Genomic DNA, 71,533 nt, shown 5'->3' on the forward strand with positions numbered 1-71,533 from the left:
GGGTGGACTCATCTAGTAGCTAATGGAAACAGAAGCAGACACCCACAGCCAAACACTGAGCTGAACTGGAATCCAGATGCAGAGAGGGAGGACAAGACCAGGCTACAGAAACCCACAGAGACAGCTGACCTGAACAAGGAGGAGCTCATGGACCCCCAGACTGATATCTGGGAAACCAGCATGGGACCGACTCAGACCCTCTGTACACGGGTCTCAGTTAGAAGGCCTGGGCAGTCTAAGGGACCTCTGACAATGGGATCAGGATGTATCCCTGGTGCACAAAAGGACTTTGGGAGCACATTCCCCATGGAGGGATACTCCCTTAGCCTAGAGGCAGGAGGGAGGGCCTACTCCCTACTCCAAATGACTTGACAGATTTAAATGACCCCCTCCTGGAAGTCATCACCCTCCTTGTGGAGTGGGAGGAGGGGGAATGGGATGGGAGGATGGTCGGGGGGCATGGGAGGGAGGGAGGAATGGAGAGGGAAAAATAATTAAAAAAAAAAAAAAAGAAAGAAAAGAGGGTGGAGCTTGGTGTCAGTTGGAGAAGCCTGTCTCCCTGAAGATATTCCATCTGTTCTCACTTGTCACAGCACCTTACAAGGAAGGCTGGAACCAAGACAATGACAGCCAGTGGTGAGGAGGACCGCACCTTCCCAATTGCTTAGTGATGTAACTTTCATCCTCCCTCTAGACCTGAATCTCATGTCAGAACCCTGGAAATGGACTTGAGGAGCAGGATCACCAGACCTCTTCCCAAAGTGCCCATATCGATCTTTAATTGGCCAGTAGAAGATGTCTGACTGAGCCTAGCTTGTTAGGGACTGCCAGAACCTAGCAACTTTAGTAATGAAAGTTCTTTTCAAAGATTTCAGTTTGATGTGACAGACATGAACAGCAAATATGATAAAATTTAATCTGCTGAAATTGGGTGTATTCCTAATTCTAGCCTTCCTCTATCTCTGCATAATTGAAATTAAAGTAGGCAAAAAACACTTTGTGTTTTCTTTGTTATTTTTTTGTTTTGTTAGATAAGGACCTACCATGCTGGCTTTAGAATTCATTATGCAGTCCAGGTTAGCCTTGAACTCTTGATCCTCCTGCTTCTGCCTCCCTAGTGGTGATATTACAGACAGATGCCACCATGGCCATCTTAAGATCACAACTTCAGAAACCAAAGTGTTGTGGAAATCACACCCCCAATGAAGGCTCCTGAAGCAGTTTTTGTCTGACTTTCTTCTGCCCATCTATCCCTTAACCCTCATTCTTTCCCAGAGGTAAACTGTAGAAACTGAAGTCCTCAGTCTTAAGACGGGCCATAGAAATTAGAACCACTGCTCCAAAAAGCCAGCCATAAAACCTGAAAGTATTGCTTTGACTTCCTCCCGCTTTTTTATGTGAGAGCTTGTCAGAAACAAGTTGTCTGCCCTACCTTGTATGTGCCCTACCGAAAACATTGGGTCCCATTCCCAGAAGGAGGAGGGTAGCAAAAGCCTTGCTAGCCCCTCCCTGCAAGTCTAGCAGTAACTGAAGGCCTTTCAGTGCAGTCACATTTCTACCCAGATGATCATGGAAATTAAGCATAAATGTAGACAACTCACCCTAGCTGCACCTTTGGCCCTGGTAAGGGGAAATCTCTTACACTTTTTCTACACCTTTTATCACATGATGGCAGGAGACAGATGAACCTTTCCTGCCCCCACTCCTGCCACCACTGGTCTTGATCTCTCCCCCTCACAGGCCTGCAGACCAGCACCTTCCATATTCACACTGCTCACGGTCAGCTTTGTGCTTGAAAGTGAAATGGTCCCGTCATCCTCCCAAGAGCACTTTATACTTTGCTCTTGGGGTTGGCTATAGCCATCACTAGGCCATTCATTTTTATTTCCCTAAGTGGCATCATATTCTACTTCAAAACCTTAAGCAAATAAAAAATGTAACTCCCACCAGTTATGTGTAAACCCTGGGATCAACCATCAGAGATTTCCCTATGGGAGGATTTGAGGTGATAAGAAACAAAGGTTGAGAGAAATAGTTTAGTGGGAATCCTTTCAGAACTTCCAAGTGCCAGTGGGTTGTTATTGCTATGAAAGGACAAGAAGCTAGCCCTTTTCATATATTTCCATTGTAATCCTATAAAAATTAAGAAAAGGGTATTTATTACCATAATCTAATAGTGATCTTGGATACTCTTCCAAGGGAAGTGAAAATATGTGGCCTGGAAAAAAAGCTTGCTCATAACTGTTCTTATTAGCAGTGCTCCCAAATAGAGACATTGCCGATGTCCATCTATTTCAAATGGACAGGCAATATGTGAGATATCTATACAACATAATAGAATTTCTCAGCAGAAGGGATGGGATACTGATAGTGTGATGCAACATAAATGACCTGAAAATCCTTTAAAATCAGAAGCAAAAGTCCACACATGGTCCTGTTCACATGAAATGTCCAGAACGGTCCAAACCCAGGAAATAAAAGTTGATTAGTGTTTGCCTTGGGCTGGAAGCAGTGGGATCAGGGAAGGTGATTGCTAGTGGCACAGGGTTCCTTTGGGAATAATGCAAAGGTTCTAGAAGTAGATGGAGATGATTGACTAACTTTGTAAACATAATAAAAACACTGAGCTGTGCAATTTAAGTGGGTGATTACTAAGATGTGAACTATGTCTCAATTTATTTTTATATCCCATGAAAAACAACTTCCTACTTGATCCCATTTTTATGAGCAGTCAAGGGATGGGGGTGCAGGGGCATTCTGGGCATCCTGGGCATTCTCTCTCAAGTCTCTGGCCAGGGGTCCCAGCCCCCACCCCATCCTTCCCTCTCCATCCTCCTGGGAGCAGCAGGGTTGATCTCCGAATGCCTGATTCCTGTTCGCCAGAGCTTCATACAACCCTCTCACCTGTCTTCACTTCTCCTGGACTTAGCACGCTCACACTCTTCCCAGCTTTACACTTGTTCTTTGCTTTACTGCAAACAACCCATGATCAAAAGGTTTCTGGGGGGACAGGGAACTAACTTGGAGTAAAACTTAGAAATCTGCATTGATATTTAAAAGATGAGGTTTTACACTTCAAAATGTGCTTTTTACCATAAAAAGATGCCCTCCCACTCTTAAAGTTAAATAACTTTTATATGTCTTGCATAAATAATACTTTATTACAGGTAGCAATCTAATTTATACACGTTTATACATTTCAAGGAATATGCTCAAGCATCAGGAACGTAAAATTTCAAATGTAAAATTGAAATTTACATCAATAAACACCAGAAACTATTTTCAGACTATGTGCTGCCTTTGGCTGCTTACATGGAATCCAAAAATAATGCAGGCAAACCCTATAAACGTAGCAGAAGCATTTCCGCACACTGGTATCAAAATCTAGTTTGTGCGGAAGTGTTTCCACTAGATTCATAGAGTATTCTTCAGAAGGAAGGACAAAGAGGCATCATCTGGTTGCCCTGCGGACTTTCTGAAGCTCTTCCACAGGCTTCCATTGCTGGTTGATGGTTATAAGCTTGAGAAACAGAAAGCAAGGCACTATGTTAACATCTGCTCTCTAGCCTCACATTCCTTTAGGGGATCTGACATTACTCCCTTAAGGGAAAACATCACCATAGTCATCAAAGAACCACTTCTCCTGTTTCTGAAACAAGCATAGACTAGCAGACTGTCCTATTTCTACCACTCCATCCCCTAAAACCCCAGGTCTCTAGGTGACACAGGATTGGGGACAGCAGTCACACATCTGTCCTATTTTCATTTGTAGTGCCAGGATTTTTAATTTGCTAAAATAGCATTTAAATTCAAGGGGTGCATCTGTTTTTGTAAACGGAATGTACAATGTTCCAAGCACAGGGCAAGACACACAGTAGGCTCTTAAAATTTCTTCCTTGCAATTGCTTCATGGAGGCACAAATGATCCCACCAGTCCTCACTCAGACATCCTCATCATCCCCCAGCGTCCTCATCCCAGGTGCTGGGAGACACAAAATCACAAAGATCCCAGATGCCTCTCCTTGACTTAAGCGTTATCAGATCCTTGCTTTTTGTCAAGTCTTTGCTAACAGTCCTCGATGTTGTTCATTCTGACCCCACCCGTGCTTCTAAAACCCAGGCCAGCTAGTTGGCAAGATGGCTGTCTGAGGGAGTAAAAGCACTTACCCCCAAGCACTGACAACCTGAGTTTGATTTCTAAAATCCACATGGCGGGAGAAGAAAACTGATGGCCTCAGTCGTCCTCTGACCTCCACACATGAGCCATGACTCCCCACCCCAACAAATAATTAAAAATAAACCTTTTGGAAAGGAATGAGTGATAGCTAATTCCACTGGGGAAAATGCTCCCATTTTCAGGAATCCTAGTGTTTATCCCACCGTATATTAACTTTAAATAAGTAATAGGGAAGCAAGGTATATAATTCAAGAAAGATTTATATTTGTGTGCTAAATATGGGCTCATCACTATGCTAAAAAGGCTCTGTACTTAGATTCCTTAAACTCTGAGGGCAAGTTTTATTATCATGATCGTTTCACAGATTCAGAGAGACCAAACCGTGCACAGTGTCTGTGCAGAACAGTGCAGAACTGAGCTAGGTCTCTAGGCTGCAGTTCCCAAAGTGACACTGATTGTGACTTGGTCATTGCAAAGGCTACAGTCTGCTCTGCTGGAAAATGTTCCAGCTGACTGTCAATCACATATTGTGACTTCAGCAATACCTTTTGGGGTTGAGTAGGATCCACCATTTCCCACGGTTCTGGGTTTCTTTTTCGATCAATACTAAAAATAAAAGAAGATTAATTAAATGGAGGTAAATTCATATACACAAACCTAAGAGACTGGGCCCATAAAATTTCTGGAGACAGATTCGGTCTCCACACTGGACCTGTTAACTTCAGTCAGCATCTGTAACAGCTGAAGTTAAAGCAGCATCCACTGAAAATCCAGGGTTTGTTTCAAGTTTTAAGGGTCCCTTCCTCTGCAGGGTAGAGGTCTGTTTGCCTTATTGGGCGGGATTGGAGACTGCTCCCACAAACAATGATAGCAATGGAAGTGAATGGACAAGCAATAAGGGCTTTCCTGGGTTTCTAGACAGGATGGGGAGTAGGCTGTGTAGGCGCTGGCTCTGGGCACCACCCTCTACTTGTTGTTACTGTCCTTTCTGAACCTTGAAGCAGCAATAGTCAGTTTCAGAGATATCCTCTCCTTACATCTCAGGAGACGAGGCTTTCCTTTACCCAAAGTTGAGAAGAGAGTGCATTGCAGAAAGCTGAATGCTTCAATTCCACCACACTAGGAAAGACCTTCCTAATAAGTTGAAACTTTGAAACTTAAAATGATTGTGTTTGATGATATGTACCCCCTAAATGTTTTTAAGTATTTCCATTTCAAAGCTTACATTTAAAAAGAAATAAAATTTTACTTCACTACAGGAGAGCTGAGGGTTCAGACATAAGAAATAAATGTCACCGTCTGTCAGCCTGTCAGCCTCTCTGATACCAGAATTGTTTTCCAGCCCTCAGAATTGCTTTCTGATTCGTAGGAAAATCCCAGGCACTGACAGCATGTGTTTCAGAATCTGCAGGTCGGAGAAAGGCAGACACCCCTACCCATGAGACCTTAGTACTTACACCACGTCGGTTTTTTGAAAAGCATACAAAGCGAAAGATGAGGCTCCAGCCACTGCTGTGGTCATGATAATCGCCAAAGGAATGAGCTGAGAGAGAACAGGTGGGGAATAAATTCAGTTGGAAACCTCCGAAATATAACAAACGAGCATAAAATTTCAAAATATTTACTATCTTTTCCCTCTCCTCTAAAAAAAAGAAAAGAAAAATAACACTCAGAAGTCAAGATTTATCGATTGCTTTTAAAAACTTACTTCCTTATTTTTCATCAATCTCTGGAAAATGCCCATGATGACTTTAGTATAGAATTTCAAATCTAGAGGAAGGAAAAATCCAAGATACTGGTCAAAAACAGCCTCCCCTGGAGTCGGGCACCCAGCCGTCCAACAGAGGCAGAAGGAACTTTCCAGAAAGGAGACGCACCTGGGGAGGCTGTGGCCAGGAGATGTTAACGCCCAGCAGCGAGCCGGCCTTATATACAGTCAACCGCTGGCTCAGGAAGGGCCGCGTTCTGGTCACGCGGGCACAGGTCCGACCGACTCGCAGTGAGGCAGCTCACGCGCGCCCTCTGCAGGACGATAGCGCAGCGCGGCCGCTGACCGCGGTCCTTTCCTGAGGTCCCTGCTTTCTGTCCTGGTCCTATACCTCCAAAAGTCTGGGAGGTTCGGGTTCCTATGTGATGGGTGAAAGACACCCAACCCTTCTAAAAAGAAGGAACGGAGAGCGGGGTAAAGGTGGTCAGGGGCTCCAGAGTTTACTGCCACCTTTCCTGGAGTACCACTAGAGGATGCCAGGTGCAGGGCAAGGTAAATTTGACCCAATTCAACCAAATTCAACTACATAAAAGTTCTAAAATGTGACACACCGCACACAGAGAGATTGCTAAAAAGTAAATTGTAGAGTACAGAATAACTCCAACAGTGTCCTGATTTCGTCCAAAAAAAAAAAAAAAGGGGGGGGGGAGTGGGCAGTTAAGGGAAAACAAACAAAATTCAATTGCAGAAGATTCCAGGTGTCCATTTCTGCTGATTGTTGGCTTCATCTTTGAGTCTGCCCCCCCCCCACACACACACACCCAACTCAGCAACTTGGACTGGCAAATGCAGAGATACTCAAGGCATGCAGATAGTAAGTGGTAGGGATGAACTGGTCTGGCTCCTAACCAGCACCCTAGTGTACCCTCTAAATTAAACAAGCCTGGTTCTTTAAAAGTTGTTTCTCAGTGGAAAAACCCTAGTGTAGGGTGTACTAAAGTGTCCAGCCTATGGCCCCTGAGTCCTGAGTTGCAGTATAGCCCAACACATTTACAGATATTATGTCACAATGTCAAAAAGTTGGATGATCTTTTAGCTTGGGTTAAATTTTCCAGTACAAAACCCTTTTGCAGTAACTTTTTTTTTTTTTTTTTTTTTTTTTTTTTTTTTTTGGTGAGGGGGACACATCTTACTACAATATAACCCAGGCTGGCCTCAAACTTAAGATCCCATTCAGTCGACTGAGTGTTGTGGTCATAGATTTGTGCAAATGAATTAAAAAAAAAGAACATCTTTTATTATTTGAGAATCTCGATCATGTTCACCACCACTCCTCCAGGATCCATCCCTACCTCCCTATCTTCCCAACTTAGTGGGATTTTGTGTTTCCCATATATGCTAGGTATGGATTCATCCACTGGAGCATGGCCACCTGATGGGAAGCCACAGCCTTAAAGAAAACTGATTTTCCCTTTTGGAAAAGTCATCAACTGTCTATAGCTCTTCGGGGAAAGGTAGGAGGTCACGAACTCCTCCCTGCTCCATACTAAACTGTTTAGTTTGATCTTCCCGGGTCCCATGGAGGCACCCAGCTGCCATAAAGTTCATGAGTGCTGTGGTTCTGTCATGTCCAGAAGATAGCTCAGTTCCAGTTCCCCATGACCTCTGGTTCTTTATAAGCCCCTCCCCCACACCAACTTTACTGCTGATCTTAGGGAAGGGTGTAATATAGATGTTCCATTTGTGGCTAAGTACTCAACTGACAACTTAGCCTCTGCATTTTAAGCAGTTATTGGCTTCTGCATCAACACTGTCCACTGCACAAGGAAACTCTTCTGAGGTCTGAAAGCTGCACTCATTTACCAGGAGAGATACAGATTTAAAGGGCGGTGATGTTACATCTACTTAGCCTAGAAATCATAGTAGGTTCACTCCTGGGGCCTCTGAACTTCCCAATTACAGACTCTTAGCCAGATTTACAGTATCAGACATGGGGTTCCTTCTGTGGAGTGGACCTTAAATGCAAACTATTATTAACAGTTGGTTAGCCCCATAGCTTTTGTGACACTGCTGTGCCCATGAAGTTCTTACTACAACATAGCCCAGGCTGGCCTCACACCCTGGTCATTTATTGTAGTTCATAGCTGGGGAAAGCCATTGGTGACTCCCCACCCCCACTCCACCCCAGCAGCCTACCCAGTACACTTCTGGGTATATATCCAAAGAACTGTTTTCTTACTGCATGTTCATAACAGCTCTAATCACAATACCTAGCAAATTCACCATAATATTAACCATTCAGTGTAGGTGCTACATAGCAAGGAAAGTTGTCACACGATTTTGTTTCCAAGTTTTCAGAATAAAATGTTAAAGGAATTGAAATACGTATCTCCACACAGAATGTGCTCATGTACATAACCTTTAAACTATGCTCATTTCTACTTGTAGCAATGACAGACCCAGGAAGCCACACTTTGGTCCTTTTGCACAGGTATATTGAATTCTGAAAGATGCAGGGGTAAGGATGCTTGTTTTGTTTTCCCCCTTGGGTTCAAGGAATTACTGCAGTTTGGGGTATTTTGTACTTAACCACTAATCTTACTTATTAAGGTAAATGCAGATATTAAAAAGAGATATATGATTAAAGAATTTTTTGCTTTTTTTTTTCTGAGTTTGCTGTGGGCAGAACCATCTAGAATTTTCCATCATCCAGTTCTTCAGAATACCCTTTCCCAAATAAAACAGAACTCATAGCCTCTCTTCCACACTGAAGCTAGAGCACAGATTCCCCGCTTCCCAAACACTGAATACTGGCATCTAGGAGGGGCACCAGGTCACTGCTGCCTGGGACACTAGGTGTGAAATGGGAGGTATGGCTCCCAACCTTCACATTCCAAACTCTGGCAGGCCCCGGAGTTCCCACCAGGGCACAAGTAACACTGTGACATTGTCAGTTCTTTGAGGAAGCTTTGTCTCCCCAGCTCCAAATGCTAGACACTTGTAGCGTTCTTTGGCTACAGGACACTGGCTCACATTTACCCATGGTTGTTTGGCTTTCACCCATGAGATCTAAACCCAGGCTTCATGAAAAAAAATTAAGCAAATATTTCTATTTTATGTACATTGATGTTTTGCCTGCACATGTCTCAGGATGTCACATCTCCTGGAACTGGAGTTACAGTTGTGAGCTGTTATGTGGGTGCTATGAATTGTACCTGGTCACTCTAGAAGAGCAGCCAGTGCTCTTAACTGCTGAGCCATCTCTCCAGCCACCAAAACTTGTTTGAAATTCTTTCTGTCCAACGTGGACAGCAGGCTACATTGATCCTGTCATTCACCCTTCAGTGGCTGTTTTACTAGATTTGATACTGGGAGTTCCAGGAATTCTATATGCTAGGGTCAACAACTAAGGCTCAAGAGCAGTCTGAGCTCAGTTCAAGGGGAAAACAACACACAACACACCAGCATGCTTCTTAGGCCAGCGGCTCCCTTCCCACCAAGGGTCTGGCACGAGAGTGAAACAGGAACCATTTGGGCTAACAGTACGTGAGTGAGAAGGAAGGGTGAAGAATGGCAATACAAAGCGCATGTGTGTCAGAATGAAACCCAACTTAGTATACTATCAAATGGAAATAAAAACTAATTTAAAAAATAGCCTTGGAAGTTGTCCAGAGCAATCTTCTAATCATGGAAACTGAGACACAGGGTGTCTTGGTCAGACTGCCATTTCCTGGGCACTTTGGTGATAGGCACCTAGATGCCACACTGACTGAGGAACGGTCTGGTTAAGGTACTCCCTGGACACTGTTAGTGAGGAAAGTACTAAAAAAAAGAAACTGCACTATCACTACTTCTGGGGTTAAAAAAAAAAAAACATCAAGGACTAGAAGGTTATATGCCCAAGTGGTTTTAATTCTTAATTGCTTCTATAAAAACAAACAGACAAATCTATGGCCTCAAATTCCTTATAATCACAAAAACGGGGGGGGGGGCAGTTAAGAATACAATAGAGAAACCAAATAATACAGGGTGACCAGAATGAAGGTCACCAACAATGCAGAGAGCACGAGCCTCCAGCAGTTGACACAAAACCTACACCCAAAGAAGCGCTAACGCTCATAAAACTAGAGGCTGACTGTTCTACAAAAAACCTGGTCTATGTTTTCCAAAAATGCTGAGGCCAAGAAATACTGAGAACTGTTTCCAAGTAAAGACATGGAAGACACATGACAACTAAACTCAATGTGTAATTCCACACTAGACTGTCCGACAGAAGATTTGTGCAGAGAGAGAAATTCACCGAATACATTCAAATAGTGTCGATGTTAAACTTCCTGATTTGGTGAGTGAACTGTAGTATAAGGCAATAACATTTTTAAGACACGCCCACCAAACACTAGCTATAATGGAGCATTATGCACATAGAGCCACGAGTCAGACAACGTGTGAGTGACAAGCATGTATGACAGTGACATCCCAAGACATTACCTGGTGGTGCACTCACCATCTTCTGTATGACATTCAGGACAAGACTGTCTAACGACACACTTCTTAGTGTTATCCCCAAGCTGGGCGATGCATGACTATATTCTGGTCTCAAAGCAATGTGTGTGGGAGGGAGGAAGGAAACAAATGGCAAGATGCTAAACCAGAGACGCTGGGCTAGAGGATACTGAAGTCCTCTGCTCTATTCCTGCAACTTTGCTGTAAGCACAACATCTCTTGAAAGTCACAAAAAAAGATCAACCAAAAACAATTAACACACTAACAAAATCACACACACACACGTTATTATAGTGTTTCAATATGCCTCCTAGAAGATGGCCCTTACCAAATCAAGTTTCTCAGTCTCTCTCTCTGTCTCTCTTTCTCAGTCTCTCAGTTTCTCTCTCAGTCTCTCTCTCTCTTTCACTCTCCTATGAAAGTGTGAAGTTACAAACCACAAGCAAGTGAAAAACTGAATAAAATAAAAATTTAATTATATTCTAAGTTAGAGAGTCCTTTCTTAAATAAGTTTTCGTATAAAGCCAAGCCTTTCCGACTTAAGGATGGCTTCACAGTCCTAAGGGATTCCCTGAAGTGCTCCTGTCTCACTGTGGTTGCTTCCAGTCCATTCTCTTGCAGAGCAAACAAGGCAGCCTGGTGACAGAGACAAGCAAGAGAGAACAGTTAATTGGCTTCATTTTACAGCTAACAGTAACATCAACACTGCAATCTGGTTGTAAATCTTTGGTCTCACATCAAAGGTGTTCAATGCATCAAAAATATTACACTAAAAGTTAAGGGGACTAAAAATCCACCCTAGACCATAGTTTTTTTGTACATTAAAAATCTAGCAAACTGTAGAATGTTAACACACTCTGAATTCACACATAGTTTACGATGAGAGGAATCTTGACCCAAAGGTAGGAAAATTTACACAGCACTGCTTTTAAAAGAAAGGATGACACCAATCCTCCAGGATGCAACTCCACACTCCCACCACAGACAAACTCCACGACAGAGTGCAGGAACTCAAAGCTCGAAAGCTGCTAGGAGTGTGCAGTATAGGAGTGAGCAGCGTGGTGACCTCTGAGCGGCAGCAGGGGACAGAGGGCATGAGGGGCCCAAGGAAGATTCCGGAACACCAATAATCTCTTCCTCATACAAATGGTCACTTTACAGTCATTCCATAGTATGTCCTTACAATCTATGCATTCTCCTGGATTTTATGCTTAGTGACGTTTACAGAAAAAGAAAACCTATGATGATTCCTTCTGCCTCCAAATAAAACAGTACAAACTTACTTCTTTGCAGAGGTTTCGAAGATCAGCCCCAGAGAAGAGACACGTTTCTGCTGCTAGTGTTTCTAATGAAACATCAGACCCTATTGGCATGTTGTTTGTACAGATTTTTAAAATAGAAAGCCTGCCCTAGAACAGAATCAAAGACAAAATATTGACAATCCTTAACATTTATGTTCAGCCCTGATACATTAAACATTTTAAGTTCAAAAATAGTTTTTAGCATATTACAAAATGTGTGTGTGTGTTACCGGTATATGGTGTGGTGTATGTATTTGTGTATGTGTGGTGTATTTGTGAGCGGGGGGTGTGGTACATGTGGGTAGTGTATGTATTTGTGTGTGGTGTATATACTTGTGTATGTGGTGTTTGTGTATGTGTGGTGTGTGTATTCATATTCAATCAATTAAAACCACTCTTGCTTTTGAAAGAGAGAGACTGAGTGGTCTATACAGCAATGGTAAAACAAGTATTTTCATAATTATTTTTGAAGTAGCCAATCATAACCTCTTCTCCTTATGAGTCCAGATGACTCTTTTGGGAACAAACAGTGCTATCAGAACACACAAACACACAAATTATCAGATACATATAGAAGCATCAGCATTTAGTTAAAAAATAAAAACAAACAAACAAACAAAAACCTCTTTAAAACTTGATAAAAGTCCAAGAAGGAAAAATTAATTCTTGGAGCCCTTCACCATCAGCAGTTGCTCTGGGTGTTTAACAAAGGACTTGCTGACTGGACGCAGTGCAGTTGCTACACACACACACACACACACACACACACACACACACACACACACACACGGGAGTCATTCCCTGAGAGCAGGACCAGGGACCCAGCATGGGCAGGCAAAGAGGTGACGTCAGGAAGAGCCACCAAGCAGAGAAGAGGAGACCAGCTCTGAACAGTGAGAGCAGAGAGAAAGGTCCGCCTGCACCAGGTCTGGATTCAGGCAGACACGTATGCACACCGAGTGCGCAGGAAACATCAGCGGTTACCTCTTGATCAGGAGGGGGGACATAGATCATCTTATCCAGTCTTCCAGGTCGTAACAAGGCATCATCTAAAACATCAGGCCTATTTGTTGCCACAACAATCATGACATTCCGATTAAGAATTTCTTGGTATTCTGAGGGAAAGCATATAACACAAAGTAATATCAACAAACTGTTGTGTATTAAAAATCCTTTCAAGTAAGCCACACATGACAATGTGCTGTGTTTCAACAGGGATAACCTTTCCTTGCAGCCGGGATGCTTACATGCCATCCCAGCCACCTTCCTGGTACCAGGCCACCCCACAAACAACTCATTAACCAAAGAGCTTCCTGTGTGTGTGTGGAAGGCATGGCTAGCCCTGGCAGGCGTTTTTCCACGTTAGAACTGACAAAAAGCCATATGGAAGAACACCTTGCTGGTGCCCAAATCCACTCAGGTACCTGATGAATTACAACTACAAAAGGCAGCTCACAAAGGCAAATGCATGACTAATAGGGACACGTATAGTTCTGGGAAGTCTAGCTTTCAATACTCCCAAAGATGGGAATTTACTTTTCATTTTTTCTTTTCAGAGGCAGAAATAATGACAATTAACCTGAGCTGCACTTATGTGAACCCTGGATGAGATGCAACATGTGTCTCTTTTGAGGTGGGGTCTCATGTACCCCAGGCTGTCCCAAAACTCTTTACTCAACAAAATGGCCCTTAAACTTCTGCTGCCTTGTTTACATCTCCCAGTACAGGGTTTCCCAGCACATACTAGCACGCCTGCTTTGTGTGGTGATGGGATGGCACCCAGGGTCTGTTCAGACCAGACAGTCAGTCTACCACACAAATACACACAATCCCCAGCCTAAGAGAAGAAACGGTTAAAAGCAAGACACGGCAAGGTCTAAAATCAAAATCATTCACTGAGCTGAATAATCTAAGCGATTCTCCAGTCAAGATTCCCGGCGTACTAATGGGCTGCTGTACAAGGAATCCCTGCATCATGAGATCAGGTTATTGTGGATCTCTCCTAATTATAGTGTATTTTTATCTCTGCTGAATGGCTAAAATGCTCTTTCTGTGGAATAATTTTAAAAATGGGAAACAAACAGAAATATGATTGTAATTAAAACAAAAAAAATCAGAGACAAGAAACCACTCTGAATAAGAGGCTCACAGAAGCAGAGGACTCCAAGTCACACTCACTTGCTTTTATCAGCCCCAAAATGTCCCAAGAATTCAAGTGAAATCGTATAAGCCCCTGTGTAAGATGAATTCAGCCTAGGAAATGCAGCCCTGCAGAAATGCTATTTAATTCTGGCCTGGTATTATGGTGCATTCTGGCTAAAGAATAGTGCTTCGTGTTTCCAGCTCCTGGTATTTACCCTGTTGGTCTGATTTCCTCCCTCTTCTCTCTACCGTCCTAACTCCTACACCATCGAGTTCATTCAGCAGAACTGAAAGAACTCGGTCCCGAGCATCACATCCCAAGGTGCCGACTGAGCGAGACCCCAAGACTGAGTCAATCTCATCCAAAAACACAAGCGCTGGAGTATTGGCTCTTGCTTGCCGAAATACCTTAGTGAGGAAAAAAAACATAACGTCACACGCCATTCCGGTGACTATTTTCATTTTGCTACTTGCAATCATTAAAACAGAAAAATGAAGATTCTAAGTGTGTAAGAACTGGGGAATTAGTAAATAAAACAAGCTCCAATGATAGACAGTGGTTAAAAAGTTGTCTTCTTAAAAGATATTTAACATGGAATTTAGGAAGTGATGCTGCTGCTTCCTTTTAAAACAGGATTTCATTACACTACCCAGGCTGGCCTGGAACTCACAGAAATAGGCCTGCCTCTGTCTCCTGAGTCCTAGAATTAAAGGAATATGCCACCACGCCCACCTAATGACAAATGTTTAACTTTAAAAACCAAGATACAGGGGCTGGAGAGACGGCTTAGGGGTTAAGAGTGCTTACTGCTCTTACGGAGGCCTGAGATCAGTTGCTAGTACCCACTCATAATCCCTTGCTCTAGTTCTAGGGGACCAGGCACCCTCCTCTGCTCTATATGGGCACCTGCACACAAGTGCACATGCTACACATGGACACATACATCTGTAATGATTTTAAAAAATTAAAAAAAAAAAGATAAAATTGGAGAATGATAAAAGCTCACCTAGACCTTATTCAAAATCAGAGAGGAAACTCACAAAACAGTAGTAACAGGTAGAAGGATCCATTATGGGTTAAGAGGGCTCTTGTTTTAAATGTAAGCATGTATAACTTTTACAACTAGGGGGGAAAACAGTTAAAAATAAACAAACCTGAGATAAGACTTTTTCTGAATCTCCAACATAAGGTGAAAAGAGGTCTGCTCCGCTCACTGACACAAAAGAGCAGTGGCAGCTTGTGGCCAGGGCCCTCACCAGAGTGGTTTTAGCACATCCAGGGGGACCATAGAGGAGAAGGCCCTTTGGCTGTTTCAGACCCATCCGAGCGAATTCTTGAGGGAACTTCAGAGGCCACTCAACACACTGTAATAGGCAAGAAGACAGAGAGATGTTAGTGTGCCACACACATGTCAAATCCCTACCCTTATCTGAACTTCCCAGAGCCCGCTGAGCTGAACTAGCCTCCTGACCTCACCAGCCCAGGAACCAGGTCCCTTCTACGTGGTTCATCTGCACCCAAAGGCTTTCAGTTGGGTTAACATGCTATGCCTGAATATTCTCCCAGCAGTGCTCTGTAGCTATGTTTTTTAAACTTTCAATTATCTTTTAATTTGTGTGTCTGGCTACTTTGACTACATGTATGTTTGTGTACCATGTGCATGACTGGTCCCTGCAGAGGTCAGAAGTCCCTGGATCCCCTGGAACTGGAGTTATGGATGGTTGTGAGTCACCATGTGAGTAGTGGGAACTGAATCCAGTCCTCTGCAAGAACAACAAGTGCTCTTAACTGCTGAGCCATGTGGCTTATTCTCTACCTCTCAAGCCTAAGTTCAAATGACCTAATTGGAGAAGTCTTCCCCAAGGACCCTGGGCAGAAGAGAGGCCCCTTCTCTCAGCCACCGCCTGTCCTGCCTTCCACCTGACTTAGAACATTTCAAGTTCACCACTATTCTTTTTCCATGTTGGGTTGATCCCTCTGCTCTTGCTACAAAATCAGCAGAATTCACGCCTAAATCCTCAATACCCAGAATAACACTCGCCTAAAGCAGGCACTTAATAAATGTTACTGAACACTGAAGCAGTCTTAAACTCCTCAAAGGGAAACGGCTTTACAATCATTTTACAGATGACCCGGAAACTCTCTCAGAGTTACGTGAACCTTACTACTAGTGAGTGTCCAACTTACTGCTGGTGAGGTAGCAGGTAGCAGAACCAACAGTGGCCTCAAGAAAGAAAGAAAGAAAGGAAGGAAGGAAGGAAGGAAGGAAGGAAGGAAGGAAGGAAGAAAGAAAGAAAGAAAGAAAGGAGGGAGGGAGGGAGGGAGGGAGGGGGGGAGAGGAAAGAAAGAAAGAAAGAAAGAAAGAAAGAAAGAAAGAAAGAAAGAAAGAAAAGAGTGGAAGGTGAGAGACTTTTAAACTAACAACCAGGCCAAAACAGGCACTCCAAGGAGAAAGGATACCACAAAAAGAGACACATGAAACACGTGAGCGACTGTGCCAGCAGTGAGCAGACGCCATGGAGCTGTGGAGACAGACCACAGCGGCCTGCATCCCAACTGACAATGCAGAAATACGTGGAGTGCTCGGGAAGGAGAGGAAACTGAGGCAGGGAGATCAGTCAGGTCAGAAATCTCTCACAATGAATGATTCATGCCACAAAAACTATAAGGCTAGACGTACCACAGGCAATGAAGATGGCGAGACAGACCGTCACTGAAACATAAGGAGCTGCATTTCACAAAGTCCAGGCACCATACTTCTGCCAGGGAACTGAAGGCTGCCTGTATTTACCTGACAGGGAATCTCAGGTGTGAAAGTGGCGTTGATTAGCTAGACTCTACTTTTTGTTTTGTGTTTTTGAGAGTGGGTCTCACTGTGTAGCCCTGGCTGTCCCGGAAATTACTATGTAAACTCACAGAAATCCAACTGCCTCTGCCTCCCAACTGCTGGGATTAAAGGTATGTGTCCTATGCCTGCCATTAACTGGACCCTGGACATGACATGTTGACAACCCTGTGGTTATCTACCAGACAGACTAAGGAGTCCTGATGGCCTCAAGAAAAGTCTACTCAAGACTTTTCAAGGGACAGCTAAGAGCAGTCTTAGATACTGTAACAATCACGTAGGACTGCAGAAAGGATGTCTGGGCTACAGAGATGGCTCAGAGGTTAAGAGCACATGTTGCTCTTGCAAAGGACCTAGGTTTGGTTCTCAGAAGCCACATGGTGGCTCACAACCATCCCAGGGCATCTGACACCCTGTTCTTACCGCCACAGGCAGCAGGCAAGCATGTGGTGGTGCACACGCACACACATACACAGGCACACACATGCCCAAATACTAATATGCACAAGATGAGAATAATTTTTCTCTTAGGGCACCAACACTTCAGGGAAGGGAGAAGAGAGCCCAGAAAAGGTGAGAAAGTGCCACGGCCAGATTAACAGAACAAAACAAAGAAGTGTGGCTGTTGTCTCTCGGGCATTAATGTGGTGGCTGTGAAATGAGACAAGACCATGGGGAAAAGGCTCCGCACTGCTTCAAACCCCAGCACCCAGGAGGAATAGCACAGCATTTGCATATAACCTACATCCATTTGTTGAAAACTATCTCTATCACTTATAATACGCAAATAATATAAATACCATGTACATAGTTGGCATACTGTGTTATTTCGGGAAAAAAACACAAGGAAAACATTGGATCTGTTCAGTGGATATGGTACTTTGGACAGCTGGTTGAATCTACAGATGCAGAGCCATGGACACACAGGCCAAATATTCTCATTTACCTGCTCTCGAACTATAGCGACAACGTCCGTGACAGCCTGCATGTCTCAAAATTAAAGCATTACTATCCAGCTTGCTACAGGGATTCTGCTGACCTGTGTTCGAGACTATAATGAACCATTTAAAACAAAATTTTAAGAGAGGGTTAAGATGGGGAAGCACAAAAACTAGTTTTGATGCCTACAGGTGTCTGGTTAAATAAAGACTAACCCACATGAGCAGAAATTCGGCAAGTGCAGTTTGATTAGTCATTTTCATTACGGACACAGAATGCTACTCTGGGATTCAGCTGGAGTAAGCTGATTAGTAACCGTTACCTGTTTTAACTTCAGCTTTACATCTTCAAGTCCCCCTATCTGCTCCCATCCAACAGGCTTGATGTCCATCAGTCCAACTGAACTTCGAAATGATGAGGGCTGAATCTTTTTCAAAGCATCAAGAAAGTCTATTTCTTCGATCTTAGGACAGTCTTGGTTCTAAAGAAATATACCCCAAAAAGCCAAAATTAGGTAGGCCTTTTCAATAGTATACAGGCATAAGGAACTAAAACAAAATCAAACAAACAAACCTCATTTGAACATATACAACTAATTAACACTACTCTCAAGTTCAAGCACCTCAGACAACCATCTATCTCCTCAAAGTGGAAGCACTAAGCTCTCGAGGTCTCAGGTTTACAGCTGTTAATGGACTGTCCTCTAAGGAAGCCAGAGCCCCTCCTGCTCCTCCGGTACAGGAAGCTGTTCTCCACCACCCCCGCCACCCCTGGACTCTAACAAAGCTTTAAGCTTGCAAGGATGTGACAGGAAGAAATGGCACTCAACACTGTATTAATTGCATTTCTTCAATTCAGAGTGAAATAGAGGAAATAACAATTAAAAAGTCACTGGTGTTTTCAACTTTCTATAAAAGCTATTCTGAGTAAGAAGAATGAATGACGAGAGGACTTCTTCACATTTCAAAGTGTCTCCTTGCACAATATCTCCTTAGAAGAATCAGACACTGCCCTGGTAGCCATTAAGTTGGTGACACCAATAAGTAGTCAAGAGGTATTGTGCCTCCATCTGACTATGTCCTGTTCCCACCAGGGATGTATACCTGGAATCTGACCATTCACAAAATAACTACCCGAATCACTCATGTCAGTCACAAATCTCATATTAAAAAAAAAAAATTCTCAAGCAGTCCCTATAAAATAAAAAACATGCACATACACAAATATGAGTGCGAGTACATGTACACATGCATAGACAGACAGACAGACACACACACACAATGGACAAGAGAGAATATAATGCTAACTTAACAAAATGCTATGTTATGAATTTGGATAAAGGTTTAAGTTCTCTAACTACTTTGCAACTTTCCAATAAAATTAAAATGATTTCAAAAATAAAGTTAAAAAAGAACTTAAACGGAAATGACTTTTAAAAAGACTAAGCAGACTCATCATGCTTCCCAGTGTTTTACTGTCCAGGGCCTGTCCATACTTTTCTCTCAGGTTGCTGCTCTTGTGGTAACTGTCTTTAAATATTCCTTCCCTATGAAAGCCCTTCACCCAGTCTTAAATTTGCAAGTCCACTTGTTAGGCCATCTCCAAATGCAAGTGACATCCTCGTTGGCTTTTTGTTATACTCAAAGGCCATCTTCCTGCTAACAGATATTATTTTCAATTTTCTTGATCATTCCAGTGAAGTACAATTTTGGGTAGTTAGTGAAGTACAATTTTGGGTAGTTAAAAGCTCCTACCTTCATTTTCATTTACCTATAGTGTTGTTAAGTAATTTGCCTTCATACCAAATTCTAAGTATTGGGTTGTCTACACATTCTCATTTACAACTATTTGATCCCATTTCTATAAGACCTTGAAAGTGGATACTTACGGTAGAGCTATTCTGAACAGTATTATCTATGAATGTTAGCATCTGTCATCTCTAGGGTGATGTTTGAGGCAAGGCTCACAGTCTTTACACTCTGTTGTCCAGTTGAGTTTCAGTCATGTGTTTGATGGGGACACATTCTGACAAACTTTCATTCTGATTTTGTCACTGTTGAACATCTGTCCCACTGTTGGTGAAAAGACTTAGAGGACACATCCACACCATTTTCTGTTTTGTTTCTTTGTTTCACTGGCTTGTGGTATTAGACCCTGGCCAGTAAATACTAACTGGTTCTGAGATAATATCAACCAGCATTTGAAAAATCTCACTTCAAGGACACCTGTACACTCACCACTTCACTTCACTCCCCTCACCCTTGGGCATATAAATCCCTTTCTCTCCTGTATTTATTAAACTATGTTCTAATTCCTTAACTGCATTATTTCAGAAAAACTTTAAGGGATTCCTTGTCTGCCCTGGTACAGGCAGAGCCCCTCACCTGCCTAGTGGGAGAAAAAAGGACGAGCCAGTACCTTCCCAGATGTCTGTCCCTTCTGCCTTCCACTTCCCCTGGGTTGTTTCTGAACTCAGCCAACACCTGGTGACTAGACTTAGTAGGGAGGTAGGCCCCTCCTCAAGCAGCAGTGAGCTGGCTGGTCCACCTAAGCCAGAGATGCTTAGGATCAAGCCTGAAACATCAAGGCAGAGTGAATCCTAAATTTGCCTCCCTTGCCCTCTTCGGAACTCACTCCTTTTGCACAAAGGGCATACATTCTTACACCTTTACACAGGGGCTCATGAAAATTCTAAGCAGTTTGGTACCAAATCCATTAAGATGAGGACTCAGAAGTTCATATATCTTCTTCCCGCTTTAGGAAGGAAATAATGGAAAAGTTAGGAAAGATATAAACTATTTAGTTGAAAATAATTCAGGATGCTATGAATGACATTGAAAAGTCCCAGAATCCTCAGCCACTGTAATTAATATTTGCTGAAGAGGTTTAGGGATACTAGTTATCAGATATTAAATGACCTGATTTTTAAATACTATTATATTGAAAAAGATTACACTTAAGATAATCCTAAATATTTTTAAAGTGGTTATTAATTCAAAATTTGAAAATCAGTGACAATCTTAAATAAAATACAATTCCAAATATTCAATTTCCCTTGGATTAGAAAACTTTATTTCTCCCATAGATATTTATCAATAATAAGGGGGGGGGGAACCCAGTATCTTGGCAATGAAGAGATCTTATAGATACTATCTTATTCTAGAAATCTAGAAATTAACTTTGAAGTTAATCATCAGTGACTAAAACTCACTGTGGTATCATGGCTGTGGGGTATTTCTAAATGTTTCAGAAAAACATACATACATACATGTAAACTCAAACATGTAAAAAAAGAAATGGTGAAGTAAATACAGCAGAATGTTACGGCTGGATGTTATACAAAGTTTTTAGTTCTATTTTTTTCACCTTTCTATGACTGCTTAAATTTTAAATTCAAATCAGTCAGATTCTTCTGAGGGGCACCATCTTTCCTGGTTGCTCCGGGTTCTAGCACTAGGGAGTTACTGTGGCAGCGAGGAAAATTCACTGAAGAGACCTCCTGGAAGACAGCCATTTCCTCATCTTCAATCATACATTTACATGGCATTGAGATGTAAAGATACATGATAAATTTGTATAAATGATGTATGTTCATTCTCTCTCTCTCTCACACACACACACACACACACACACTCACACACAGAAACAGCTATGGAGACTACCAACCATGCTAAGGAAGGTACTGTACTTAACACTTCTTTTAACGCCCAAATTACGTTGTCATATTACCAGGAAAGATGAACATAGCTGGTCTGAGTCAACATTTCTTACCTTCTCGTGCTTAAGAAGGGCACACATGGCAGCCTCCCTACAGAGTGCTGCCAGGTCAGCACCAACATAGCCAACTGTCATTTCTGCCAGGAGACCTAAATCAATATGACTGGAGATGGGCATCTTTGAAGTAATCACTTGCAGAATTGTCTCTCTTTGTTTAAGAGTGGGAGTCCCAATGACAACCTACAGGCAAAGCAAAAATAGAAAAATTAAAAGTATACAATTTAAAACCTGTAGCATGAACTTTTAAGCAAAAAGTATGCAATTGCTATTTCTCTACAGAGTCCTACCACAAAATTTACTTATTACTTAACTGTGAAATATTCTAACTATTCTTTAGCAATTAAAAAATGACTTGAGGACCAAAGCTCAAAATCAAGGCAGTTCTGAATATTTAACTTTCTTGACAACCCACGAAGTCCACTGTAATAGAAAGCTGGTATCTTGACAAGGAATGAATACATTTTGGAGTTAATGCCTGCTTTTATTTGCCTTTCCCTCCTTCTCTTACTGTGACTAAGCTCTCATTCCAAAGCTATTTTAGTTTAATATGCTTGCAACACACTTAGTTTCTTTAAGAATTAACATTATTATTCACCTTCATGACCCGCACAACTAAGCTAGTGACCATCCTGCTTCCCAGAATGATTTGACTCTAGAATAATCAAGTTCTGGCTCACAAGTCACAAGAGATCTGCAAATCCTGCCAAACCCAGCTATCCAAAACCGCGAGCTTCAGGGACCAGGGGCTCTAACCAGTGCCAGCTATTTACCTCTCGGTCAAACCTCCCGGGCCTGCGCAGCGCTGGGTCCAACTCGTCTGGCCGGTTGGTGGCTCCCACAACTACAACCTCTCGGTCCCCGTGGATGCCATCCAGCAGCGTCAGCACCTGGGCCACTACTCGGCTCTCGGGGGCTCGCCCCCGGCCGCCTCTCCGGGGACACAGGGCATCCACCTCGTCCAGGAACAGGAGGCTGGGCCCGCGGCTGGCCAGCTCCCGAGCGCGCTGGAAGACGCGCCGCACGTTCTCCTCGGTCTCCCCGGGCCGGGCGCCCTGAAGCGCAGGGGCGCTCACCGCCAGCAGCTCCGCACCCGCCTCCTGCGCCACGGCCCGCACCAGCTGGGTCTTGCCTACTCCCGGGGGTCCCGCCAGGAGCACCCCGCGGGGCACCGCCAGCCCAAGCGCGGCTAGGGCGAGCGGGTAGCGCAGCGGCAGGCGGAGCAGCTCCCGCAGGGAGTCGGCCGTCTCCGACAGGCCCCCAAGGGCCACCTCTCCGGGAGGCTCGACCTGTGGCAGCGGCTGGTCGCTGAGTGTGATGCAGGTGAGCGGTGTGACCAACCCGGCGGGATCAGGGTCCGGTGTCCCGCCCACCACGTGCAGCGCCGCTACCGGGCCCGGAACGCCCTGCGGGACGGCCACCACGTGTCCCCGAGACACCGGCCGGTTGCGAAGCAGCTCGTGCGCTACCTCCAGCACCGCAGCGGGGCTCGGGGCTCCCGCCTGCTGTCGCAGCACCGGCCACACCGCCAGGCGCCGCAGGGGCGGACAGGGCACCGACTGCAAGCTGTCCAGACTGATCCTCCCCGTTGCCGCCGCGGCTCCGGGGCTCGCGCACTGCGGGTCCAGCTGCACAAAGCCGTCCGCCCCGTCGCGCCGGGGCCAGGCTGTGCAGAGGCAGCAGCCACCGGCGGGCAACGAGATCTTCAGCGGCGAGCCCAGGCGCGCGCCCAGGCTGCGGAGGGCGGTCGGCCCCAGGCGGCAGCGCTGGGTGTCCCGGTCCCGGGGATCCACCGGCAGCAGCTTCAAAATCTGTGCTTCAGGGAAGAGCCCCGAGTCCGGAGCCATGACTCTGAGAACCACTCCCGGGACGGCCCGGCAGCAATTCGACCAGGATGCCGGATGCAGGAGGCGCGCATGCTCCGTGAAAGAACAAGCATCTGATTGACGGATGAAAGAGCTTATGGGAAAGCGAGAAGGCTGGGTCTTCGAAAACTTTAGGAAACCGACAATGTTGTCCATCCAGCAGCCTGGCAGATGCAAGGCCGCTCCACTAGGGTATAATCTTCTGACTTTCCAATAAAAGTTTGCATTTTGTGAAGTAAAAAGGAGACTTCTGGGGGTGGGGGACAGGCTGCTGAGGTGTAAATAAAATATCTGCCACGTTAATCATGATGCCCTCACCTTATGAAATTTATTTTTGTTCCAAAAAGCTCAGGGCGTCTAGACATGGGAAAGAGGACCTAATAAACCACAATAACCATCTTCGATATGTAAAGGTGTGTGTGTGAAAGTTGACATACTTGTGGATAACTGCTGTATAGATCTGAACAGGAAATGAAAGTTTAATAGGATGATCTTAAGTTTTCCTTGCATCTTTTGAGCACGGTCGTGTGAAAGGTACAGCCAATGGTTATAACCGATGCCAAGAGAAGGAAGTACACATGCAGAGGGTATTAGAGCTGGCTAATGGTACAGATTGCAGTACTGATTTAACAGGGGTAGAGGCTATGCTAATAGGGATATGCAGTGGACCCAGCCCTTCTCACTTACCCAGGAAATACACACCTTCCCCACTGAAACAGCCACTCCTTTCCTTACGTCAACAATGTAACAAGGGATTCTGCCCCTATGCCTTTAACTCTTGTTCACTGGTTCTCAGTAGAATTACAGATGTCTTTTCCAGACAGCCAGGAAATCCATCCTGTTCCTTTGAGTCAGACCATTTGTACGTCCGAATTTATAATACTACAATGGCAAAGGCTTGTAGAAAACCATTCTAAGCTGGGCCTGGGTGGCGCAGGTCCTTAGTCCCAGCACTCAGGAGGCAGAGGCAGGAGGATCTCTGTGAATTCGAGGCCAGCCTAGGCTACAGAGCATGTTCCAGGACAGGCTCCTAAGATACACAGAGAAACCCCGTCTCTACCACCACCCCCCCCCCAAAAAAAAAGTAGAAAAAGAAAAGTAAACCATTCTAAGCTGTTTGGTGTCCACCTGCATCCCAACATTTGGGAGCCTACATAAGGATTATCACAATTTCCAGGCCAACCTGAGCTACCTAGTCAGGTCTAGGCCAGCCTGAGCTACAGGGCTGTGGGTGGGAAAGTGTCTGGAGGGGGGAGGGAGGAGGGAGGAGGGAGGAGAGAGGGTGTCCTTGAAAAGGAAAGCATTATAAGCATTATAATAGTTCTCTTGTTCTTTCGTTTGTTTTCAGGACACCAAATCTGGCAATTCTATGATCATTATCTAAAGCACCAAACTGATCCACCACTAGAGGGAGTCCAGAACCAGCAACTGAAGCCTCAGGCCCTTGGAGGATCCAGCTTTCTACACTGAGGCTGCCACTAGGTTTTCCCCAGAGTTCACACTCAGTTGTATGAAACTGACCATAGTCTCTTTGTGTTGTCTTATTACATTGTCAGCTACTGTAACAAAACACTACATGCTGTGCAGGTTATAGTAGGCAATAATAAATTAATTTTTTTTACAATTTTTAAAAAGTGTGTGTGTGTGTGTGTGTGTGTCTGCCCGGGTGCGTGCAGGAGCCCATGGAGGCCAGGGGTATTAGATCTCTTGGAAATATAGTTATAGGTGTCTGTATGCCCCTCTATGTGGGTGATGCGAATTGTTCAATCAGGCCTTCTGCAAAAGTAGCAGTATGTACTCTTAACCCTAAGCCATCTCTCCAGCCCTTTCAAAGATTTTTTTTAATTACCTTATTTTTTGTGTATGAGTGCTTTGCCTTCATGTATATAAGTCATTGCATGACTGCATGACTTGCATTCAGATATTTATTTCTTACAGTTTGGGAAAGCTTAGAAGACAAAGATCCAGATGCTGACGGAATCAGGACAAATGGGGGCCTACTTTCTAGACCTTGCACCTTTTTACCACTCTTTCCTAGGATAGTGAAAGGAAGGGAGCGTTTAACTCTTTTTTTTTTTTTTTCTCTGTGTATCTCTGGCTGTCCTGGAACTCTCTCTCTCTCTCTGTAGACCAGGCTGGCCTCTAACTTAGAGATTCTCCTAACTTTGCCTTCTGGGTGCTGAGATTAAAGGCATGCGCCACCACCACCTGGCTGCATCTAACCCTCTTGGGTCTCTTTTATAATGGCATTCTCACAGCTATTTTTTGCTGTCACATCTGGGAGTAGAGAACCACAACTGAAAACCAGATTAGTTTATGGGCGTGTCTACGGGGCATTTTACTGATTGCTCATGTGTAGAGGAGGGCCTGTGCTACTTCGGGCAATGCCATCCCTCAGGTGGGTTGGAACCTAGATCTTGTTGGTGCGTACTAGCCATACATTCTACCACCTGAGCTGCATCTCTGCCTCTGACCTAAACCCTTCAAGGACACAAAATGAGGATTTTTCTTCCATGACCTATCACAGGACCCCAAACACTTTTGTGGAAAAAAAAAAAACTACAAAACTGTTAAGTGAATGAATGAGGGAGTAGTGGTAAATGGGAATGTCATTGAAGAACTCAATGCCAGCTCATTTCTTTCTCTTCCAGGAAGTATGCTAGGGGAGTGAGACAGAATGACATCTAGAGCACACTAGTGGCTGAGAGGGCAGAGTGACAGTATCCACTCCACTCCCCCCAATCAACCTTTTACTCCAGCTCACTCACTTAAAAACTCTCAGCACAAATCTTAGCAGGGAGGTTTCCCTCGCATCTTTACCTCAAGGTTCTCTTGCCTTACCCTGAGGTCCCGTGGCACCATCCATACACTCGTGCATAGAGTTACTGCACTCTGCCTACATCGTTAACCAGTTATGAAAATGGACTTCCTAGTGCCTTTCCGTTGTTGAGTTCCTCCTTTTAATAACTTGTAACGGCCTGCTCCCTATTCCAACACTGAATAAAATGTTGAGTGCTCAGTCATTAAATCTCTTTGTTTCTTCAATTACTAGTGGACTCACTTAGATTTGTTTGAATTTGGGAGAATGAGTTTGATGATTTTCAGAAAATCTGCTTTGGGTATCATTCCTAGGCATATTAGAGCTGAGAATTTTGGCTCATTGTATGACTCCTGTATTTTTTGAATGCTCCAACTCGCCTAGTGGTTGACAATATTATATACAGCCTGATCCTAAAGGCTGAGCAGAAACAAAACCAGCCTAGAGATAGGGAGGTGACTGTCTAAAAAAGAGCTTGTTCATACATAGTGTTGCCCAGGTCTCTGTCCCATTAAAATGTTATCTGGTGATTTTCTACATTCATTTCAAACAGGAAGTGCATTCTTTTAATTTCCACTTTCTAGGGTGCCAAGCAGAGAGAGAGAGAAACATTTCCTTGCTGAACTGTTATGTTTTACTGACCACAAAGACCTCTCTGGATAGTGTGAGCCTTGAGGGCGAAGGGAGGAAAAGAAGGCTTGTGACCATTCCGACTGATAATGGGAGGGTTTCTTTGAGAAGTTGATATGCTGGCTTCTGAAGTAGCAAAACACAAGACAAAGGGAGGAAGACACAGGTCCTGAATCATCTGAAACTGAGCAGAGGGAAGACTTTCTTCAGAGTAACCACAGCGTTCCTATTATCCTGGCTGCTGAATGCCCCATTTGTCCATTGTAATGAAGGTCACTGTTTTCCTCCCACACCCAGAACTGTGCAGGAGTGGCCATGAATGCCGTGGCATTTTTCAAGATTTTATTGGCCCACTTCTTTCTGTGTTGTTACCTCCAAATCTTCACATCTTTAGGGTTCAAGTAAACACAGTATGTTCTAAAAAGATGAAATAGTACATGGCCTGTTTCAGAACCACTGGATTGGAATCTTGGCAATTGTGCTATCTCATGAAAGAATTCACTCATGTCCTCTCTTCTTCTCTGGGTTCAATCTGAACCACTGCGAGCATTTGGCTTCATCCTGTCTTGACCAAATTGTTCTTGAGAATTCACTTAACCTCTCTAGACAGAATTCCTATAATCTGCAGAATTACCGTGATGGTGAAATGATATACTGTTGCAGTGGCAGTAATTATGATCACCTACCTTATGAGGACAATCCCAGATAATGTACTGAAATTTCTTTTAAAAATTTGAAGCCTTGTTGGCATGCAATGTGAAGCTCTTGTCAATAGTCCCATAATAGCAGTACCTCAGGATTAGAAAGTAAGATTATCTCATGGAAAACAACAGGAGCTTGATCATAGCTGGATAGACAGGATAGTGGTGTGTGTGTGTGTGTGTGTGTTAGTCTACCCAACATTGCTTTCAGAAAAAAACAATTGTTAGAAGCATCAGGATATTTTTGTTCTATATTGGACCTTGCTCAAGTTTCACATTAGCACCCCCTAGCCGCCATAACTGGCCCATACTTGGGATGGATGATGGTGAGCCTTCAGCAATCCCACCCAACCGCTCTAAGAAAGGATCATGGAGATCCCACAAGCTAGTAAGACTACTTATCACTTTGCTTTTGTTTGATTGCTACATGTGTTAAGTCGCTGTTGCTGAACACACTATGTTCTGATTGCAAGACATAACTGTGATGGGGGATGTCATTCTGTATATGTTTCTTATACTGGTTAATGAATAAAGCACTGTTGGCCAATAGAAAAGGAAGATAGGAGGGACTAGGAGACAAGGAGGAAATAGGAAGTTGTAAGGAGAGTCAGGATGGAGAGTCTGGAGAGAACAGAACCGCCATTCCTCCGCTCTCAGTAAGACCACATGGAAATATATAGAAATGGGTTAATAATTAAGACAGAGATAGCTGATAAGAAACTAGCACCTGGCCAATAGCATTATATCAAATACAGAGTCTCTGTGCATTATTTGGGGCTGGCGCGGCGGCGGGACAAGACCAGCGGCGGCAGGCAGAAAAACCGTACTCCTTACATAACTGGAAGCTTCTTTCCTGCTATCTTTCTTTCATAATGACAGAAGATGCCATACAAGATGCTGGGGAGAATTGTCACCAAAAGTTCTGCTCAGCTGTGAATCCCACTTTATAGCACCCAGATGCCCAAAATATGAGCCCACTGATACAATAGTGGCATGACTGTTATAAATGTTGCTAACTGCTTTTGGATTGGATATAAAGCTTGTTGCATAGGCAGTAACTCATATATGACACGGTAACTGGAGCAAAAGCCATGATTGGAGGACACGGACCTCAAAGCAAGGTCAGTGCTATTGTTTTGTTAAGTAAATGTGATGTGCCTGTTAAACACCTTACTACTGCTGTCAGACCCAATTAATAGTGGAGAGAGACTTTGCAATGGGTTGTGAAATGTGGAGACTCAAAAGTCAAGCTCTTGCAGATAGATGACTGTTGCTATGGCAGTGTCCCAGTGCTCATCCATGGGTGGAGAAAAATAACCTCAGGGAAAATCGAGGAAGTGTGGGTGGAAAGAATCTAAGAGCTAGAGGAAGGAGAGATGTGCTGTGTGGCTATTTCCTATAAATCGGAACATTCCATTCTGGGGGGGGGGGCGCTCATAAGTCTCTGGAAGTAAATAAAACAGGAACATTCTAGAAAAGAAGTGAAACTTAGGAGGCTAAAGGCTGGAACCTTCTAAGGGAACAGGATTCACAAAGCCCTTCACCAAGGTTATGAAAGCAGTAAACAATTCCTGGGGAAAGAAGACACCTCATCTGGCCTGGAACTCTAAAGATACAGGTTTTGTGAGTTGTCGTCCATGCTGGGTGGGCTTTTTGTTTATGCAGCTACTGTTGCGTTATCCATGGTGCTATAAGGAACCACATAGCCATACTAATGTAAGCAACCCAATAAACTCTCTCATTCACTATACTAGCCTTTGGAGGAATCATTTCCTTGGTCTGCTGTCAGTGCCCTGCCTATGCTGAGGAAACATTTGTACATTTCCTCAGGAAAAGTCACAGGATTCCTCATATAGCCAGACATTTTTAAGGAATAAGTGTTAGTTATTTTAATTAATATCAATGCTCCAGTTTCATTTCTGTTTCTCTGATAAAATACCACCACAAAAAGCAGCTTTGGGGAGGAAGAGAATATTTAATATATAATTCCAGTTACAGCCCATCACAACAGGGAAGTCAAAGTAACAAGAATTTAAAATAACTGGTCACAGGACATCCATAATCAAATTCAGAGAGAAACAAGTGCAGGCATGCTTGATGCTCATCTATCTTTGTCCGCTCTTTTACAGTCCGTCTCCTAAAACCTTGGTACTGCTGCTTTCAGACTGGGTCTTCTCACATCACTGAAGACAACCAAGACAACCACCCACAGACATGTGCAGGCCAACCTCGTCTGAACAAACTCTAATTGAGACTCTCTCCCCAGGTGATGTTGAGTGAAGTTGACAACTATCACAAGTAGCAAGCTATTAATGTATCTGATATGTATTTCCTAACACCCAGCTAGAGATTATGTTTTATGCCCCCTAATGGTATTTTAAATATTTCTAATCTATAAAATACTGCCTTGCTATCTTGGGTGTCTCTTGGGATCATTAGAGAAAATGCATTGGCATGAATGTTAAAAAGTAAAACATTTGTTATACAACAAAAGCCAGGTGAGACATGTAAAACATGCTTGGCACCACCAAGGAGTACGAATTGTATTCAGTGAGTATGCACATGCATCTTAGGCAATGACTTGCCGGCATGTTACTTTCTGATGACATGTAGACAAGCCCAACAACCGTAGCTCTTAAAACACACCTGGGAAATAGGGGATGTGATACTCTTCTATGCTGGGTTTTTTCCTACAGCCTGACCTCCCATTTCCTAAGAGAGTTAGAAGTCTTTCCGGAGTTTTATAAGAGACATTGCCTCTCTGGGTTGCTGATACTGAAATGAGATGGAATATATGAAATTGTTTTAAAGCATCAGAGAGAGAGAGAGAGAGAGAGAGAGAGAGAGAGAGAGAGGGAGAGAGAGAGAGTTTTATATATGTTGTCCTGCCAGGTATTGTGGTACACATCAATAATCTAAGCACTCAGGAGGCTGATGTAGGAGAATTATGAGTTTAAGCCCAGCTGGAGCTACATAATAAATTTTGTCTTAAAAAATAAAAGGGTGTCATGGTGTACAGGAAATGAGCTCTCGATGTAGGAACCAGATATGGAAAATATTTCCCTTCCGCACTTCTGAACCTGCTGTCAGCATCTTTTGTTTCTTGATGTCACTTCCTGTCCTGACTAGTTCCCCTTCTCCTCATCTCAGTTCCCAGTAAGGATAATAACAGCATGTAAGATGTAGTGAGTGGTGTTGTAAGAGCTCCACATACATTAGCTCATTTGATCATCATGACATTTCTATGAGTTATAGCCTATCCAATCTGAGAAGTCTGAGTTACTGAGAGATTAAACAGCATGCATAATATCATCCTGCTAGTAAATTATAGAGTCAGAAGAGTTAGCCCCCGAGTCCACAGTCTCTGCCACAGTCTGGACTGTTTCTCTATGCCACAGTGCCTACCATGGTACTCAGTAAAAATGTTCAGGAAACAGGCAAAGGATTTCCTCTATTCTTTATAACTTTATCAACAGATATAGAGTCAGCATGGACTAAACCTAACTCTAATATGATATTTGTTACTAGCAATGAGAAATACTGAATGGCATAATTCATGCTACACACTTTGTGTGTTTGGTCTGAGTGTGTGTGTGTAAATGTGTGTGTGCAAGTGGCTCATCTCTATGAGGAGCTGGATCAAAGTGTAAGAATACTTAAGAGTGTCGTCAAGTTCTGTGATTGCAGCTTGGTTACCACGAGAGCAATGGTTTGGAGCACTGAAAACTGTCACTACATTCTGGTCATGGCACCCTCCACCACCAGCTCTGAACAAAGATGTGAGGTCATTAAATGTCTCAGAAATACCTTGGCCAAAAGCATAATCAGCTCCTTGAGGAGGTATCCCCCAGCCACTATGGTCATCTGGATCTAACCACAGCAAGTCACACATTGGACCCTTATGAGGAACATCTTTGAGCAGTCAAGTGCTGGGATGTGATCCCTTGTGTCTATGGGTGGTGATAGACCCCCCATGTAGACAGAAGATCTGCCCACCAAGGCAGCAAGAGGAAGATAGTCAAAAAGGTCTGTGAAGTATCTACAAACATTTGCATTTCCGTATTAGACACTCATAGAAACCATTATGTGCTCTGTCTACTCTCATGATTCCCTAACCTTAAGAGCTACATGCAGTGTAACTGTTTCAACTGAATAATATCCTCTGTCCACATAGTATCTCAGAAACCGTAATTTGTATCTGGCGACTTACCACCTGTTCTAAAGAGTTCCAAGAAGTCATGAAATTGCCATGCACATCTCCTCACACAGGGACCTGACATCAGACCTCTTGCACATTGGACTCTCCAACCCCTCACCCACCCACACCCCTGCTAGCCCTAGCTCAGGGATCTGCTTTCTGTTCAGTATTAATATTTAAAGAACACTCAGAATATGTGTGGTGAATAAATTTACACAGGACTGAATTTTTTGTTCAATTTGTTGTTCTTTATTTGTATGATATAACAGCATGTTCTGAAAATGTCTGTCCTCATAGAACTAGTCTGTTCTGGTAGCCATAATAGAAATATTTGCAAAGTTTCATACTTGGAATACTTTGACTACCATGAGGAGAGGATGAGTAAAATATTTTTGCATTTAATATTAGTGCTTTAGAAGAATCAATTTGAATGTTTATTAATACCATACAAGGTTGTGCCTGTTGGAAACACTCAAATTTTAAGGACCTTTGAGGGTTAAGTAATAAAGAAATGTAATATTTTGATATAATGAAAAAGACCTTGGGTTTTTTTTTTTTTTTGGTTTGTTTTGGTTTTTTATTTTGTTTGTTTTGTTTTGTTTTGTTTTGACACCTTCTATGTAGCCCTGGCTGTCCTGGAACTTGTGTAGACCAGGCTGGCCTTGAACTTACAGAGGGATCTTCCTGTCTCTGATTACCAAGTGCTGGGAATGAAGGCTTACACCAGCATGCCTGACCTTGGTTTCAGGGTCTTTGAAACAGTGTCAGTATGTATTCTTGGTGGGCCCGGAGTTGCAGAGTAGAGCAGGCTGACTCACACTCAGATACCTGCTTGCCTCTGTCTCCAGAACCCTGGGAATGAAGTATGTGTTATTCACCTGGCTGGGATCATTTTTATATGACCTCTAAATATCAGTGTTGGTTGTGCTTCAAAAAAGTAGAATAACGCATGTGGGCTAAAAGTTTTGGGCCACACTTACTTATTTTGGGAACTGGTCTTTAGTAGGCCAGGGTGGCTGGAAGTCCATACCCACCTGAGAATGGCCTTGTCTTGATGTTCTTGCCCCCATACAAGCACCTGTCCAGCTTAAGGTTTAACATGTAAAATGTGAAAATGTTGCTTCTTGGTTCACACTGCAGAGGTGTTGATTCAGTGTTGACAGATGATCTTGTTTTTCATTCAGATCTGTATTTCTGTTTGCTTTTTAGCCCATGTCCACACAAATTAGTTCTAAATTATCTTTATTACTCAGCTTTCCTTTAAAAAAAAAGCTAATTTGCTTTTACAATTATGATTTTTGCACATCTTAGATTCTCCATTATTCTAGATGATTTTTCTGTCGGGAGTGAATCCCAAGCAGGGTTTATACTAGACAGTTGCTCTACCACTGAGGAGGTCCCTTCCTTAGAAATACTTGTTTGATGTTTGAAAATATTTTTTCTTTGGTATGATTTCAGTAAATAGATTAAGCCCTTTGCTTAATAAATCTTTTGTATTAGTTTTTACTTCATCTGTGTGTTTTCTCACAGTAGGTAATTGTGCTGTTAGATGACTTCATAAAAAGCCCCAAGGCAAAACGTAGATGAAGAGAAACAGGTTAAATTATAAGAGCTAGTGGAAAAAGCATAAGGCTGACCATTCAGAACTAATAAGTCTCTATCTCGTGATTTGGGAGCTGATTGGTGGCCCCAGAGAAAAAGTCTGCTACATAGCAGCCTTCATTCAGCTCCTGAACCAAATTATTTACAATCTTGTGGGCAGGAGAAGCAAAGTGTTGTCTCCTTCCGCCCCCCCCCCCCAGCTGGTGGCAAAGCAATCCAGAGCATAACAGTGTGGGAGTAACAACTACCCAGGACCCCATGCAGAGCGAATACGCAATATGTAATTGCTAGCATGTGAAGGGCCTGGGCTTGGAGCCCTCATGCTGAGTTTGAGGCCCCATGGCCACTGACCTGCTCTTGCCCTCCAATCCTTGGCTTCCCGAAGCCTTTTGATGCAGTGGATATGTCCTGTAGCCATCAAAGGAACCACAGAGAAAGGAATGTTCTAGGCAGTTCTGTTTAAAGATTTGTTTTGTTTTCTTTTTTGTTTTGTTGTTTGAAACAGTTTTTTAAAAGATTAGGCAACCAGGCCAAGGTTGCTGCTAGAAGAGATGGGCAGGGAAAACTAGCCTTGAGTATCTTTAAATAAAGCAAGAGATGAAAATTAACTTTTGTTTTCTTCACTAAAGTATCTTATGATGTTTTTATGAAATAAAATTTCTGGCTGTTGTCAATGCCCCCCACCCCTGACAAAGAAAAGGAAGGGATTTAGAAATTCTTCCCACTGACTGTTTTTTGTTATTGCTATGTTTTTGTGTTGTTTTTTTCTAAACAGGGTTTCTCTGCATAACCTTGGCTGTCCTAGAATTCACTTTGTAGTTCAAACTAGCCTCAAACTTAGAGATCAGCTTGCCTCTGCCTCTTGACTGCTGGGATTAGAGACATGTACCACCATGTCTGACCCCCATAGATTGGTTTTTTTGTTTTGTTTTGTTTTTGTTTTGTTTTTTAAGACTTTAATTAATTATTTTTGTCACTGTGTTTTCACAGTTATATTTTATTTTTTAAATTTTATTTTATGTATATGAGTGTTTGCCTGAATATACATATGCACACCATATGTGAGCCTGCCTGGTGTCCCCAAAAGTTAGAAGAGGGTGTTTGGATGCCCTGGAACTGAAGTTTCACATGGTTGTGAGCCACCATGTAGCTGCTGGGAATCAAACTCAGGTCCTCTACAAGAGCAGCAAGTGCTCCTAACCACTGAGAAATCTCTAATTCTATTTTATTATGACTGTGTACGCATGTGCCTCAGTGGGGATTCAGTCACTTTTCCTGGCCCCTGCACTCAGCAAATGATGCATGATTAATTAAAACACCATAGCCTACAAGAAAATCTCTGCGCCACTCAGCATCTTGTCTGCCCAGTGAACAAGCAGGCTCCACAGCTGAAGTGTGTGGGCTTCCTTGGCTTGTCCTACTTAGCAACATTGGCAGCATCTGGGAGACTAAACGTCTCAAGAGTGTTACAAAAGTTCTCTGGCTTTTATCGCCCTCGCCGTCCTCCCCACCCCACCTCCAACAAAATGGAGACTTTCAGGCCCAGATCGGAACTTTTTTCCTGAACAAGATTCCTACTTGCTTGGATGTGATTCCTGCAGGCTGCCCTGAGTCCCTTTGTGTGCACACCTATTGCTTTTCTGTGGTTTGTAGGTAAGGCTGAGACTGCAACACCAAATTCTGTGTTAAACGTCTCAAGTTAAGAACAGGTGTATGAGGAGTGGAGAGATGGCTGGGTGGTAAGAGTGTGCACTGTTTTTGCAGAGGACCTGAGTTTATTTGGGGCAGCTGGCAACCTCTTGTAACTCTATCCCAAGAGGGGCCAATACCTCCTCAGTATCCTGCATGTGCACAGACACACATATATACATGCACATAATTAAAAACAAATAAATATTTTTTAAAAAGACAAACCCCAAATTCTTGGTGTTATGAGGCTGTCAGTTCATTAGTTTTGTCTGGTAGTTAAGCCACAGAAACTGTAATGCCATCTACTCTGGAGGCTAAGGCAGAAAGAGCACAGGTTCTAGGCAAGTTCGAGGCCAGCCTGGACAGGTTAAGGAGACTCTGTCTCAAAAAAAATAATAATAATAATAATAATAGGTTTGAGATGTAACTCAGTTGAAAAATGTGTCCTTAACAGGCATAAGACCCCAAATTGAATTCTTAGCACACAAATAAATAAATAAATTAAAGTATGGATGAAAAAAATTAAAGTATGGATAAAGTTTCAAAAGCGTGTTTCATTTTATTTTTCTACTTTTTAGAAGGAAGAGAAGTGTGCAAATGCCTGTGATTCTCATACTTAAAACCTTCCACGGGAGCCTGCTGCACCATTTTGTTAAGCATTGAAGTTAAAGGTTTACGGATTTGCATTCCCAGAGTGTCACATCAAAGTCCATTTTCCTTTGGTTCATTTAACTCTTGAAAAGAAAATTGTGCTGAGGATTGCTTCTCAGAGTGCTTCATGAGTCTAGACGGTTTGTTGAGCTTCCTTGTGCTGTGTATACCACCTACAGAAAGAAGGGTCTGTTCCAGCTCTAAAATTCCTTATGCTCTCTCAGATATTTTCAATGTTGTGTTATAGTGTGGAATCAGTTAAAAGGGAACTTTGGGGTTAGGCAACAAATTCCACAAACATGTACTAAGTGGGAGTTGCTGTATTAGGTACAGAACCTCTTCAGAGGTGAGATATTTCCACAAGCAGGCTCTAACAGCTATATGGTAAGTGCTGTATTACCAAGATGCACTGGTCCATCAGGAAATTCATATACTCTGTAGAAGTTAGAGGACCTTTAGGCACAAAATCTAGGATTGTGTGAAATTTTATCTGACCAGACTCAGTGAAGAGTCTGTCCAATAATAGCAAACATTTATCTACATGACTGGGTAGGAAAAGTTGGGTATTATTTGGTATTTTTTCCACAACTAAACGGCTTCTGAGTGCTGGCACTCCACAGCTGCAGAGTTAAGCTAGAAAAGCATGCATGTAACATGTTACAGGAGCCTTTGCTAGGAAGAATCATTAGACTTGAAATCTGTCCCCTGACGTCAGCTAATTACTCTCCAGGAAAGGCAGTATGTCAGCAGTCACAGTCTGCCACTTCCAAATTAGTCTTTCATAATAAATAAATAAATAATAAATAAATAAAACAAAGTAAAAAACCCTGCCTCTCAATGCATTCCATCCATCCTGTGACATTTCTGGCTTAGGCCTTGCAATATGTCTTCCTGGTATTTTGCTCTGTAGAAGCAGAAATGGAGAGTTCCTAGGCAACAGTTTAAAACTAACCTCATGAACTCATGCAGGATTCTCTTAAAGCCAGGGTAAATAGCTATGGCAGTGTTTTGCCACTTTGCTCATAGATGGAGAGAATGGCAGGCCAGCTTTCTTCCTTTGTGATGTTGCCCAAAATCGGGATATTATGGACTCCTAGAGAACAGAACATCTTATTCGGGGGATTATAATTCTGGGAAAATGCTCAGCAGGGTTGAGGGAGATAGACAGGAGTGAAAGAGCAAGTGCAGGGCTTGGTGCCCCTGCAAAGTGCACAAAAGAAATAGTTTCCCACGCCTATCTCTTGTCCAGGCCAGAACTGCCCATGGGACAAGGGGAGCCAGGTGGCCGTGGGAGGTTTTCTCCCAGAGCGCGCCTACAGTTTTGCCCGAGCTGAGATGCAAGGGAAAATATCACTGACTACAAGGAAATATCTGTGTCTAAAGAAAAACAGCTTGTATGGTTTCTTTCTCTGATTATAAATGTAATAATGTCTCCTGCAGAAAAAGTACATGAGATACTTAGAAGCAGAAAGAGCTGCAGATTACCATTTGCATTTTTAGCCCAACAGGCACTATTATTAATGTTTTAATGAATTTTCTTGGCTTTTATGTACACACATGTTTAATATAGTTGAGACACTACTATAGGTACCATTTTATAATGGGCTTGTTAGTTTTTGTTTTATTTTGGTTTTTGTTTTGATTTGTTTTGCTTTTGATACCAATCTTGTTCTGGGCTGTTAGAACTCTCTTTTGAAGCCTCCTTTCTAAAGGATGCATGTTCTGCCCTATGATGGAATTTATTTATTCTAAATCTCAACTTTATTCATTCACCTAAGAAACACCCAGGGGCCAATGATGTTCCCGAGCAGGTAAAGCTGCCTGCTGCCAAGCCTGAGGACCTGCATTCGATTCCTGGAACCTACAGGGTGGAAGGCGAGAAGCAATTTCCTTAGACTGCATTCCGAGCACTACCTGTGCATACATCCGGGGAATTGCGTGCTTTCTCACACACAATAAGTAAATCAATGTTTAAATCTAAAAATGAGAAATGTATTTGTTCATTTGAGAGTAAAGAACTTTGCCCTTTGTCAAATGTGTTGTAACTCCCTGAACCATTCTCTGGATCCTGATCATGCAATCTGGTTCTTGCTTCGTAGAATTTTCTTTTAAAGGTCTAGACCAGAAATAAAGATAGGGAAGTCAGCTGAAAGAAAATTGCTGAAAAACAGAGTGAAGAGGGGTGTGGCTATAATAACGGAATGAGGGAGAAAGCACAGATGAGTGTGGTTGCTGTTAGGATTATATCAAATGAAAATGGTATTTGAAAAATTGCTGCCTGCCTAGCTCTATAGATAGAGTGTGAGACCCAAATGCAGTTCTTTTCCCATCAAGAATTTGTCTGCTGTATATTCTGATATCAAGATTATTATCAGATGGATTGACACCACTTTTTAGTTTGTATTTGCCCAGGACCTGAAGAGGAGAGAGTGTTTACTGCATTGGAATTCTAGAGGCTATCTGAAAACTAATGTGAAAGAAGTAAGAAAATCCCTTGGAAAAATGCTGTTGTTTCCTTTCATCTTCTTAGGGGTAGATCAGTTTGAAGGATGACTTCAGCTGAGATTGTTTTAAATACATGGAGGAAGCTGCTGTTTACTGCACTTCTCTTTGCAGCTCTCTTCTGATGATAGAATCCTCCTCCTTAGGAGATGCTGAACAATTAGAGCATATCTGTTCAGAGCTGATACAAATCCTGAATGGATTTGCAAGGTTGTAGCATGGAGGTTGCCCAGCTGAGCATTGAAGGCTTCAGTTGAAGTCAAAGACTGTAAGATATCAGAGAGGACTGGGCTTTGAGCATTGAACAATTGATTGAGGGTTGTGCTGTGTCAGGGACTATGCTCAGGGCATAGTGGAAGATAAAACGGGCTCACTGTCCTTGAAGAGCCTGGAGCCTATGGAAAGAAAAATGGACTAGTAAACAACTCCAGGAGAACACTGTGAGCCTACAACACTGGGTATTGGGCAAAGATGCCAATCCTGTAGCATCCTAGGTATACAAAAGGGGTTTCAATAGCTCCTCAAATTGATTAGGCAAGTAGGAAAGACAACATTAAGAAAAACAATGGGATATTAAGAAGAGCAATGGAATGTTAAGAAAAACAATGGGTCAGGGATACATAGCTCATAAGTCAAGTTCTTGATTATCACATACATATAAATGACACTGAATTGGATCCTTACCATCACAGTAGATAATGACAATGATGAAGAAGAATAGAAGGAAAGAGGGGGAGGAGAGGAGGAGACACTAGGGAGGAAAGACTGAGGTGCACTGAGCTCACTAGGCTCTCACAGAGAAGCCTACATACTGACTTCATACTTTATGAGGGCCCTCTCTTTCAGCCTCCAGACTTCTTAGTCTCAGCCTGCTTGGGTAGCTCCTTCCCCACATCAAGGGTCCTGGAAAGGAGAAGGTTACTTTATGAAAGCAATAGTTGGAGGAATCATTCTTGTCAATAGGTTCCACTTTTACAGGGACTTAAATATTCTGAATTCACCCTTAGCTGGTGCCGGATTAGTAGGCTGCAATAGAACATGCGCACTTTTAAAACTCCATGTTTGTGTTCATACTTCTGTTAAATGCAACCTTTCAAGTATATTTTTACTTATTGATTAAGTCATCCATATGTCAAAATTCAAAGCTACAGCAGGTTTACAGTGAAAAATTCTCACCTATAGCCAAGCCAACTGGAGACAAACTTAAGCAGAATTTCCCAAGAAATGTTTTTTTTTTAATGCATCACAAATCTATCACAATACTTTTTAAAAGTTGAAAATGTGTATTCTTCATACAATATATTCTGACTATGGCTTTCCCTCCCCCCAGTTGCTCCCACATCCACCCAACACCCCATCCACCCAACTCTGCACCCCCTTTCTTCCTCTCTCATTAGAATACAAACAGGCATCTAAAAAATAACAAGGTGAAATAAAAACAAACTGGAATATAATGAAGCAAACAAGCTACCAGGAGAAAAAGCACAAGAAACATATATAGATACAGACACACGCACATTTCACACACAGAAATCATAAAAATACAACAGTGGAAAATATATGAGCTTGTGCATGTGTGTATGCATTCGTGTATGTGTGTGTATATGTAAAGGAACTGTAAGGGGGAAAAGAAAGAAAAATAATAAAGAATGCCCAGGCGAAGCATTATGAGACAAGGACCCTCCAAAAATGCCATTGAGTTTGCTTTGTGTTGGCCATCTCCTGCAGCCCACAGGAGACTGTCCTTGAGGGTGGTTTGTACGTACATCAAGTGAGACTCCATTGGAGAAAACTAATTGTTCTTTTGCAAGTGGTTATCATTAGAGGCAGCTTCTGGGTTAGGGATGGGTGCTTGTGCCCACTTCCCCTCTCAGTGCTGGGGCCCCCCTCCATCTGGCTTAGCCCTATGCAGGCGCAGGCTCTGTGCATGCTGCCAGTTTCTGTGAGTTCATGAGTCAGCCCTGCTGTGCTTAGAAGACCTTGTTTCCTTGGGGTCCCCATCCCCTCTGCCTCTTACACTCTTTCTACCTCTTCTGCGGGGTTCCCTGAGCCCCAAGGGGAGGAATCTCACAGAGACATGCCGTCTAGGACCAGTTGTTCCAAGCTCTCTCCCTCTCTGCACTTCATCCTGTTGTGAGTTTCTGTCTTTGTTTCCATCTACAGAAGGAGGAAGCTGATGATGGCTGAGCAAGGCACTGATCTGAGTATAGCAAACTGTCATTAGGAGCCAATATTTTCAACATATATATATATATGTATATGTATACATACATATACATATATATATATGTGTTTAATTTGGGAGTACTCAATCCCCTACACTACAGATATGAATGTGTCTCTGAATAGGTGACTTCTACAGATGATGTGTGGAGAATTTTCGCAGACTCCATACCTCTACACAAGTTTGATGTTAACCATGGCCGTGATATATGAATTCTTCCAATAGCTTCTTTTGTTGTTCATTTTGCTGATCCAGTGACTTCATCCATTTTTGTTTGTTTCATCTTAATCTAAGAAAACACTTCAGAGAACTCTGTATTTTATTGGTTGGAATGAAGTTGAATTAGGCGTATCTTCCAGGCACCATCATTAAGGGGGGGGGGACTAAAAAGCAAAAAACTCTTTTCCTGTGCTTCTGAGGTCATTTCCTGCCCTTCATCCTTTATGTTCTCACACCCATTCTATTCTAAATTGTGCCTTAGGATTAATCTACAAAGTATGTTACTATTAGACTTTAATATGTTGTAGATATTAGTAGGAGACCACCAACATCCTAAAGTTACTGGTTCAACTGCTGTTACTGGTGTTATCTTCAGGGAGGAGACAAGGCAAGAACTCACACACTGTACATCTTCTGAATGAGGCAGCAGCTAAGGACCAGGACGTTGTTTAGTGTTACTACAGATGCCTTACAGATGTGGCCCAATGTTAGGCACACAGCCAGTGTAGAAGACGTGATTTCAGTTAATGAGGTCATAAAAAACAAAGCTACAATTTTTTTTCAAACCCTCAAAATAGAAAAAAAGTAAATGTGGAGAGAGTGATCTGCTTTGCCTTTGTAACTGTCAGACTGGTGTGTAGGGCTCCTCTACCTCACTCTTTTTCCCCCTACTGGATTCCAAAAGATAAGGGTAACTATTTGGCTGTGAAAGTTTTCCATGATCTAAAACTAAATTTCACCCTAGCCTCATTTTAGCCAGCCACGCTTAGATCTTAGACTTTCAAACTGACAGCGATGTCTTTAATGAGAGCCATGAAGATATTTTTTCAGATCTCAGGCAGAACTGAAGTGAAGCAAAGCAAAAGTCCTGTTAAGTGAATTTATCTGCTATTGTTTGTTTGAGACAGTGTCTCAGGTAGTCCAAGCTGGCCTTGAACTTGTTATGTAGCCTGAGCGGGTCTTATAAGATTTGTGGTAAGGTTTTTGTTTGGTTTGGTTGTTTTTAAATGCATGTTGGGTGATCACTCAACTACTAAGTAAGCTACATCCCTAGCTTTCCCCATCTTTTTAAATCCCTTTACTAAGGTGGGTGCATCTCTGGTCACCCTAAGTTTTGCCCAGAGAAGTAGCCTCCAGAGCTAGTTGTGTTCTTCTATGGGGTGAAACTGCTTTCTAAGTTTTGAGAAATTCTTGAAATTTCCTGAAGTCCTCACTAGCAGAATGAACCTTCATTAGGAAGGTCAAGGGTTGTGAGTCTAAGCCACGCAGCATTTTAGGAGCATAAGATAGGAACCTAGATGGGAATCTAGACGCAGTGGCTCCTTTGAAAAATACCTCATATTTATACAACTTTTATACAGTATCCTTTTTGGTCCCTGGTAAGTTCATGGACCAGGTAAAATCAATGCAACTGCTCTTAGTCTTCTATACAAGACAAATACAAAGAAACCAGCTGTGCTCATCGTGCAGACTTATAATCACAGAATTAAGGAGAATGGAAAGCTGGAGGCCAGACTGGGCTACACAGCCAGAGAAACATATTTTTTTTTTTTTTTTAATCACAAGGAGAAATACTCAAAGCTTTTGTCCCTTCCCTTAAGAAGCCGCGTGTCTATTTGAGTGCTCTAGATTTAGTTCTACCAATCCAGTTAAGGCTTCGCTGTAAAGGAACTGTACAATCGAACACCCAAGTCATGCCGAAAGAAACCTTCTAAGACCGGCTTCGAAAGGAAAGGCTATCAGCAGCCCTCCTTTATTTCTGACATTATCTGTCTGTTTTCAAGAATGGGGGGGGGGGGCAGTGTTCTAAAGAACACCTCACAGGCTCGGGTGGCAAAAGTGGGACGCTAACACAGGGTCATTTCACTTATTGTTACTTTGAGTTCTGGGTCAAGGCACAGACATGAATTTAAGCCCAAGACTGTCCTTGACCTTTGCACATTCAGGTTGCAAAATGGACTTCCAAAGCGACAGAAGAACGGACCACCCAGACGAGGCAACTGGGTAGCCTCCCAGTGGGTCTTCGCGGCGCTCCCTTGAGCCAGTACTGGACACACGAGCTAAAAAAGGGCAAGCCCCGGGACGTGACCCGCGGGCGCTGAGGCCACCTGTTCCCGGCAGCCAATAGGCCGGGCCCGGGGCGCGGCTACAAAAGGAGCGCGCGGCCGCAGGCTGGGAGTTGGCGCGAGGGCGGTGGCTGGGACCTTGTGCACACGGAGCAACCAGGACCAGGGCGATGCTGAGGGTGCGGTGTCTGCGCGGCGGCAGCCGAGGTGCTGAGGCGGTGCACTACATCGGCTCTCGGGTGCGTTCTTCCGCGACCTCGGAACCTCTACGGGATTCAGGGTGGGGACCCAGAGGAGGGCCTGGACTCCCCACTAAGACCTTGGTGTGGTATGGTGTGGGTTCGGTGGACCGAGAAGGCGTTTATTTCTGGGAAGATGCATGTGGGTGGTTGGATGGAGCTACCAGCTCCAGTTGTAACATGGATTCCCCGGGCTTACTGGGGAGTTGGAATGAGTCCATCATGTCCCCCACCTGCTGCTCCGCCCTGCCCTCTGCTTCCCGGGGATGTCTGAACGTGCATGCATGCTTGCAGACTCTTTCTTGGTCCCCAACAGGAATAACTGGCAGATGAGTTCTGCCAGCAGCTGGTTCCTGAACAGCTGTCACTGGCCCTCTTGCTTTGAGTCCCTCCAACCCCCTTGTGGAGGAATTTTAACTGTATGATTGAGAAGGGGAGGGGGTGAGTTTTGCCCAGGGGAGGGTGTGAGGTCCTGCTCTAGGTTATATAGGCCTGTATTTTTAAAAAGACGTTTTGACATGTTTATATCACCTCTTAAATTTAACTTCTGTGCCTGTATGGGGTAGTTCTTATGGTAGCTAGAGACCCACGGACCATCTGTAATATGGTGCAGATGACAGTTGGTCACTCTCCGACTCGAAATGTAAAGAATGTGAAGTATATGTCAGAGACTTAAAAAAATAGGTTGGAGCTGCATATTCTGAAAGATAAGATCTTTTCAAATGAGTCCATGTTATTTACAGTAAAAAAGAGCCAAATTTTAGTAACCTTCCAGACCGAGGAAGGAAGACTTCCTCCCTCAGCTGGACATGGCAGGGTACTTGCTTAGTGAAAGGAATGACCTGTCTTCTATGAAAATTTCTGAATGCTTGCTTGCATTATTCTGAGATACAGATCGGGGATGTGGTGGCCAGGAACCAGATCTTCCCACGGGTTTTAAAAAGTTACAGCATTTAACATAAACAAACAAAAGCAAAGCCTATAGTCAACAAAAAAAGTTATGTGGTTTGTTTGTTTTAAGTCACCCACAACCCCTCTATCAAGCAACATCTTGGTATCTCCCAAAGTAGATGTCTGTCTGTATTATCCCGGGTTCTCAGACTTTAACCCCACCTTGTTTGCGGTTTTTTTTTTTTTTTTCTTTTTCTTTTGTTTCTTAAGCTTGGAGGATCCTTGACAGGATGGGTGCAGCGAACTTTCCAAAGCACCCAAGCAGCTACAGCTTCCTCCCGGAATTCCTGTGCAGCTGAAGACAAGGCCACTGATCCCCTGCCCAAGAACTGCCCGGTCTCCTCTTACAACGAATGGGACCCGTTAGAGGAAGTGATAGTGGGCAGAGCAGAAAATGCCTGTGTCCCACCGTTCACAGTTGAGGTGAAGGTAAGCAAGGCTTTGCAAGCAGATTCTCTCCATAGCGTCTGCCAGCCCCATTCTGCACCCACCTCCTTGGCAACTGCTTTCACCTCAGTGGGGCAGAGGAGTGATTTTAAGCAATTCTGCTCGATACCACCAGTATTTGATATTATTCACATATTTCTTCCTCCTTGAAGCCTCCCTGAGAGTTGAGAACTTTCCTGGGGGGCTATTCTTTGGGTATTCCCCCCATATTTTCCTTCACAACTAGTTAGCCTGTCCTGTTGTTTCCCTTTTGCCCCATCCTTGTAGCCATTCTCACAGCTTTGGCTGCCTCATTCACTCCAGGCCAGACCACTCCCGAATGTGTCATTTAGTCTAGGTTCACACTGTGACCTCCACAGTGGATATTGCCACTTGGGACAGCTAGAGCTCCAGTTACGGGACACCTGTAAGCTAGTCTTCGTTTCTTCCTTTTAATTTTTGGCATTTTTACTTAATCAAATCAAAACACCAACATCTTTGATTTCTCCTTCAGTTACATCTCTCACGGCAAGCCTGTTGTCGGAAGGAATCTTGCCCCATGTCTGTCTCTGCCCTAGGTCTGGAGTTGGTCTATGCCTAGACTGTTGCTGCTAGCTCCCAGCTGCCCTTCCTTCACCCCCCTCCCCAGACCGTATCCCAGCCACTATTGGAGTGCCTTGTTCTAAGCCCAGATTCGGTCATGTGACTCACTGTGCTCCCACCATCCCTCTGCTTTACTAACATCCTCGTTCTGTCACTGAGAATAAAGCCCTCGTGGAACTCAGGTTTCTCCACAGGCTGGCTCCTTGCACCTCCAGGACCCCCAGTTCACACGCATCTCAGAGGTGTGCTGCATGGCAAGCTATCAGATACTCATTTCTACTTAAGTTGCGTTCTCTTCTAGTAGTTCACCGGGACTTGTAGCAGACTTCAGCAAACAAACAAGGGCCAGTAAGAACCATACATTTGATCCCACCTATGTCTCTCGTCCATTTTCCTGCACTCCCTTCTGCCACTGCCTAGCTCTAAAATGTCTTTCCTAATACCGTCCACAGTTTCCTGGCATTAAGTACTATCTTCCCTTCAAAAAATAAACTCCTAATATTCCCTTGCAGTACTCTTATGGCCAGGGTCCTTAGGGGCTAGTGTTCACGAAGTGTTATGTAAGGGATCCTTCCATTTTGTAGGCAGTTCCTAAGGTCTTGTTAATATCTAGTTAGAAATATGTCTCGAGTGTACTTGAGTTCTTCCCAAATACCTACATTTTCATCTGTAAAGCACAGTGGGTAAATAACGTCTGTAACCGTGCCTGTGTCACCAGAAATACATCGATGCAAAGGCGCTTCATTTCTGTTTGGTGAGATATGATGTATACCTCGATGAAGATTCTAAGTGTCTTATGCCACCCAGCTGGCAAGGAATTTGAAGTGCAAGGAATGCCAACCACTGGGCAGTTACTAAGCACTCTAAAGGATGTAGTTCTTGAGTGAGACCTGGCAAAGACTGCAGTGGTTTCTTTCTTTTGCTCTGAATATACCTTTGGTTCTGATAACTGAAATTTGATGGACAGATTAATTTATGTTCTACCCCCTTATTTTAAAATAAATAAGACATAGTCTCTCAAAGCATTTTCCTGAAAAGAGATATCCCTATCCATTTTGGCTGGGAAAATTCAAATTCTGGTAATAGGTTATCATCTAATCTCTGTATAAATTATTGATCACTACACAGTCATATGATCTAACATTAGATGTTTTTAATTTATATGTATGTGTCTGTATGTACATGCCTGTGTAAGTACTCATGGAGGCCAGAAGAGGGTGTCTGCCCCCCTAGTTGAAGTTGCAGGTAGTTCTAAGCTTCCAGACATGGGTGCTGGGAACTGAACTCAGGTCCTCTGGAAGAACAGCAAGTGATTTTATGGAATCAGAATTCTCAGACCTCATTTAAAGTGCTTTGTCACTTGATTTATAATTTTAGAATTTGTAGCTTTGTAGATTAAATTACTTGTGGGATGAATGCCATTAAAGTCAGGAGGCTGGCATTGAATTAGTTATTTGATAATAGTTTGATAACTCGTCAGCTGTTGACCTGCAAAATTCCTATTAAGTTTGCCAGCTGCCTCACAGGATTAAATTTGATGATAGAAAATTATATGTTGAAAAGCACAAAATATGGGAAGTATAAGTCATAGTTTTATGAATCCAGTTTGCCAGTTACATCACCTAGGAATGTTGGGAGTATATTATCTGTAGATACCAGTAACATTAGCCACATTGATTTCATTCACTTTTCTGGTTACTTCTGTCTTATGTGATAGACTAAGCTAGGTATTGAAGGAGAAGAAAGCAAACAGAAGATACATACATCCTTTAGAAGGGAGATAGAAAGATACAGATGAGTCTCATGAAGCCTAAGCTAGTTTTAAACTTGCTGTGTATTCAAAGATGACCTTGAATTCCTGATCCCTCTGCCTCTACCTTCCAATGCTAGGGTGACAGACATGTGCCACTAGGCCCAGAAACACAGATAAATTACTCTGTTTAAGACCAATAAGAGCCGGGCGGTGGTGGTGCAGGCCTTTAGTCCCAGCATTTGGGAGGCAGAGGCAGGCAGATCTCTGTGAGTTCAAGACCAGCCTGGTCTACAAGAGCTAGTTCCAGGACAGTCTCCAAAGCCACAGAGAAACCTTGTCTCAAAAAACAAAACAAACAAACCAAAACAATAAGAGTGGGTCTGTGGTGGCACAGGCCTTTGATCCCAGCACTCAGTAGGCAGAGGCAATTGGACCTCTGTGAGTTTGAGGTCAGCCTAATCTACAGAGTGAGTTCCAGGGCTACACAGTGAAACACCGTTTCTGAAAAACAGAAAGAAAAAAGGAAGGAAGGAAGGAAGGAAGGAAGGAAGGAAGGAAGGAAGGGAAAGTGGGAGGAAGGGAAAGTGGGAGGAAGGGAACAAAAGGGAAGGGAAGGGAAGGGAAAAAAATGACTGGGTTTGTAGCACATGCTAACACTCAGGACATTGAGTCAGGAGGATTTTGAGTTCAAGACCAGCCTAGCCTAGAAAGCAAAATCTTGTTTCAAAAAGAAGAATGATAAAGAACAGTGTAGGAGAGTGTCTCTAGGTGAATAGGGTTTAAAATATGCTATGGGGCATACACATTGGACAATTTTTAAAAAGCAACAAGGAAAACATCCATCAAAAGCACTATTTCAAGACTCAATGGCTTTTCTTCTAGAAAACATAGTAAATAGTTGCTTTTATCTTTTTTTTTAAAATAAGGCCCTTGATAGAGGACTTCAAAAATATTATCAATTAAGGTTAATGTAATGCAAGGTTATTGCCAGATTAACAAAAGGTTTGTGTCTATTGGTTTTTCTTAGATTTTCCAAAGAGGGTGTTTGAAAATTAATGTAGCAGACAGACTGTGGGACTGCATTCCAGGAATGCAGCTCCATCTCTGCCATAGGTTATTAAAGATGTCACATGCTGCAGTAGAGTGCTCATTGTCTGGAAAACGCTTGGTAAATGATTGCTAACTCATTTAGCAAGGCTATAAAGGAAGTATAAACAATTTCTAAATCTTTCTTAGAAAATGTAATTTGCCCTGATCATTTGGACTTTATCCAATGTTTGCCGGATTATAAACCGCACAAACATATGTTCAAATAAAAAATTTCTCCCAGGATAGTTGACTTAGTATTTCATATCAAGGCAAGGTTCACTCTGAACAGATACTCAGCACCAGACTCTTTGGAGTGAGCCTAGCAAGACGACATGACTGTGTCTGCCGTAATTCAGTGTTGCGTTTTCAAAGGCTTCTTGTCCCTCAGTGGACTGTAGAAGATGTGCCTGGCATGAAAAGATGGGAGTGGTGAATGGATGGGTAGTAGTACCAGGACGTGTCAGAGATGAAAATAAAGAACCATTATCCTCTGTCTCTAGCTGCTATTGAAGAAGTTCCTATGAGTAGTAAACTACTTGGTGTTTGACTTGGCATTAGTTTTTCTTGTTTATTTTTTTTTCATTTTACATACTAACCACAGTTTCACCTCCTTCCCCTTCTCCAAACTCCCATCCCATTCCCATCCCAACCCCCCTCCTATTTGTCCACACATCAGAAGGGTTTGGAGAGTCAACAAAGTCTGGCATACCAAGTTGAAGCAAGACCAAGTCCCTAACCCCTGTATCAAGGCTAAGCAGGGTATCCCACCTTAGGGAATGGGCTCCAGAAAGCAAGTTCATGCACCTGGGATATGATAGATCCTGGTCCCACTCCCAGGGGCCTCCCAACAGATCAAGCCACATAATTGTCAATCACATTCTGAGGGCCTAGTTCCATGCAGGTTCCCTAGCTATCAGTCCATAATTCACAAGCTCCCAATAGCTTGGGTCAGTTGTCTCTATGGTTTTCCCCATCATGTCTTTGTTAAAAGTAGATTTGCCATAAAAGTATTCAATGATTCACACTGATAACATTTTTTCCTAGGTTAGCAGTTGAACCTTTAAGCTAATCTTTAAGCTAATCAGATCTTTAAGCTAATCAGAACAGGTACCAGCAAACTTTGTTTCTGTAGAAAGGCAGATAGTAAATAATTCAGGCTTTTCAGAGAACAAAAAAAAATCTACTTTGTAGTTCAGCCCTGCCACTATAATGGAAAAGCAGCCACAGGCACTGCATAACACAATTAGCTTAGAGAGTCCCCTTAAACGTTTGTTTGGAAAAATAAGCAGCCTGGCTAGATTTGGCCTGGTGACTTTAGTTTACCAATAACTCAGCTTTCAGAGCCTAGTTAGCTAGCATCCTTCATGTTTTTGAAAGATCAGCTTTTTCTGTATCCTCCAGCCTGGATTCCAGACTAAGTAGAGGCTAGTTTACATTCATATACTTTCTATTTGTCAGATTAAGGTAAATTTGGAAGCAGAGACAAACTTAGGGGGGAAATGTTTTTGACATTTAAGATCTAGGTATTTAGTCCAGTCCTGATGAACAAAACTATTAGAAACACTAGGTGTTCCAACACCTGGCAGAGGAAGGCAGATCTCTGTGAGATCAAGGCCAGACTGATCTACATAGTGAATTCCAGGCCAGTCGACTGTAATGATGAGACTCTGTCTCAAAACAAACAAATAAAAATAAAAGTCTTTAAGAACAAGAACTATAATAAATACTCCCAGTTTTAGAAGCTTTTGTACATCACGGTGAAAATGTCCAAACATGTAGAACATAGTGGCCAAGCGCCTCACTATCTGGAATCCTGTCCACACAGGGAACTGAAGTCTTGTCCTGTTTAGTCAGGTAGGGGATGAGCACATGACCTCTCTGAGCCTCATCCTTGCATATGAAAAGGTCATGTGTTTGAGTGCCTTGTCTCTTGGGTGGGGTTGCCAAGTGCTGTGGATGATATCTAGCTAAACTAAGTGAGCTCCAATGCACTTGAGCCTTTAACCCATCGTTGCCCCTTCTTTTTAATACTTACTACTCTCTACAAATATCAGATTTCAGGTAGAAACCCTATATATAAGACACGATTAGAACCTGTAGTTGGTTGTCAACCAGTGATACAAAGAAACTTAAAAACAATACCGGCCTAAAAATGTTAAAATGTCACATGGCTTTGCCAGTGTTGCGAAGAAGTCCTAAGAGTTTTTCTCAGGGTCTGGATTCTCTGCTCTGGCTGGGTAATTGTAATATGCAGCATGCACATGCCCAGTGTATTTCTTTAAACTGGCTGATAACTTAGACAAATGCCAAACGATCTCAATGTGGACTCTTTTGATTTTTATGTTTTGCCTCTTGCCTTTGGAACGTGTTTACATGCTCCACTTCTGGAATACTGAAACTCTGTGAACTTGCATTCCAGATTACTTTCCTCCCAAAGGGGCCCAAAATTATGTGAGACTGGATTCAAGAGAGGTGAGGGTGTTAGGTATGAGACATACTGGCAGACAAACTCCAAAGCCTGGCTTGCATTGCTGCACAGTTTTGTTAAATGAAAAGTCTGTCCAGTGGGAAAGTGAGCCATGTTAAGACATGTAAAATGTATTTGAGAACATAATTTTCACACAGTTAAAATATCTTTTTCCCCCCACAAAAATCTCTTGAAGTGCAGCATTCCTGCAAGGACTCACAAGTTTGTGGATTGCTTAGGGTCTTGGCTTAATGTAGGGATTTTTATTCTTTGCTTGTTTTTCCTCTGGCTTCATCTCACTGGGACTCTCTAATAGGAGTGTTTGTGTCCTGTTTTGTCTGAAGCATGGCCAGGAAGATCCCAAGCCTGTATTGGAGACAGACAAGCTGTTAGGGGTTGGGCATGAGATCTAAGGCAGAAGGATCAAAGGCCTCAAGAGAATTTAGGGCTAGAGGGAGATGCTCAGTGGTTAAGAGCACTTCCTGCTCTTCCAGAGGACCCAGGTTTAGTTCCAACACCAATGTGTGGCACAATTCTGAAATGAAATTCTGAAATAACTCCAGCTACAGCCCCTTCTGTTGGCATCACACACACATACACACACACACACACACACACACACACACACACACACACACACACACACACACAGACACACATCTTTAAGAGTATATAACAAGATGATTTAGAGATCATCAGTCAACAAATCCTTGGTGTCTATGCAGAGGCCAGTGTGTCCAGTGCTGGGATGAGCTCTGAACAAGATTTGTAGTCTGCATCCCTCTTAGGCTTTGCAAATAGCTGCTCATGGGCTATGAACCTACCATGAGCTGTATTATTCTCCTGTAATGCTTTCATGTACTTTCTTCTGCTTCTAGGCCAATACATATGAAAAGTACTGGTCATTTTACCAGAAGAATGGAGGTCTTTATTTTCCCAAAGATCACTTGAAAAAGGCTGTTGCTGAAGTTGAAGAAATGTGCAATATTTTAAAAATGGAAGGGGTGACAGTGAGGCGGCCTGATCCCATTGACTGGTCACTGAAATATAAGACCCCTGATTTTGAGTCTTCAGGTAAGTACTGTCATGAAAGGAGTCTGACAGAGCCTTGATTTGCCATTTCCTTCTTCAATACATAAGGAGAATGCCCTTAGAATTTTTTGGAGAATCATTTGTTTTACTTACTAGGCAGAGATTATATACTTACCAAGCAAAACTTTAGAGATTATTGAGGAAGCATCTGATTCAGTTTGGTATGGTTAAGGTGAACACATTCTAAACTTCTAAATATTATAGACATTTTACATATGAACAGTGAACTGTACTTAGTTTTCCGTAATGACAGAAATTAAAGGGGAAGTAGAGGGGCTGGAAAGATGGCTCAGCAGTTAAGGGCCATTACTATTCTTGCAAAGGACCTGGGAGTTCAATGTTCACAGCACACACATCAGGCAGCTCTTAACAGCTTGTAACTCTAGTTCCAGGGGATCGGACACCCTCTTCTGGTGCACATACTCCCACAGAGACACATATTACACACATATTTCAATTTTTTAAGGGAGAATGGAAACGTTCCCATTTTAAAACTGCCACTATCTCACAACTGCTCTTGTTTACTTTACTTTTCAGAATGATCTTAGCCTAGTTTTAATTGTGTCATACTGTCCATTATGAACTCTGTTTCTAAATAAATAAATAAATAACCTACAAGTAGAGAAGGCTTGATGCTTCAAAAATCTCTCTCACTTCTTTCTTTGCATTTTTGCTTGATTCCCTTTGCCCTGTTTTATATAATTATGTAGATAAACAAGGTTTTAGTCAACTTTTTCTACAAACAGATTATACTGCTCATATTTTAATGTCTTGGAAATTTTCATCACTGAGGTGGCCATGGACCTTTTGGCTCAATAGGTTTATACAGCGCGATGCCTCGAGACATCCTGATGGTTGTGGGAAATGAAATTATTGAGGCTCCCATGGCATGGCGCTCACGCTTCTTTGAGTACCGAGCATACAGGTCACTTATCAAAGACTACTTCCACCGTGGTGCCAAATGGACAACAGCACCCAAGCCCACCATGGCCGATGAACTATATGACAAGGTAGGTACTTAGACATAGATCAGCTTGTTACTATCTTCCAACTAATCTACCCAAGGGTAGGAAAGGAATCTCTGATACTTTGCATATACTATGCATTTCCACTTTAAAAACATACTATGTCTAGATGAACCCAGGAGTAAATGTTAATGATCATAACAGCTAACATTTACTGCATTCTCTGTACTGAGTCCTGGGCTCAGGATATATCATTGATCATATTTAGTCTTACAAAAACTCTAGAAGGAGTTGAGTGGTAGTGGTACATGCCTTTAATCCCAGCACTCAGAAGGCAGAAGCAGACAGAAGCAGGCAGATCTCTGTGAGTTCAAAGCTACCCTATTCTACAAAGTGAGTTCCAGGACAGACAGGGAAACCCTGTCTTGAAGGGGGGGGGGGAGAAAAGAAACTCTAGAAGGAATTTACATTGTGGCATCATTGCATCAATGGGAGCAAAACTTGTCCTAAAGGCACATAGCTATTCACTGCTGGAGCCACAAAAATATTTAGGCTAAAGTCATTCTCATCTTCCAGCAAAAACATCTGGTGTCTTGGTCTGGTTCACAGTAAGATGAAATATGTAGTCATCTCCTGCCCGCAGGTTCTGTGCCCATGAATTCAAGCAACTGTAAATAAGTAATATTTTTGAAAACTGTGCCTGTCTTGTCATTCAACAACAAAATAGCATGCCAGTTATCTACAAAACATTTGGGTTGTGCTGAGGATTATGACTAATCTCGAGATGTTTTAAAGGATGCAGGAGGACATGCATAAGTCCGAGGCAAATGTCATGCAAGTTTATGCAATGGGCTTGAACATCATCGAATCTAGGCATTTAAAGGCTGAAAAGAAAATAAGTCCAGCACATCCAAATTGGGCAAGGAGAAACTTGGCATCTCATTTTAGGGCATGAATTGGGCTCAAGACCAACCTCCTTCTCTAAAGGGGAAGGGTGACTTCATCCCTCAGACTTTTGGAATTGTAATTAGCTACACATATGTATTCGTGTCGTGGACTGTTTCAGAGTCAATTACCCCCTGCACCCCTTCTTTCTCTAATGCCTAGCTTTTCATTTTGTTGTTGTGGTGGTGGTTTTGTAGTTTTGATTTGTTTGTGTTACTTTTGTTTGATGTGATGGAGGACTTGAGAGAAGAATCTAAGTGAGAAGGACCTGTTTTAGCTCACAGTTTGTATTTCATTGGCTGGCCCCACCCAGCTTTAGCACAACTGTGTTGGCAGAAGCATGCAGGAGATGTTTTGACTTCTTGGCAGACCAAAAAGAGGAAGGGGATACAGGAAGAGACCAGAGCAAATTAGAGCCCCCAAAGACATACTTCCAGAGACCCACCTCCTCCCAACCAGACCCCCTCTTCTAATTTTCACTACCTCTCAATAAGGCAATCATGACTCCATCAAGGGATTAATCCATTGATTAGATTAGAGCCCCTCAGAATCCATTTTTTTTTTCTGGAAATACTGAAAGGATATACTTCACTAATCCCTTAGGCTTTCCTTAATCCAATCCAACTGGATTGTCAGAATTGACCATCACAAAGCAACATCTTTTCTGTGGGTGTTTTAATCTAGAATTGAAATTGTAGTATTTTGGGAAATGATGGTATTGGACTAATTTCTAAAATCATGTATATCCTTGTAAGTTCCTCAAAAAATAAATTCATTGTGTGTGTTCATTCTTGTTCCAACTAGGATTATCCCATCCATTCTGTGGAAGACAGACACAAATTGGCCTCACAGGGAAAGTTTGTGACAACCGAGTTCGAGCCGTGCTTTGATGCTGCTGACTTCATTCGAGCTGGGAGAGATATTTTTGCACAAAGAAGCCAGGTTGCTAGCAGCTGGCTCTGACGTCTCATACTACATTATTGCATTCTTTTATGCCTAAATTTTAAAGCCTACAATCTTTTGGTTTTCTGAACTTAGAATGGAGTGTTTTTAATATTGCATTTATTTTCAGGTGACAAACTACCTGGGTATCGAGTGGATGCGCAGGCATCTGGCTCCAGACTACAGAGTGCATATCATCTCTTTTAAAGACCCCAATCCAATGCATATCGATGCCACCTTCAACATCATTGGACCTGGTCTTGTGCTCTCCAACCCTGACCGGCCATGTCATCAGGTAGGAGAGTTCTTAGGATACCAGAAAAGCTAACAACTTCATTTTAAACAAAAGGACCTTGGCACCGTAAGTATTTCCATGGTTCCCAGTGGTTCTGAATGGCAACTTTAGCAATGATCATTGATGTTATTATGTGACATTGGCTTGCTTGTGTTTTTTCAAGCTTCTCAATGTGCAAAAATCTATACTGCCATTGTGATGGTTAGTACAGTATCACCGTACTGAGAATATAACTCTTTGTAGCTGTCAAAGCATCAAAGTTGAGTGTTTGACTACATTATCGTTCAACAGTGATTTCCTTATCATTCTCAATTGCAGTTCAACGGGATTACAAGCAAGTGACTTCGGTGTGGCCAGAGCAATGCCACTGATCAGTAGCTATCTTCCCCCTCAAGTGGGTCAGCCTCCCATCAGCCTGCCCACTTGCGGAGGAGTAAATCTGCCAAGCTTGTCCTCTCTCCCTGTCACCCACAGCCTCTTGTCTTCTACCTGCTGCCTCTTGGTCCAGCTGGGAAGTGAGTTATTTGCAAGGCTGCAGGACATCTTTTTTAAAGTACTTTCATATCATGCAGAGTTATCTATTCCTTATTTTCATACCTAATGACCAAGATGATCCTTCTCACCTAATAGAACATATAGATATTCTAAGTGAGGGTACAGTTGTATGTGGAAAAACCAACTTGTAATGGGTATCTAGTGGCAACTGTAGTTGCCCACAGCCCTGACATTTGTCCTTATTCATGACCATGCAAAATGATGGGACTGTGGAGCAGATAGACTGTAAGTTTGGCATCATCACAATGTTGTTTTCTTGTAACTAAATAGGAGATATTTAAATTTTCTTTAATGAGAATGTCTTGGGAAAGTGTCTTTGGAATTTTAAATTTTAAAATCTGAAAAGCTTTAATACTTCTGTTGCTTTCTAATGTCACTGGAAGGAAGCACACACATACACACACACCACAACATAACACACACACACCACCACCACCACCACAACACACACACACATACCATACACACCCCACACACACACTCATACCACACCACACCACACACATACACAAACATATACATACACACTTGGGACACACACCACACACCGCCACACACACACACCACATCACACCACACCATACCACACACACATACACATAAACACACACACACACATACACCACTCATGCACATACACACACACACACACCACTTATGCACATACACATATACACACACTTAACACATACACACATGCCACACACATGCACACACATACACATACACACATGCCACATAATTAAGTTTGTTCTTTGACAATATACAAAGATTCTCTCTTCAACCCTCCCATCCCTACTAACCCCTTTCCTCCCTGCCAGTCCCTTTCCTACATTCATGACTTTTGGTTTTGTTTTGTGACCCATTTAGTTTAACCAGGGCCATCTGTGAGACAGCTGGATTAGGATTATCCATGGGAGCCTGGTGGGGTCACCACTGGGTACAAAGTGAAGACAATGATTCTATTAGTAGCAAACAGCTCACTAGGAAGGGGTAGGGCCCCTGAGTCCCTCATCCATCCATGTCTGTCCACAGCCCATTCTTGTACAAACCCAGCATAGGTATCCACTGCTATTTTAAACTATAATTTGAACTTAATCATAAACTTTTTTTAAAAATTGCAATTTATTTATTTTTATTCTATGTGCATTGGTGTTTTGCCTGCATGTATGTCTGTTGGGTCCCCTGTAACTGGAGTTTTTGACAATTGTGAGCTGCCATATGGGTGCTGGGAATTGAACCCACATCTTCAGGAAGTACAGCCAATGCTCTTAACCTTTGAGCTATCTCTTCAGTCCCCCCCCCCCATCATCAACTTTTTAAAAAAATCCTTATTTTGTAAATGGAGATGATTGGCTTTCTAAAAGAGCTATTAATGATAAAGAGAGCTGGGTGTCATAGCACATGCCTACAATCCTAACTTCTCTGATGCTGAGGCAGTTGGATTGTAAGGCCAAGGGCAGCCTGAGCTATATGGCAGACCTCATCTTTAAAAACAAAACCATAAAGACTATTAGGAACCCCATAGCAAATGTGGACCTAACTCTGTTGGGTTGTTTGATCTTACAGATTGATCTTTTCAAGAAAGCGGGATGGACCATAGTTACTCCTCCATCACCAGTCATCCCCGAAGGTACACTGACTTTTACAGCCTTTGTGACCAAGTATCTTCATTGTAGAGAAAGCCAACTTTTGTCAAACTAGAACTGGCATTTCCCCACTGAGCAAAAAAGTGATGGCTGGTTCTAGAGTGAGGCTGGGATAATGTATGTGAGTTTTCCTTTCATGAAAAATGAAAACGAGGGGGGCAGAATGTAAAATATCATGTAAAGCAGGATAGGACTTTTAAAGTAAGACAGGATGAATTCCAAATGAATGGTGAATGTGGATTGATTTATAAGATTTATAGATATGTTGTTCTATAAATAAAATAAGTTCTCATAACTGGAATGTAGTTCAGTGGTAGAGCGCTTTTTAGCAATGTTTAAGACCCTGGGTGGAACAGGCCAGTAATGCTGGCACAGGGTCTCTGCTGAGGCAGGGAGATGGCAGTTCAGTGCCGTTTTGTATCATAGAGAAAACTTGCCAGGAAAAATAAAAGTAACATAAGATAATAAAATAAGCTCTCATGTGGGGACTAAAGCAGGAAAGCTGTCACTTCAGTGCCCTCCCTTGTAAGTCTTTGCTCTAGACAAATGGAATCAGACATGCACGGTTTAACAGTTGATGCTATTTCTAGATCATCCCCTCTGGATGTCATCCAAATGGCTTTCCATGAACGTCTTAATGCTAGACGAGAAGCGTGTTATGGTAGATGCCAATGAAGTCCCAATTCAGAAGATGTTTGAGAAGCTGGGTATGTATGATAAACACAGCATGTTGCCACATGTAAACACTCACCACTAACTGGAGAAAAGGCATGTGGTTTATTGAATTTAATTTCAGTCCCTTTAAAAGGTACCAAATTATGACCTTATAATTGGTTAGTGATTTTGTTTCTAGTAAGCATAACCTTTAAAAGTTGGGGATGCATCATGAGTTCCTGAAAACATCCCTTGGCAATAGTTAACCCATCTTCTGTAACTCTGCCAGTTTCCTGGTGCCCGCGTGCGGAGAGTCACCTACAGTCAGATGAGTTTCTTTGCCCTTCTACAAAGAGGAAATGACTGGAGGTCCCTTAGTAGTAATTTAATGGTAATCTCCTGTTTCAGAGGCTTATAAGGACACAACTGGAAAAGTGGCATGTGTGTGTGCGATAGGAACAGTTGATATGGTTCTCAAATGCAATAAAGGGTGCCAGCCAGTTACTCCATTTTAAAGGGCATGGTTGACTTCTACCTGGGGCTGAGTTTTCCTATTCTGACATTGAAATTTCAGACCAGGATTCTAATACCATTGAGGAAAACCCTGAAAGAAAGGATTTCTTGTGAGCCATGGGGCACACATGATGTGTGAGCTGTTCTTGGCACATTTCACATATCCTCAATGTGTATTTGTCAACAGCCAGGCAGCTTACCTGTTGAAATAGGTTGTTAAAAATTTTGTTCTACATTTCTGACCTACTCCATAGAAGACTGTTTTCTTATTTGCCATATCCATCCTTAACGTAGAATTGGTTTTTTAAAAAGATAGCTTGACTGTTTTGAATTGAGCAGAAACTGGTGATTAGACCCATAACACCAAGCCACTTTTTCTTTGGCCTTCATTAAGTAACAAAATTACTCGGATTCAACTTTTTCATCTGTTACGACTTTGTTGTTTCTCAAACTTAAACTAATGGAAAGGATCAAGTAACCCGGTTTGATAGTTTTAATTTTGTAGTTAAACTCTGTTTAGACATGGAGAACTTTCATATCAAATAGCTATGCTTCCCTCCAATTCAGGATGCTTCTTATTCCACTTCTGCTCTGCGTTTCCCCTCAAACCTCTCTCTCAGTCTTCTAAGCCCCAGGTGGGCGGAGGACCTCAGGGGAGCACTGTAGTGACTCAGTAGCTCATCTGCCCCCTCAAATGAAGGAGGAAGAAAAACAGATGACTGTGTCTATCATAACGTGTTCTTTCTGAGTGCTGTTAAGTTGCCTGTTCACATTGTAGACATGTCCTTACAACCGATGCTGGATGAAGCCAATTATCTAATCAGCTCTGATACCTGAATTACCATACAACCCAGATAGTAAACCACAGTTCTGATGCACCATTTCCTTGAGGTGGTCTGGCACCATTTATCTGTAAAAGATGAACATGTCCTTACTGTGTTTATGTTGAGTCCGCTTTTCAGTACTTGATTTTGGTACTGCTCATCTGGGCTGTTTATGAACAGACACTAGAACAAAACTTGAGTCTCTGTTGACATTCTTGTTGAAGGTGTTCTGTTAGTGATGGGCTAGGTTAGATGAAAGATAGTCTATGAAACAAAATTTAAAAAGAAAAGACCATTGTGGACTGGATTGCCCTGAGGGATTTGAACTTTGGTTTCTCCAGGTGTTTGGACTTAACTTCCTGTCAGCAGAGTTTCATGTTAGTCCATCTAACTGACTGGTCTTTCTCTCTCAATGCAGGTATCAGTACCATTAAGGTTAACATTCGAAACGCCAATTCCCTGGGGGGAGGCTTCCACTGCTGGACCTGTGATATCCGGCGCCGAGGCACCCTTCAGTCCTACTTTGACTGAGCAGGCATGGCGTGGCTTGGGGCATGGCCTCAGAGATACCCACGGAGCATAGCAGCAAGGCCCATCCTGTCGCTTTAATAAATGCATGAACTGTAGCACTTTGAACAATCACAACTTTAACAGGGGTCCCAGCCTGGGTTACTGTTCTTTCACATAAGGGAGGTGACTCTTGCTAGGTTTACTTTCTTCTCCTAAGTTCTTTACTGTTTGGCTTCAAGGATAAAAGCTGAGTAAATGTATACCAAGGCAAAACTTAGTCACTTGAGTAACTTGGCCGCTAATATTTAACCATCTACCTCTGTTTTTAATTTTCTCTCCAAAAGGCAGCTTGAAATGTCAGTTCTAACCTTATTATTTTTCCCCCCTTTTGGTGGACTTATGAATGTTCGTATCACTTCTTTTTTCCTAACTGGGACAAAGACTTAGGAAAAAACCCCACAGATCCTAAGCAGAATCAGATATTTGCCTTTTTTTCTAAAAAATCAAATTTGGATAATTTTTTAAAATTTGTTTTTAAATAACCTAGGCTATGCAAACACTGAGAAAATGAAGTGAATTTTCCATAAATGCTTTTAACATTCTTGCGTCGACATTTGGTCCTAAACGCTAATCCTACACCATACCTCATCTCAAGTGGGTTATTCTTGTCTTCTTCTTTCCTTTCCAAAAATTGAAAGAAGTGCTTAGTGTAATAGGTATAACTCATAGTCCCCATCCTTAATGTTGATGTTCAATATCTAACACATATAACGGCATCTTTGGTAATCTAAGACTTGTTTACATTTGTGCAAATTGTTTAAAGCATAGAGTTTTGAAGCATTTTTTAAAAACTAATGCAGGCAAAAAATACATGTGACATTAAATAATTTTAATGTTGGATATTGTATATGTATTTTTATTCTAATAAACTTTTGTGTTCCAGATTGGATTTTATTAGAGTTTAGCATCAGTCTCATGCCTTTAGTATAAGTTACAGGAGTGTAGCTGTTGGATGAAAGTTCTCTCTGTAGAGTGGTGAGAGAGAGAGTGTGTGTGTGTGTTCTGTGTGGATACACATGTTGAGAGGTATGCACGTGTGTGTGTGCCTGTGGAGATCAGAGGTCAACCTCGGGTGTCATTCTTCAAGTGTCATCCACCTTGATTGTTGAAACAGAGTGTCCTTTTCACTGGCCTGGAGCTCACCAGTACATTTGTTGACTGGCCCAGTAGGTTCCAAGGATCCGCCTGTCTCTTCCTCTCCAGCAGTGGGATGTGAGCACACACCACCACACCTGGCTTTTTTCCCTCGGGTTCTGGGGATCAACTGTTCTTCCCATGCTTGAACAAGTACTTTCTCAAAAGAGCTTTCTCCTCATCCCACGTAGGAGCAGAATGTAGTCTTCCGAAATAATCAAGATATTCATCCCCAATTCAGACCTAATATTGTTATTCAAAAATGGTTGACAAAGATTGGTCATAGTCCTAGCATTTGGGAGGTAGTGGCAGGAGGATCAAGAGTTCTAGCTCAGCCTTAGCTGCATAGCCAGATCAAAGCCAGACTGGGCTGCATAAGGCCTTGGCAAAAGAAAAAGAAAGGGGAAAAAAGAAGAAGAAAAGAAAGGAAGGAAGGAAGAGAAAAGAAAAACGGAAGAGGCCAAAACAGGAAACAAGGAAGAAGGGAAGGAAAAGAAATGAACAGCCATAACTTGGCTTATTCCCCACTCATTCAAAGATGTCTGACTGTTTTGTAAGCATGGCATGTGACAGGACAGGGGGTCTGTCCTGGGCCCTCAAAAGAAAAGGGGTCTCAGCTCTGGAGAACTGAGAATGAAAACACTGCATAGGAGTGTAATTAGAGATGAGTACAGATTTCAGCCACCCCTTTAACTGCTTTGTGTCAGGTCCCAGGACACAGAAGCTCTGTAAGAGTTCTAGTGTGACACTTGAACTAATAGTGCTTTCAAATGATACAGTTGTGTAGGTTGATGCACACACACTGAAGCCACCCAATTGGGGCCTCCACAGTTGTAACAGACATCCCCTGAACTCAACTGCCCATAACTCCAGCTCCAGGAGATCTGACGTCTTCTTCTGGTCTCCTTGGGTACCCATACACAAGTGGCATATACTCACACAGACACATACAAATAGATAAAAATAAGTCTTTTTAAAAATGCAGCAGTAGCCATATAAAAAGCAATCTCCCTGTAATTACCAACCATTCTAGGGAGTAAAGTACTTTGTGCTCTGCTGGTTACTGTGGGAATGTGTTAAAAGGAACCAAAAGAAAAAGAAAAAGAAAAAGAAAGAAACAGAGTAGGACCAGTGATTTGTGTTGGATTAATATAGAGGAGGGAAACATAGAGAGGGGAACAGTTCAGACAAAAAAGGAGGGAAGACAAAGCAGTTTGATAGAATAAGAAGCAAAGAAATGCCATCGGATACCATAGAACAGTTCCAGGACTCAGAAGGATGAGACACTGAGACCCCACAAATCAGGTCAGCCTGCATCTTTGGGAAAGAAAGACAATAAAGGAAAGAATAGGGAGGAAAAGGAGAGGAGGGGAACTAAGAATAGAACGGGTCCACTGAGGTGACATTGGATATTGAATAAAGGAGGAACAACTGTGAAAGGGAGAGAATAGTGTGGAGATGTATACACTGTTGGGCCTATTTAATGGGTTCTGTCTCTGTGTTCCTTCCCCAGGGATCCTTTGTGATGCTGGGTCACAGTTTGTTCCAGCTATTTTATGCCAACTTTCCACCCTTGGGCAGGTTCTATAAGAAAGCAGGCTGAGCAAGCCTTGGGGAGCAATCCAGTAAGCAGCAGCATCCCTCTATGGCCTCTGTTTCAGCTCCTGTTTACATGTTCCGGCCCTGTGTGAATTCCTATGCTGACTTCCTTTAACGATGGACTACAGTGTGGACCTGTAAGCCAAACAAACCCTTTTCTCCCCAACTTGCTTTTGGTGTTTCATCACATCAATAGAAACCCTAAGACACAGGTACTCTCATGTTGATGTCTTCCTTGAGGAAATCAGGCTCCAGATCCTGTTTGGACCCATATACAGTACTTCACAGACTGTGTCTTGGGTGTTGGTTGTACCTCTGGGCAACATTTCAGGAGCTCTTGTGCAAATGTTGACTATATTTCTGCACCTTCCTGAATGTCTGGCATGCTGCTTAAAGTCTGTCTCTAAGTTCCTTGTAGACTTTGTCTTTGACCAGTTTCCAGCTTGCTGAATACCGCATGGTTCTTGTTCAAAGTTTCTTCTCAGTACAGCAATGTTCTGTAGACCAAGCTTCAGTGGACAGCCATATGACACTTGCCCTGGGGTTAACAAAGGGCTCAGGCTGCTAAACTTCCAGCACAAGATCGTGTGTGTGTGTGTGTGTGTGTGTGTGTGTGTGTGTGTGTGTGCACGCGCGCGCGCATGCATGTATGTGTGTATGAATGTACATAAATATGCATGTATGTATGTGTGTGTATTTATGTGCAGGTATGGTGGTCATAGGTCAACAGAGTGTATTACTCTATCAATCTCAACTTCATCATGTGTGTGATGTATATACATGAAGTGTGAGGTGGTTGCATCTGTGTGCTGGCATGAAGAGGCCAAAAGAGGACACTGGATATCTTTCCCAATCACTCTGCACTTTACCAGCATTATATATTTGTGTATGTGGGGGGTACATATTTGTCCATGTGTATATGAGGGTGGGTGTGCCATATGCTTGCACATGGAACTCAGATTTCCTTAGCCTCTCTTCCTTAACCCGTGGCTCCCAGCAGGAGTGGGAGCTCCCACTACCAACCCTCCAGGACAGACTGAATTCTCTCTCTCTTGATTTGTAAAACTCCTCACTTTACATGCTATTACAGCCACACACAAGCACACACCAGGCCCCTCTTTGGCAGCTTTCCCTAGTGTATTCCCTGGAGACTAGCAGGCCATGCCTGGGTGTCACCCACCAGCCCCTCGGTTCTTTCGTATTGTCCAGTCTTCTTTTTTTTTTTTTTTTTTTTTTTTTTCCGTTTGCTAGACCAGCTTCACTGTCAGTGGCCCCAAGAATCATTGTACATCCACAAATATAGCATGGGGGTTTTAATTTGTGTTCATGTTCATTCCTGTCATTCTTGGATACAAATCAATCCAGCCCATTGGCCCCGAGATTTCAATCTTCTTCACAAAAGAAGATTGTCACAAGCTGAATTTATTGCAGCTATTTTCCATATTGAATCATGATCCTTGATACCAAGCCATCATCTGTTAACCAGGCTGATTGTCAGGGTAATTGGTAGAAAGGATGAAATCTGTCAACAATAATAACAGGCAATTCTCGTTGCTTAAAGGAAGGACTACAGTCAATCCAAGGAGGAAAGGCCCTATTTCCTTATGAATACTTATGAGTACAATGAATTTCCCCCATAGAGACTCCCAGAAGATGTTTCTGCTCATGCTCTTTCCATTTCAGAACTATATCTTCAAGCACGGTCTCCCTTTTTGGAATTTTTTCTGATCTCACCCTTGATATGCTGGATATTTTAAGTCTTGATATGGTCATGCCCTTTGGTTATTGAAGATATTGCACAAATGCTCAATTACAAGGTTGTCATATATATATTCCTTATCTTACATATCAATCCCAGTTCCCTATTCCTCCCTCCCTTGCCCCCGATCTCCTTCCCATCTCACTCCCTACCCAAGCCACAGGGAAGGTGATACCTTCCAGAAGGGATCATCAAAATCTGTCAAGTTCTTTGGAGTACGGTCTAGGCCTTCCCTCCTGTCTCCAGGCTAAGAGAGTATCCCTCCATGGGGAATATGCTCCCAAAGTCCTTTCATGCACCAGGGATACATCCTGGTTTCCCTGTCAGAGGTCCCTTAGACTGCCCAGGCCTTCTAACTGAGACCCATGTTCAGGGGGTCTGAGTCGGTCCAATGCTGGTTTTCCCAGCTATCAGTGAGCTCCCCCTTGTTCAGGTCAGCTGTCTCTGTGGGTTTCTGTAGCCTGGTATTGACCCCTTTGCTCATCACTCCTCTCTCTCTGCAACTGGATTACAGGAGTTCAGCTCAGTATGTAGCAATGGGTGTCAGCTTCTGTTTCCATCAGCTCCTAGATGAGGGCTCTATGATGGCATATAAGTTAGTTATCAATCTCATTATCAGGGAAGGTCATTTAAGGTAGCCTCTCCACTGTTGCTCAGATTGTTAGTTGGGCTCATCCTTGTAGGTCTCTGGACATTCCTCTAGAGACAGTTTTTTTTTCAAACCTATAATGCCTCCCTCTTATGGTATCTCTCTCTCTCTCTCTCTCTCTCTCTCTCTCTCTCTCTCTGCCTCTCTCTCTTTTTGCTCTCATCTATTCACCCACCCACTCAATCTTCCTGGTCCCACATGTTCTCCTCTCCTTCCCTTCTTCTTTCTCCTAACTCCCTTTCCACTCACTGCCCCCCCCCACTCCCAATATGCTCAGGAGATCTTGTTCCTTTCCCCTTATGTGAGGAAACTTGTATGAATCTCTTAGGTTCCTCCTTGTATCCTAGTTTTTCTGGCAGTGTGAATTATAGGCTGGTGATCCTTTGCTCTACGTCTAAAATCAATACCCCACTCTCACCACTAGACAGGACCACCAGGCAGAAACTTAACAAAGAATGAAACAACAACAAAAAAAAACTAACAAAAGTTATGTCTCAATTGGGTTTAATAGACATCTATACAATATTCCATCCAAACACAAAAGAATATACCTTCTTCTCAGCTCCTTATGGAACCTTCTCTAAAATCGACCACATACTAGGCAACATAGCAAACCTCAACAGATACAAAAAAAAAAAAAAAAATGGAATAGCCCCCTGTATTGTATCAGACAAATATGCTTTAAATTTGGAATTCAACAACAATACAAAATGCAGAAACCCTACAAACTCATGGAAACTGAACAATGCGTTAATTGCACCATTTCTGGTTCAAGGAAGAAATAAAGAAATTAAAGATTTCCTAGAATTCAATGGGAATGAAGACAGAACATACCCAGACTTGTGGGACACCTTGAAAGCAGTGCTACAAGGAAAGTTCATTGCACTAAGTGCCCATATGAAGAAAATGGAGGATAGTCACATTAGAGAATTAACAGCACAACTGAAAGCCCTAGAACAAAAAGAAGCAAACTCACCCCTAAAGAGTAGACACCAGGAAATAATCAATTTGAGGGCTGAAATCAATACAGTAGAAACCAGGAAAACAATACAAAAAAAAAATCAATGCAACAAAGAGTTGGTTTTTCGAGAAAATCAACAAGATAGACAAACCTTTATCCAAACTAAACAAAAAGCAGAGAGAGAACATGCAAATCAACAAAATCAGAAATGAACATAGCAATGGACACTGAGGAAATCCAGAGAATTTTCAGGTCATACTTTGAAAACCTGTACTCCACAAAATTCAAAAATTCAAAGGAAATTGACAAATTTCTGGATAATTATTACTTACCAAAATTAAATTAAATTAAATTTTGGTAAGTTATCCAAGAACAGATAAGCAACTTAAATAGACCTATAACCCCTAATGAAATAGATGCAGTCATCAAAAGCCTCCCAACCAAAAAAAAAAAAAAAAAAAAAAAAAAAGTTCAGGGCCAGATGGATTCAGTGCAGAATTCTACCAGAAATTCAAGGAAGAGCTAATATCAATCCTCCTCAAATTGTTCCACACAATAGAAGCAGAAGGTTCATTACCAAACTCTTTTTGCAAGGCTACAATTACCTTAGTACCCAAGCCATACAAAGACACAACTAAGAAAGAGAACTACAGACCAATATCCCTCATGAACATTGATGCAAAAATAAAATACTGGCAAATAGAATCCAAGAAAACATCAGAGAAATCATCCATCATGACCAAGTAGGCTTCATCCCAGGGATGCAGGGATGGTTCAACATACGAAAATCTATCAATTTGATTCACCATATAAACAAACTGAAAAACAAAATTCATATGATCATCTCACTAGATGCAGAAAAAGCCTTTGACAAAAATCCAACACCCTTTCATGATAAAGGACTTGGAGAGATCAGAGATAACAGGAACATACCTAAACATAAAAAAAGCAATATACAGTAAACCAACATCAAACTGAATGTAGAGAAGCTTAAGGCGATTCCTCTAAAATCAGGAACAAGACAAGGCTATCCACTCTCTCCATATCTCTTCAATATTGTACTTGAAGTTCTAGATAAAGCAATAAGACAACAAAAGGAGATCAAGGGGATACAAATTTGAAAGGAAGAAGTCAAACTGTCACTATTTGCAGATGATATGATAGTTTACATAAGTGACCAGAAAAACTCTACCAGGGAACTCCTACAACTGATAAAAACCTTCAGCGAATTAGCAGGATACAAGATTAACTCAAAAAAATCAGAGAAACATCACTCTTTACAATAACCACAAACAAAATAAACTATCTTGGGGTAACACTAACCAAACAAGTGAAAGACCTATATAGCAAGAACTTGTGTCTTTAAAGAAAGAAATTAAAGAAGATACCAGAAAGTTGAAAGCTCTCTCATGCTCTTGGATAGGTAGGATAAACATAGTAAAAATGGCAATCTTGCCAAAAGCAAAATACAGATTCAATGCAATCCCCATCAAAGTTCCAGCTCAATGAAAGGATGATACTCAACTTTATATGGAAAAACAAAAGACCCAGGATAGCCAAAACAACCCTGTACAACAAAGGAACTTCAGTAGGCATCACCATCCCCAACTTCAAGCTCTACTATAGTCCTGAAAACAGCCTGATCACAAAAATAGACAAGTAGACCAATGGAATCGAATCGAAAATCCTGATATTAACATGCACCTACGAATACCTGATTTTTGACAAAAGAGCTAAAAGTATACAATGGAAGAAGGAAAGCATCTTCACAAATGGTACTGGCACAAATAACACAACAGGATGATGGTGTTTAGAAGACTGCAGATAGACCCATGTCTATCGCCATGCACCAAACTTAAGTCCAAATGGATCAAAGACCTCAATAAAAATCCAGCCACACTGAATCTCTTAGAAGAGAAAGTGGGAGGTACCCTTGAAAGAATTGGTAAAGGGGACAGCTCCCTGTTCAGTGTTTTTCAAAAGGAATATAACCAAAGCATTTAGCATTTTCTAGTTCAGAGGCTGGAGGGAGTTCCCATTGAGCAGGGGCTGTGAAGTTTTGCTACAGGCTGACATTTCTAGTCATATCGCATTATCCCAATAATATATTTGAATGGAAAAACAGACTGCAGAATTCTGGGGGTCTAAGAAACCTTGATGTTTTCCTTTCCTCCCCGTCATTTTCTCCTACTTCTCTCTCCATTCGCTGCCCCCCTACTTCACCTAAGCTCTGGGGGACTTGTCCCTTCCCAGTTCTGTGAGGGACTTTATATGAATCTCTTAAATACACCTTGTATCCTAGTTCCTCTGGTGGTGTGAATTATAGGCTGGTGATCCTTTGCTCTAGATCTAAAATCCATATATGAGTGAGTACATACTGTGTTCCTCTTTTTGTGACTGGGTTACCTCATTCAGGATGGTTTCTTCAAGTGCCATCCACTTGCCTGCAAATTTCAAGATACCATTATTTTTTTTCTGCAGAGTAGTATTCCTTTGTTGGATATAGGATTGGTGAAAATCTTTTCCCAGTCTGTGGGCTGCCGTTTGGTCTTGTCCACTGTGTCCTTTGCCTTACAGAAGCTTCTAAGTTTGAAGAGGTCCCATTTATTAATTGTTTCTTTCAGTGTCTGTGTCCTGGAATTATGTTCAAGAAGCGGTCTCCTATACCAATTTGTTCAAGGGTACCTCCTACTTTCTCTTCTAAGAGGTTCAATGTGGCTGGATTGATGTTAAGGTCTTTGATCCATTTGGACTTGAGTTTTGTGCATGGCGACAGACATGGGTCTATCTGCAGTCTTCTACACACCCTCATCCAATTGTGCCAGCACCATTTGTTGAAGATGCTGTCCTCGCCCCAGCCTGGTTAGGAATAGAAGATAGGAAAGAGAGAGACAGAGACACAGAGAGAGAACATAAAAGAGGGAGCCAATATTGGTTTGAAGATAAAATTGAATACAAAGAAAGGTCTAGAGAACTACAAGACTGCTCCCAACTAACAATTTGAGCTTCCGTGGAAAGGCTATCATAAATGCCCTTCCCGGATAGTGAGATCAACAACTAACTTCTCCATGGAGCCCTCAACTAATGTCTGTTGAGAACAGGATCAAACACCCATACATAAACACTGAGTCGAACTAGAACCCAGTTGCAGATGGAGAGGACAAGACCATGTGGCAGAAATACATAGAGACAGCTTACCTGAACAAGGAGGAGCTAATGGCCACTAGACTGATAGCTGGGAAGCCAGCATGGGACTGACTCAGGCCCCCCTGAATATGGGTCTCAGCCAGAAGGACTGAGCAGTCTAAGAGACCTTAGACAGTGGAGCCAGGATGTATCCCTGGTGCACAAAAGGACTTTGTGAACATATCCCCCATGGAGGGATAACTGCCTTAATCTAGAGGCAGGAGAGAAGCCCTAGTCCCTACTTCACATGACCTGTCAGATCTACATGACCCCAACTGGATGGCATTCCCCTACATATGGAAGTGGGGTGGGGGGATGGGAGGGGAGGGTGGTTGGAGTGCATGTGAGAGGGCGGAGAGGGTAAAAGGGAGGGAAGGAGGGAGGGAGGGATGGAGGGAGGAAAGGAGGGAGGGAGGGATGGAGGGAGGAAAGGAGGGAGGGAGGGAGAGGGAATTGGGATCGACATGTAAAATAATAAATTAAAAAAAATGCTTTGACTCCAAAATTTAAGTTGAAGGACAAGTTACTGGGGAAAAGGATTTCTATTTTTGTTTCCACAGAAAATGAAAAGATGTGGATTCCTTCCAGACTAATGTGGTTTGATCACGCCAGACCGCCTGAAACAGAATACGAGGTGATCCTACATTCAAAACAGCTGGACAAAGCAGCCCTACAGACTACAGCCAGGATTTCTGAATCTTCTTCGAATCCCCCATGACAGCGCCCCTTACCAGCAGGAAGTAGTTTGGAAAGAACAACGCCCAAATTCCCAAATATTGTGTATAAATGTTTGTTTTCATTTAATTGGACTTTGTTATATAAAATAAAATAAATAAATTATAAAAAAAAAAGAAACCTTGATGTTATTCAGACAATTAGTCTTTGGGGAGTAATTTTATGGATTTGATTTCTGCAAATGTCAAATGGGCCCACCAGGTGTTAAACCCTAATGTAGCCTCCTGCCTTGTGCTGTCCAGGGCAGATTCATTCTCACATAGCCTGGTGTCCAAAAACGCACATGTGAATTTCTCTGGGGGTTCTCTTCCTTTCTGGAGGTATTTCTAGAGTTTTGCCCCTTTCGTTCTGTGACTCTCATTTTAAGGCCATTTCAGTAAAAGGAAAAAATGTGTGATCTACTTCAACCTCTACCAATGTGGAAATCTTTAGACAGATAGCCAAACATGTCATTATGAAGTGTAAAACTGATGGAGGTCCCTTAATACCTTTGTAGGATTTTTGTCAGATGTTTCTCCTCACACTCCCCATGACTCTCACAAGGCAAGGACCTACTTGAGTGCCATGAAGTTCTCCCTTTGGCCACAAAACTTAAGGACTCAAATACCCACCCACACACACTGAAGTATTTTAACTTTAATTATTTATTATTTGATATGTGTGTGTGCATGTGAGTACCTATGAGGGTCAGAAGAGGATGTCGGAGTCCCTGGAGGCTGGGAAATGAACTTGGGTTATCTGCAAGAGCCTCGACTATTCTAATCATTAAGCCATCTTTCCAGGTAGACACTTGTACAGTGAAATAAATCCATGAACAAGATGTCAGGATGAGAAGCAAAGACACTGTGATGGTTGGTATTGTATGGGACATGCACTTTGAAGTACATCTGTGAGGGTTATCTTGATTAGGTAATGGAAGTGGGAAGATTTGCCCACTATAGGTGTAGCCATTCTAAGGCTGGGGTTCTGGATTGTCTAAAAATGGAGAAATTAAATTGAGGACATGCATGCATTAACTCATTGACCTCTGCTCATCACCATGGGTATAATGTGACCAGTTCTTTCAAAAATCCACATTACCACGAAGTTTATCAGAAATCTATGTACCCCTCAATTGAAAGCGATTTACACTCACTGTAAGGACATGCCAAGAGTAACTATCAAGAAAGACTCCATTAGAAATCTATAAATGTCTTTCCAAGCAACAAATATGCTCAATTTAAATCATCTGCTCCTGAGCTGATATCAGTGCTCCGAGATTGTGTCTATGTGGACAGATACCTCAGATACAGAAACATGAAGATCTCATTAGAGGTTAACATCAATAGATGAACTCTGCTTGATAATAGTGAGCCCTGTGAATCATAGTATTATCATAGTATTATCATAGATAATCATAGTATTATCTCCCCCACAAATTCCATCTCTCTCATAGACCTATAATAGTTCAGAGTCCCAAAAGAAACAGATTATATATTCTCCAAGGAAATAGAATAAACGTTGGTCATAAAGGGGGATTTATGAATGGTTTGCAAGGTAGAGGTTGAAAAGCCTCACAACTGTCATCTGCAGACTGGGCATCATCTCACTCCAAGATGCTGAAAGCCTCAGAACAATAGGAACCAATGATGTAGTCCCATCTGAGGCAGAAGGTATAAAGTCCCTGGGGTGTTGCCATGGGAAACCCAGCTCGAAAGGTGAAGGTGAGGTCTGACACCCAGGAGCTGACAGCAGCTATGGGCACTCTAGCTAAGGAAGAATTCAGAGTGTGTTCACCAGCTGGCTTCCTTCTTATACTTTTGTTCCTCAGGACCCCAGCCTATCGGACAATGACACCCACATTCAGAGATGGCCCCTCCCACTCAGTCACCATTACACACATCAAATAATCTCTAATGTGCCTTTACATCTGCTAGTGTGCTTTACGTATCTCTCAGTACTGTTTAATTGAAAATCGAGAGTATCACAAGGCACATGTTAAAAAGTATTCTCAATTATCAGCCTGGTCTACCAGTGCTAGTTCCAGGACAGGATCCAAAGCCACAGAGAAACTCTGTCTCAAAAAAACAAAAACAAAACAAACAAAAAAGTTATGAACTTTCTGAAAGGGGGGCCCAGTGTAAACTTCTTTTCTGTTTGTTGTGTTAGGGCTCACACAGCATACCAATTTTAACTTTTGTCTATAAAGCCCAAACTATTTACTATCTGATCTGGCTCAGTGGTTAATAACACTGGCTGCTCTTCAAAAAAAAGACCCTGGTTTGGTTCCCAATAACCACGTGGTGGCTATGGCCATCTGCAACTCAAGTTCCAGGCGATCCAGTGCCCTCTCCTGGCTTCCAATGATACTTGTACACACATGGTACACATACACACCTGCAGACAAAATACCCACACACATAAAGTAAAACTAAAAAAGCTAG

The 71,533-nt window shown here is 42.5% G+C and overlaps 3 protein-coding genes and 1 pseudogene across 3 annotated transcripts; 1 reads left to right on the plus strand and 3 right to left on the minus strand.

Annotated features, from left to right (window-relative positions):
* Positions 1 to 3,142: 3,142 nt before the first annotated feature.
* Positions 3,143 to 6,042, minus strand: CUNH15orf48 (chromosome unknown C15orf48 homolog). Its single transcript, XM_051183131.1, has 4 exons — positions 5,886 to 6,042; positions 5,635 to 5,720; positions 4,723 to 4,783; positions 3,143 to 3,520 (listed from the first exon to the last, which is right to left on the minus strand). Exons 1-4 carry the CDS (start codon positions 5,919 to 5,921, stop codon positions 3,452 to 3,454), a joined length of 252 nt encoding a protein of 83 aa, XP_051039088.1. The 5' UTR covers positions 5,922 to 6,042; the 3' UTR covers positions 3,143 to 3,451.
* A 4,793-nt stretch (positions 6,043 to 10,835) lies between these two features.
* On the minus strand, positions 10,836 to 23,246 carry Spata5l1 (spermatogenesis associated 5 like 1). Its single transcript, XM_051183527.1, has 8 exons — positions 22,164 to 23,246; positions 21,388 to 21,573; positions 17,939 to 18,097; positions 14,987 to 15,196; positions 14,047 to 14,239; positions 12,674 to 12,804; positions 11,672 to 11,797; positions 10,836 to 11,024 (listed from the first exon to the last, which is right to left on the minus strand). Exons 1-8 carry the CDS (start codon positions 23,235 to 23,237, stop codon positions 10,860 to 10,862), a joined length of 2,244 nt encoding a protein of 747 aa, XP_051039484.1. The 5' UTR covers positions 23,238 to 23,246; the 3' UTR covers positions 10,836 to 10,859.
* Positions 23,247 to 30,039: 6,793 nt separating this feature from the next.
* On the minus strand, positions 30,040 to 32,703 carry LOC127221275 (serine/threonine-protein phosphatase 2A catalytic subunit beta isoform-like; annotated as a pseudogene).
* Positions 32,704 to 42,627: 9,924 nt separating this feature from the next.
* Gatm (glycine amidinotransferase) lies at positions 42,628 to 59,981 on the plus strand. The gene is made up of 9 exons (XM_051183528.1): positions 42,628 to 42,794; positions 43,956 to 44,174; positions 50,962 to 51,157; positions 51,995 to 52,185; positions 53,890 to 54,027; positions 54,158 to 54,322; positions 56,447 to 56,510; positions 57,117 to 57,233; positions 58,936 to 59,981. The coding sequence occupies exons 1-9, from the start codon at positions 42,726 to 42,728 to the stop codon at positions 59,046 to 59,048; spliced, it is 1,272 nt and encodes a 423-aa protein (XP_051039485.1). The 5' UTR covers positions 42,628 to 42,725; the 3' UTR covers positions 59,049 to 59,981.
* The last annotated feature ends 11,552 nt before the right edge of the window (positions 59,982 to 71,533 follow it).

This window comes from Phodopus roborovskii, unplaced genomic scaffold (assembly GCF_943737965.1).
Source record: "Phodopus roborovskii unplaced genomic scaffold, PHOROB, whole genome shotgun sequence".
Taxonomy (NCBI): domain Eukaryota; kingdom Metazoa; phylum Chordata; class Mammalia; order Rodentia; family Cricetidae; genus Phodopus; species Phodopus roborovskii.

Coding starts and splice junctions, on each gene's coding strand:
- CUNH15orf48 (XM_051183131.1), bottom strand. CDS start 5,921: ATGGGCATTTTCCAGAGATTGATGAAAAATAAGGAA. Junction 5,721..5,885: donor GATTGATGAAAAATAAGGAA/GTAAGTTTTTAA, acceptor GTTCTCTCTCAG/CTCATTCCTTTGGCGATTAT. Junction 3,521..4,722: donor ATCCTACTCAACCCCAAAAG/GTATTGCTGAAG, acceptor CTGTTTCTCAAG/CTTATAACCATCAACCAGCA.
- Spata5l1 (XM_051183527.1), bottom strand. CDS start 23,237: ATGGCTCCGGACTCGGGGCTCTTCCCTGAAGCACAGATTTTGAAGCTG. Junction 11,798..12,673: donor TCCCCCCTCCTGATCAAGAG/GTAACCGCTGAT, acceptor ATTCTGTTCTAG/GGCAGGCTTTCTATTTTAAA. Junction 11,025..11,671: donor TTCGAAACCTCTGCAAAGAA/GTAAGTTTGTAC, acceptor CTCTGTCACCAG/GCTGCCTTGTTTGCTCTGCA.
- Gatm (XM_051183528.1), top strand. CDS start 42,726: ATGCTGAGGGTGCGGTGTCTGCGCGGCGGCAGCCGAGGTGCTGAGGCG. Junction 44,175..50,961: donor CGTTCACAGTTGAGGTGAAG/GTAAGCAAGGCT, acceptor TTCTGCTTCTAG/GCCAATACATATGAAAAGTA. Junction 54,028..54,157: donor TTTTTGCACAAAGAAGCCAG/GTTGCTAGCAGC, acceptor ATTTATTTTCAG/GTGACAAACTACCTGGGTAT.